Source organism: Lytechinus pictus, chromosome 1 (genome assembly GCF_037042905.1).
Source record: "Lytechinus pictus isolate F3 Inbred chromosome 1, Lp3.0, whole genome shotgun sequence".
Taxonomy (NCBI): Eukaryota; Metazoa; Echinodermata; class Echinoidea; order Temnopleuroida; family Toxopneustidae; genus Lytechinus; species Lytechinus pictus.
The window spans coordinates 701352-773440 of record NC_087245.1 but is presented as its reverse complement, the minus strand read 5'-3'; the positions used below and the strand labels follow the sequence as shown (position 1 = coordinate 773440).

At 37.0% G+C, this 72089-nt stretch overlaps 1 protein-coding gene across 1 annotated transcript; it reads right to left on the bottom strand.

Moving 5' to 3' along the window:
* Positions 1–38201: 38201 nt before the first annotated feature.
* LOC129253987 (pyrroline-5-carboxylate reductase 1, mitochondrial-like) lies at positions 38202–52365 on the bottom strand (the record flags this gene model as incomplete). Its single annotated transcript, XM_054892434.2, has 5 exons — positions 38202–43543; positions 44709–44801; positions 49451–49663; positions 50972–51151; positions 52297–52365. Coding segments are annotated over 5 exons (759 nt in total), but the record flags the coding sequence as incomplete, so codon positions are not given.
* Between the last annotated feature and the right edge of the window lie 19724 nt (positions 52366–72089).

Here is a 72089-nt window from a genome sequence, read left to right as displayed (position 1 = left end):
TAAGGTGGAATGACGAGTAACATAAAAGAGTGGTCGTTTACAGGCAAAAGATTCTAAATAATGTGGGACTAGATAATTGAATATTTTGAATACGAAAAGAGAGTAGTGGTAGTTGGTTCGAGTTTCAATACTTTGCCATTGAAGATTGTTTAAAATGATATCCTTTGTGGTACGATAGTCTGCATTGAGGACTAATCTTGCATATCTGTTTTGCGCCCTCTGTAATTTGAGCAAATCTTTCTTTTTACACTTACCCCAAACAACCGAACAATAATCTACATGTGGTAGAATAAGAGCATGGTAAAGGTGTTTGAGAATGCGTCGATTCAAGTAACATTCAATCCTTCTAATGCATGCAATAGCCCGGTTAATTTTATTAGTTAGATTAAAGATGTGCGGTGTCCAACTTAGACTTTGGTCAAGGGTTACCCCTAAATATTTGATATCAGAAACATTCTCAAGGTATTCTCTTCCGTGAAAGATATTAATACTTAAGATTCTTAGTTTTATGCTCCGTCCCAAAAACCATCACTTTGGTTTTCTTTGCATTGATTTCATATTAATTTTATTTCAAACCATTTTGCACAGTAAATCATAATGTTTTTTAAATCGAGCGAAGACTTGCCTCGGCCTGGGCTCCACCACTTGTTGCCTTCCATCTGCCTGTTTTGGAGCGCCCAGTCGATAGCACGTATCAATATCATTTGGAGAGAGATCAATTCCAGCCTCCTTCGCTATCTTTACTACCTCTCCAACTAGATCGATCCTCCTCGCTCACCTCAGTTTCGGCAATCCCAGTCAGTCGAAGGTTCTCTCTCCTCATGTTTTGATCAAGTTGATCAAGCTTAAACTGGGATTGTAGTAGAAGGGGATTTTACTCCTCCTTTACTGTACCCAGGCACACCTCTTTGACAGCCTCAATTATTGCTGGTACTGCTGCCTCCACTGTCGACTTTACTAAATATAAGGACATGGCGCCGGTAGCATGTATAGTCACACCACTGCAAACCTCTGCACTTTTGCTATTGGCAGCCGTTCACAACATCGTTATTACTATCATGCATTCGTAAGTGGTTATTGGAGCGTTACTACTATGCTTTCCATTCTGGGCAAATTGCTTGAGATTCAACATCCCGCAAATGAGCCCCACGGTATGGCAACCCCACAATGCTGAGATAAAAAACCCGTTTAACAACATTGCTGCATCATGATCTCGGCGCCGGCATTGTTACCCCTAAGTCCGCAGCAGAATCCCTAACAAGTACCCTGATCGATTACTTTAGCGATCAAGATGAATTCGTTGAGAAGAATTTGAGCGAAACGTATATAGAGCATGAACCGAAATCATTAACCCAAGCCCGAAAGTGTAAGAATGTGCTTCGGAAAAGGACATTCGAAAAAAATGGAACAGCCGAGGACAGAAAAGCATTTAGAGAGGCTGTCAAGACGGTATCATATTTAAGAAAACAAGATAAACAGAATAAATATGATAAATCTAGAGCGCACATGGAAAAGAGATACCGAAATAAATTTTACGAATTCTCGAAAGCTGCCTGCACTGGATCGCTCCATGAGGCACCACTTAAGCCAACATTTTCTGAAGAAATCGCCAACCAATATATTGGAGACAAATACAGCACGCCCAGTGTTATTGGCATACGTTCACTGCAATGGTTCCCATTTGTGAATATTAACTCCCAAGATCGCTTGGGAGAGTCCAATTAAACCGAAAGACGTAAAAGCAATATTCAAACGCAAAAAAGCTACACATCGGCCCCCGGGAATGATTGTCTGATGAATGGAATGTTGAAACACTTGGACTCTGTGCACCACTTTTTGGCAACCCTATATAATAAAATTCTCGACTCTGGAGACCCACCCGAAAGCTGGTCAGAATCTAATACCCTTTTTACACAGGATTTTCTTAACCCCGGACTATCGCTAGCCCCGTACTATCCTTAACCCCGTACTATCTTTTTTTCCTTTTCACACATGCCAAATCGTTATTGCTATCCCCGGATAAGGAATGCTTGCTTTTCACACACGAAACTCGCTAACCCCGGACTAGTGGTAGCTCACGAATACTCACGAGCGCACTGAGGGTTCATTCCTTTTTACACACGCTAAAATTTCCTTAAAGTATACATCCAAAGAATCAAAAGTATTTTATAATGACTTTATGTGGTCATCATTGTAAAGGGGAAGTATTACTAATCAGATATATAACTTCACTTTTCAAAATAGTGATCAGAGATTGCAGAAATCAGCTCTCAAAAATGATTTATTTTCATGCCATATTTCTGCCTCCCACCGGTCCTCTTGCGAGCTCCAGCTGAGTGACGTCACACAATGAGCAGTGAGCAGCTGAGCTGACAGCAGCCCATTGGAGACGATCTTTCCAATCAGCGTTTTTTGCTCTTAGAATTGTTTATTCCTCTTAAGATTGGTCTTGTTATATAGATAAAAGTTTGAATTTACTGAACAGTGAAAAAAAGTGCACATTTAACGTATTTTGGTGACCGATATTTAGCTTAGAATTTATTATTTTTTTTCAAGAAATATAGGTGAATAAACAAAGCATATTTTCACGTAGAAATCACACTTGCGTCACATTAATGTTATAGTCAATATAAAGCATAGACATTCTTCTTTATGACTGAACAAAAATTATGAAATTTCATTAAGTAGCAAAGTCAGGAATCACAAAAAAAACACGGCAATATCCATCGCGAAATGACTGAAATTGCAGTTGAATTGCCGAAGCATTATTAGGAAACAGCGGCGAGCGGACTTTCTTTCATATATCTTAAAAATGCCTTCCTGATAGGGCGATGGTCTGTGGCCAAATGCGTTGGCCATTGTTTTGTCATGTGCGAGGACCCTGGTTCGAAACTCGGATTTTTTTTTTCTGGGTATTTTTTTTTTATTCCTTCCCCGTCCCTACCAATCTTTTTTTTCTCTTTTTATTTTCTTGTGAAATTCTATTCAGACCTGTTTTTATCAAATCTTGCTTCTTAATTGCTGCTTTTGATTTTCAAGTTCTTGATTAGATTATTTCTACTCTTATTTGGGATGGGAGGGGTAGAGTTAAAAGTCAAGTCCACATCAACTAAAAATTATTTGAATAGAGTGATTTCCCTTGTTGTTTTTACTCAAAACAGTCATATACACAAAACAATGATATGCAAATTAGAGTTGTCACTCACATCACATTCGTTTCTATTTTTTGTGGCATTTTGTTTTTTATTCTTTGCAGATTTGACGATAGGAAACTCTTCATCTGATCACAATAGGTTATATTTACGGAACTGTTAAAATAGTAATTATATAAATTTGAATCAAAGTTTTTATGAAATTTCCTGCATATATCTTGTTATTTTTCTTTAAATTCAAATGAATTTTTGATTGCGTGGACTTCTCCTTTACTCTTAATGTAGGGAATGCATAGCAAAATTTATCCAGAAACAAAATTGTCTTAGAATATGCAAATCAGTAATTGGACACATGTTCACTTTTCTTTCATCCAGGCCACTTCCTCACATCCACCAGGCTTTCAGTCTGATGATGAACCATCACACAACATTCACAGTGCTTCACAATAAATATTTCACTTCTGTTCATACATGCAATAAATATTGTGGAAAACAAATAAAAGGCGTACCCATATTCAAATACCGTTTAAAAGGACAAATATATTATACCTTTCGAGAAAAATCAGCACGTTAAATATCTGATAACAAAACATAATTATGGGGCACTGCAAGAAACTTATGTTCAATTGCAAATCAAGCGTAAGTCTTAAATTCAAATTCAAGCGTAATAAGGTCGAGTTGCAATCGCAATTCAACTACATGTTTAATCAAAGGACTTTCCCTTGATTTGGGACGTGTGATTGAGTATAACATTTCTCGCAAAATGCCCTAGTAACATTAAAATTGTTCTTTCGTTTTAAATTGTGTGTTATTATTTTTGACAAGCTGTATTCCTGTCCGAGTAAAATTTCTTAGTTCTCTCCAAAACTGTGCTCAAAATTGTTTCCAAGATTGATAAAGAAATTTTTTCTTTTGTATCATTATCATTCCACAACTTGCAAACCGTAGGTCCTGGAAAGAGTGAAGAAAAAAATGGCTATATCCAAATCATAGTAAAAGGACATGATGGAATCTCCCAGATTGAGGTAGCAAGCAGAGACCAGAAGTCACCAGAGTTAGCAATTGTGCAGATCTGTGTGTAGAAGAGAGAAAAAAAGAAATAGTTTAAATAATCAAATCAAAGTATGAATTTAATTATCGTGATGATTGATGACGTGCGGTGGCATGTAATTCCCGGTCAACAACAAATGATAGTAGGTTTAGACACCTGAAATGTTCCACTCAGAACACTGGTGCTCTACCTCAAGTGATGTTTGTGTAGGCCCCACTCCACTTCACTACCGCTACACTACCGTACATGTACGCCACACCTACCCGGGTAAGTGTGTAGCGTAGTGTAGGCTGTAGCAGTACTCCAGTAGTGAAGTGGAGACTACACGAACATCACTTGAGGTACGGTGCTCTCTGAGTCTCTGTGTCATTACAAAGATTGCATTTATCTTCATTGTTGAAGGCATTACGCATACATATATGCAGCAACACTCTAATCAGAAAGAAACACCAGACTCTAATTTTGGCCCACCCAAGGGTTCATTACATGCCGCCGCGCACAGAAAATTCAAGCAATAGAAGTCGTGGACCCAAGAAGTGAGATCCCAGCACGCGCGACCCACTAGTTAGAAATCCACTGCCAAACGCGGTTCGTGGTTAGTATACTAATACTAACCTCGCAATACGTACTAGTAGTATACTAATACTAACCTCGCAATACGTGTGAGTGATTTTGGCCAGGAATCAGGGTAATCACTGCTGAAAATTTGTCTGGCTTCATGACATCGGCATCATGGTGATATAATTCTGTGTATAATAAAAACTTAAACATTCCTCTGAAACAGCAGATTTTCAGCCATGGTCCATACCACTCAGTGCTCCTAAATAATTTAATTGCCTGCCTGAGTCCTGACCAGTTTTAGAAATCTGAAGAAAAAATCTGCTGGAATTGTGCCACTCACACGTATTAAGTATACTAACCCCGCACCACGAACCGCGTTTGGCAGTGGATTTCTAACTAGTGGGTCGCGCGTGCTTAGCCTGGAGGCGTCTGGGATCTCACTTCTTGGGTCCACAACACACGACTTCTATGGCTTGATTTTTCTGTGCGTGGCGGCATGTAATGAACCCTTGCCTTGGGTGGAATTGTACAAAAACATTATTTCTAAAAATTAAATAAAAACTTTTTAATTTTAATAGTAGTTATGCCAAAATGCATGATTCTAAACTTATATCAGATCTGTATCTGTCATCTGACCTGAATGCATCGTCAGAACAAGTACAGTTTCCAAACATGCTTACCTTGACTTTTGACTGGATCAAACAGCGTAGCCTGCAACATGCATCGGGAGCAAGTGAATGGGACCGTGCAGCTTGGAGTTTTTCAATAGTTAGTAGAGCAACACAACGAAGACTGTCGAGTGGACAAAATCGATCTTTCCAGTTCACAATTCAATAAAAAAACGGGCAAAATAACACAGTTCTGGTTCCCTTATAGTCTGAAGTTGTCGAAAACAGAATTCGGATGTCACATTACATGAAGAAAACGGTAAATTCGGAAGATATTGAAGAGGTCAGTAAGGTGATTCAGTGTATTATGCACAGAGGGATGATGAGCTCGATTATTGTGTGACGTCATTATTCTCGACTGTTTTCACTGCGTGAACTGTCGGTCTGGGGGGCGGCTGGGGGGCTTAGAATGGTCTCTAATAATTTCATTTCTTGCATTTCCACGACATCGATAAGACTTTTTAGTGACATATTTGTGTATAAAAAGACAAGACCTTTCCATTCATATATAATTTGTCTATAATCATCACTTTCGTGAATTTTCTTTGTGTGTATACTTTAACCCCGTACTATAGGTGGGGCTAAATTGCCATTTAGCCCCACCTATAGTACGGGGTTAAGCTTAGCCCACTTTCGTTTTACACTAGCGATCTTAACCCCGTACTATCGCTCTTAGCACCGCAATTGCTGGGATAACCCTGCTTTTTTGCAGGGCCAAATAATCCCGTACTATAGGTGGGGTTAGCCCACTTTGCAAAAATGCTGTGTAAAAAGAAAGTGGGCTAAGCTTAACCCCGTACTATAGGTGGGGCTAAATGGCAATTTAGCCCCACCTATAGTACGGGGTTAAGGAAATTTTAGCGTGTAGGTAACACTTATCCACAAGTCTGGGGATACTAGTAAGCCAGAAAATTTTCGTATGATTTCGTTAACCTCGTGTATCAGCAAAATATTCCATCAGATTATTGCCGAAAGAACAACGTCCTATCTCACCGAAAATAATCTAATCGACAAAACAATTCAGAAAGCCCTTATCGACGGGGTAAACGGATGCATCGAACATAATATTGTTCTTCATGAAATACTAAGGGACGCAAAATGTAAGAAAAGATCGCTCCATGTTACATTTTTCGATTTGGCAGACGCTTTTGGCAGCGTAAGCCACCAGCTGATTGCATCTTCAATAGAGCGTTACGTAATGCCCACGCCAGTTGCAAGATACATAGCAACGCTATACTCACGGCTCAACGGCAGCGTACGAGGTCCCGGATGCGCGTTTCCGTTTTACACCCTGGCGAAGGCATTTTCCGCAAAAATAGCCACAAAGCGACTAGTGAAGAGTCTACACACGTCGCTGGTTTCAGCGTGCGACACAGGCGAGTCCCACACCACCGCATGCAATCTACACAGTTACTGATTAGAGCATGGAGCTATTAATAGCTCTATGATTAGAGCATAGAGTTCCTCGGCACTTCATGTAATTTTCTAAAAATAAATTATTAACTAAATGAATAGAATGACAGACAAAATACAAATAAACAGATACATATAATAGAAAGAAAATTGAATTTTGATGGATTGATACACTTAGATGCTGAACGATAGATATAGAAGACTGATAAATAGATAGAGACATAGATAGATAGATATAAATAGAGAGAAAGACAGAGAGATGGATAGATAGATAGATAAATAGATAGATAGATAGATAGATAGATATATAGATAGATAGATAGATAGATAGATAGATAGATAGATAGATAGATAGATAGATAGATAGATAATGGGGGGAGAGAACTTGAGAGATGGAGAGATGTTATTAATAGATAGATATATATATATGGACGGAAAAGGAGAAATAGAGAAAGAGAAAAAAAAGACAGACAGATGGATAGATAGATAGAGGGAAAGAGAGATAGAGAATTCGAAAGATAGATAGATGTTAGATAGATATATAGATACACTGTAAAAACTGTGGTGTTAAAACTGACACCAATTGGTGTTAATAGAGGACAACACCCTGAGGTGTTAAAATAACACCATAGAGATTGAACATAACACCGAAGATGGTTGTAATAACACCTATAGGTGTAAAACTAACACCACCAATTTAACACCGGTGTAAAATAACTTGTGTGGTTCTCTATGTACACCGGTTAACACCACAGTTTTTGCTGTGTAGATAGATAGATAAAGAATGAGAGAGACAGAGAAGAGCGACAAATTAACAGATAGATAGATACTGTAGTTACATAGATAGATAGATAGATAGATAGATAGATAGATAGATAGATATATAGATAGATAGATATAGAGAGAGAAAGACAGACAGACAGATGGATAGATAGATAGATAGATAGATAGATAGATAGATAGATAGAGAGAGATATAGAGAATTTGAGAGATAGATAGATGTTAGATAGATAAAGAATGAGAGAGACAGAGAAGAGCGACAAATTAACAGATAGATAGATACTGCAGTTACATATAGATAGATAGATAGATAGATAGATAGATAGATAGATAGATAGATAGATATATAGATAGATAGATAGATAGATATATAGAAGATAGATAGATAGATTCATAGAGAGAGAGAGAGAACTAGAGAAAGACAGATGGGTAGATAGATAGATAGAGAGAGAGAGATAATTTGAGAGATAGATAGATGTTAGATAGATAAAGAATGAGACAGAGAAGATTAACAGATAGATAGATACTGTAGTTAGATAGAGAGAGATATATATATAGACGGAGTGACAGAAAAAGACAGACAGATGGATAGATAGATATAGAGAGAGAGAGAATTTGAGAGACAGACAGACAGATGGATAGAGAGAATTCGAGAGATAAATAGACGGATAGAGAGAAAAAGACAGACAGATGGATAGAGAGAATTTAAGACATATATATATATATATATATATATATTGGATTTATTGCAATAAAAACTATCAAAATACAATCACAAGCAGTCAAAGACTGAAATAAGTGAATGTTTACATACAAATAAAATCATAACAAAATATAAAGTAAACATTATAAATAAATATCAAATACAATACAAAAGAAATGTATCATAAATAAATACAAAAGGCCAAAGTACTACAGAGTGTCACCAAAGAAGAAAAATGCGGAATGAAAGATTAAGAAGAAAGAGGAGAGAGAGAAGAGGAAAGAGGTGAGAGAAGGGAAAGAAATTGGGATAAGACAAAGAGAAGGGAAAGCAAGAGGTGGACTTTGAAAGAGAATAGGAGGCACCGAGGAGGCAACCTTCAGAAAAAAACTCATTATGCAATACAAGACATTTAACAATGGTAACAAGTAAATAAAGTAGTAATTGAATCGAATCGAGCACAAAAAAGGGAAAAGTAGAGCTGATGAAATAGACTCCCGAAGGAAGTCGAAGCAGTGTTGATATTGCACATGAATAGATTAATAGATGGATAGAGAGAAATAAAAGAGAGACAGATGGATAGATAGAGAATTTGAGAGATAGATGTTAGATGGATAGATAGATAGATAGATAGATAGATAGACAGATATATAGGTAGATAGAGAATGAGAGAGACAGAGTAGATAGACAAATTGACAGATAGATATATCATGTAGTTCCATAGATTGATTTATAACATAGATAGTGGATAGACAGACAGATATGATAGATATAAGGATAGATATAATATGAAGAAAAAAGGGTAATTATGTGTTTTATTTTTCAATATTTTTGCTATTATTCGTTTTCATTCATATAAACGATCATGTGCGATAAAGTAAAAAAAAAATAATAATGGAGCCAACGTAGTTCAGCGGAACAACCAATATCTTCGGTGCGGACTTATGGATGATTATGTAAACAAACGTAGACGTAGACTCTTCACTAGTCGCTTTGTGGCTATTTTTCCGGAAAATGCCTTCGCCAGGGTGTAAAACGGAAACGCGCGTCCCGGATGGCAAACAAATCTTTTTGTTTTCAGGCGCGGGGTTTTCCAGGGGGATCCCCTCTCGCCCACAATCTTCCTTATATGCTTCAACCCTATTTTGGAGTACCTCACGGAACAGCAGAATCAGTTCGGATACGCATGGGGGGACAGAAGAATTATAACAACACCATACGCGGATGACTTTAACTTAATAACCGGAAACAAGCTACAACATCAAAAGCTCATAACGAACGATTGGAAAGTATGGGGTTGACACTGAAGCCCAGAAAGTGTTCGTCTCTTTCCCTAACAAGCGGTAAACCAAACATTGTCAACTTTCATCGGTCCATGGCAAACGAGTTAAATTCCTGGGTTCGCTTATTACATTCTCGATGAAAGCTTCTGAAGTCTACGATTATCTGAAGGAAAATCTAGAAGTTATGCTTGAAAACATTAGCAACAGTAATATCAGAAACGAATACAAAGTTTGTATACTTACCAGATATGCACTCCCTTCACTTCGGTATATGCTTACTGTTCATGACATTAATGCCACGCAGCTAAGGGCTAAAATCGCTCGATGTAATATTACATAGGTATCTTAAATTATGGTTCGGAATACCTCATCGCGGTGCAAATATAGCTGTGTTACACGATCCTGATGGTCTGAACATACCTACCATTTCCGACCTCTACCGAATATGCCATTGCCTGGCTTATAGCTGATCCAGGATGAAAGGTGATGAGATCGTCATCAACCACGTCCTCGACCGCAGACTAGAGAGGGAAAGTGAATGGTCAAGACAAATGTCCTTCACGGTAGATGCACATGAAACTCACCTTAAAGTACCGGACTCTTTGAATTGGAACCAGGCAAAGACTCATATAAAAAAATCAATTAGAGAAGACTGTAGAGAAAAGTGGATAAAGTTGATCGAACCACTTCTGGTACAGGGAGAATTCATGAAGGTTGTTCATATGGAAAATACCGATGTGACATGGAAATCGATTATCTATAATGTATATACCACAGGGTGTTATGAAATTTATGGTTAATGCAGCAATTGCCAGTCTCCCTACAAACAAAAACCTGTACCGTTGGGGGAAAAGAATCTCAGACAAATGTAATCTTTGTAACTCTATACTTTACACCATGTTCTCAATAATTGCGAAAAGATGCTCGACCAATATACCTGGCGCCATAACAACATAATACACATCATACTAAAAAACATAAAACCCACCACAAACAATACCAACAGAGTTTATGCAGACATCGAAGGGGAAAGTATCAACGGGGGCACCATCCCACCACACATAATACCAACCCAACAAAAACCAGATATTTGCTACATTGACAACAATAATAAAACCATCACCATCATCGAACTTACTGTACCATTCGAAACAAATATTGAAAATGCACATCAACGTAAACAAGACAGATACGCAGGACTCGTACACGACATCACGGCAACAGGTTGAAAGAGCAATCTCATATGCATTGAAATTGGTTCACGTGGTCTGATAACCCCCCAAAATAAATATCGAATGAAAGAAATACTCAAGCTCAGTACCCACTCAGACAGATATTCCCGACCTTTCGTTCGAGAACGCAAACGCTTATTTACAACGGTAGTTGATTTTGGAAGAGACTTTTGGGCCCGTCGTCATGGTCGTAAAACTCAGTCTGTCCTGCAATGCAAATTGTGTGACATGAGATTTTTTTTCCGTTTCGCATCTGGAACGGAAACATTCAATCTGCGTTCCGTGTGCAAAATTCTGGTTGCTACTATGGTAACAGCAATATATCCGATTTAGGACGACTTTCCAGAGCCACATTTGATTCCGCCCAGAGCTCGAGAGGCCGCCCGGGGGGCCCACTTCCATTGAAGAGTGGATACCAGGCGCGACCTCGCGTAAAAAGGGAAAGAGTGGGCAGGTACGTTACGTATAGGCCTATGTAACGTTATAAGGGTGTCAAAAACGATGTTTAAAATACTGAAAAGGGGGATATATTTCCAATACTTGTAGGGTTTTACAAGCTAAATACTTGTTAAGAGATGCATTTTCATAATCTGGAAAAGACTTGCTTCCCTTGTTTAGGGTGATTTTCGAAACCCCATGGTCGCGCCTGGTATCCACTTATCAATGGAAGTGGTCCCCCCGGGAATTTGAATCTAATTCCCATTTATGGGGAAAGTAAAACGTAATGCCCATTACATTGTGTGCTAGAGGCATATCGTTTGTGTAGGAGTAAAAAAAAAAAAAAAACGCAAAATCGACTGAAGTTCAGACGAATTTGGCCTACTGCATGCTGTGTACATATCAACGCATGCGAAATGTTTCGGCTGGAGAGGTGATCTGACCCATGGAATCAATTGCCAGTGATCCACCAATAATCCACATTAAATGCAATATCGATTCGATGGACTGTAATGATCTATAATTATCTAAGCCTCAATTCAGTAACTTTTTCCTCACTCAATATGTACTCGATTAGTTTGAAAAACCACTTTCTTATCCATATGTCATAATCTATACGATGATGACTATCAGTCGTAATACATGCATGTATGGTGCGGGTGTCGCGGGAAAGAATTTGCACACGAAAAGCAGATCTGTATGGCCTGTAAACCCCCTGTAACACAAATCTTAGCATTGATTGTAGAGCAGTTTTCTACGTTTGATCCAATTGACTATAATGTACAATCAATCCTAAAAATCAAGTGTATGATTAAGCGTCAACTTTTGTGTTAGAGGACCCTAATATTAGCGTCCGTGAGGTTTGCGAAAGGTCCCAATTCAGATTTTAGGGACCAAATAGTTCAGACTGTTCTCTTTAATTCTTACGTAATATTTCAAGACAGGCGTGAGCCAACATGGCAGATTGACCAATACATAAAAGTATAATAGTTTTTTTATATAAGTTAAAGTTAAATAAATTTACTGTTCCTTAGCAGATAATTTACCAATCTGATTATAGTAACGCATATTTAAATCTGTCATTCAACCCAACGTACCATCATGTTCGTATACAAGTTACGGTAGTATTGTTCCATTTTCTACCTCCCCGTCACTTCTACCCAAACTCAGTCTCTCTCTCTCTCTCCCTCCCGCTTTCTCCTTATGCTACCTCCCTAGTGCCACGTGTTTGAATCTTTATTCCCGACCTTTCGTTTGAGGACGCGCACGCTTATTTACAACGGTAGTTGATTTTGGAAGAGACTTTTTGGGCCCGTTATCATGGTCGTAAAACTCTGTCCTGCAATGCAAATTGTGTGACATTAGTTGTTTTTTTTTCGTTTCGCATCTGCGACGGAAACATTAAATATGCGTTTCGTGTGCAAAATTCTGGTTGCTACTATGGTAACAGCGATATATCCGATTGAGGACGACATTCCAAAGCCACATTTGACTCCTCCTAGAGCTCGATAGGCCGCCCGGGGGCCCACTTCCATTGATTAGTGGATACCAGGAGCGACCACGCGTAAAAGGGGACAGAGTGGGCAAGTACGTTACGTATAGGCCTATGTAACGTTTAAGGGTGTCAAAACGATGTTTAAAATGCTGAAAAAGGGATATATATCCAATACTTGTAGGGTTTCACAAGCCAAATATTTGTTAAGAGATGCATTTTCATAATCTGGAAAAGACTTGCTTCCCTTGTTTAGGGTACTTTTCGAAACCCCATGGTCGTGCCTGGTATCCACTCATCAATGGAAGTGGTCCCCCCGGAATTTGAATCTAATCCCCCATTTCTGGGGAAAGTAAACATAATGCCCATTACATCGTGTGCTAGAGGCATATCTATTGTTTGTAAAAGGAGTAAACAATAGAACAAAAGAAACGTATTGCATATGCTGTGTACAGAAATGGTTTCGGCGAGAGAGGTTGATCTGACCATGGACCTATGAAGAGATGGACTATCAACGCGAGCATTTCTTTGGTCCAATGATAGTCACCGTCGCTTGGTTATGCACATCTTAATGAGAACATACAGGTGTTGTAACAATAGCAATTACCATGACTACCAAGGCGTATCTGATTACCAAAAGACGGAACAGTTACCCGGTCTTGATTTTTGTTGGCTGATACCCTGTTTTAGCATGAGCCTTTCAGTCAACATGCTTCATATTTGGAGCGGCAAACTTGAGAAGCAGACGATCTTTATGATATAAAATATGATATCATAGATCCGCTAACTACCGCTCACACATAAGGACCTCAATAACATTGAGAGATACACGATCTATATATGTTATGTACCACGTATATCTGGAATATTATGGAGAAACTTGGGAAAATTAAATTTCAAATGGTGAACAATCAATCACAATATTGCCTCTATATTAAAATATGCAGACATTTCTCCCAAATAAAACATATGGAACTAAGATTACCAAAGGTAAAAAAGAACTGCACATCGATTTTCCATGATTTAAGTGATTTGTTGTCTATTGCGCATATAATTTGTGAAATATAAATGTCCAGTCACGAACTGCTTCCGTCCCTTCTCACGGTGACGATCATTGAACCAAAGAAGACTAGTATGAAGAGAATGTTATTCAGAGGACAATTACAGTCACCTGTTAGTGAATTCATTAGGTAAGCGATGAATGTCCATCTCTTCATAGGTCCATGATCTGACCCATGAAATCAATTGCCAGTGATCCACCAATAATCCACATTGAATGCAATATCGATTCGATGGACTGCAATGATCTATATCTAAGCCTTCATTCAGTAAGTTTTTCCTCACTCAATATGTACTCGATTTGTTTGAAAAACCACTTTCTTATCCATGTCATAATCTATTTAGGTCCTGCATTTCGAATATCTCCAGCCTTTAGTCGTAATATACATGTATGTATGGTGCGGGTGTCGCGGGAAAGGATTTTGAACACGAAAATCAGATCTGTAGGGCCTGTATCCCCCTGTAACACAAAGCTTAGCATTGATTGCAGAGCAGTATTCTACGTTTGATTCTATTGACTATAATGTACAATCAATCTTAAAAATCAAGTGTATGATTAAGCGTTAACTTTTGTGTTAGGGGACCCTAATATTAGCGTCCGTGAGGATTGCGAAAGGTCCCAATTGTTACGACCGTTTGGATCTGCATCCACATATTTTTGCAATTTCATGACAATGTTGTATATTGTATTGATCAGTAAGTGATATGTTATTTCGATCTCTCCTCTCTTTACCTTTACCGCTTTTTCTTATATTTCTCCCCCTCCCTCCCCTCTCTATATTATCTTATATCTCTCTTTCCACCCTACTGCTCGTTTTGACTATTCCATAGCATTGTTGTATATTATTGTATTGAACTGTATCATAATGTATTAATCCATTCTCTCTTCCTCGATCCTATCTATCTAATATGCTTTTTCGTTTCTTTCACTCTTCCCCTCTCTCACTTCTTCTTTCCCTCTATTTCTGGGTGTCTATAAAATCTCTCTATCTTACTGTGTACCATGTGAATGCATCCATCGTTGTTTGAATTTATTTGTAATGTATTTCAAATATTTAATGTTATAATCGTTATATTACTGTATCGAACAGTAATATGATAATGTAGTTTGATTATAATGTATAATGTACTCTGATTTATGCATCATGTAATAATGTAAATTTAACCTGCCGGCCAACCTAATAGGTTGCCGGGCCTGGTTCTTGTTATTCTTGATCTTTAATAAAGACATGATGTACTACTACTACTTTCCACCAAAGTCCTTATTTTTTCCTTATCACCTCCTGCCAAGTCACGAATATGTTTATTAATGTCAAAGTCAATAAACATGCCCCCTTCTCGAATTGGAGCTGCAGATGCCATTTCCTGTGGTCAACGTCCTTGTCAACCACAAATGGGCGTCGAGGTGATGGTGCTTCTTTCTGCTGGGTTGCTCCTCCAGACAAGGGGAGGAATTTCCCTGCTTGTGTTGGTTTCACTTTTTATGCTTTGCTGCCAGTCATGTTCAAATCCAAATTACTTGATCATCAAACAGAAAAAGAATCTATATCTCCTGAATGATTTATCCAAGATGATTCAAACAAGTTCCAAAATGATCAATGGCAAAAATCACATCAGCTCATTACAATTATATTGCAGGATCATCTCTTCTTTATAGTGAAATCTTTCCAACCTTAATTAGGAGCGCATTTGGAGAGCTGCTGCTTGTAACTGTATGATTTGTTTAACACTTTTTATGCCTACAACAGGGGGGGGGGGTGTTACGCCTTACTCTCTCCAGTGATGATTATGCCTATACAACAGGGGGGGGGGGGGTTATGCTTTCCTCTCTCCAGTGATGATTATGCCTACAAGGGGGGGTGGGTGTTATGCCTTACTCTCTCCAGTGATAGTAACGATCGATTATGCCTACAACAGGGGGGGGGGGTGTTACGCCTTACTCTCTCCAGTGATAGTAACGAGTATGCCTACAACAGGGGGGGGGGTGTTACGCCTTACTCTCTCCAGTGATAGTAACGATTATGCCTACAACAGGGGGGGGGGGTGTTACGCCTTACTCTCTCCAGTGATAGTAACGATTATGCCTACAACAGGGGGGGGGGGGTGTTACGCCTTACTCTCTCCAGTGATAGTAACGATTATGCTGTCAGAGTGCCCCTGAATTAGTTAACTACTTTTCCCTCTGCCTTGAATTTTTGTTATCCATTTGAAAGGAGCTACACTTGGTCTTACTAATTGATATGCAAATCGACTCCACCACTTTACTGTAGGTTAAGTGCACAGTTTGTATAGTCAGTGGGATGTGGAGCTATGTTGGGTGAGTTGCAGAGGTCTATACAGAAAGCTGGGACCATTTTGATTTTTACAGAGGGAACACTCAGACCCTCACTGAGAAAGATTTCTTCTAGTTTTATTTTGCCAGCTTCAAGATATTTACTGGCAGTTGGTTATTATTTCTACATTCCAGAAATCAAGTGTGGCTCACGTAAAGACAGATCCACGTCCGATTCCATGTTATTCTTTCTGAAGGGGGCGCTATTCACGCTATTTATTCTGGGTGAACTACTCTACGTGATCGTGATCTGATATGCTGTGTGACCCCAATCTGAGTGAGGGGGAGGTGACACGAGCGTTCCATTCTGCGAAACATGGGTTCATAGACAGTCCATCGATGACGATTAATAGTCCAGTCAATATAGGGTTTGACCCACCACTAATTGCAACACGAGATATTCCACTGCAATGCTTTCAAGGAAGGTCCCCTAAACAACATACTAAAAGTCCCAAGAAATCCAAGTAGTGGAAATTTATGAAATTTGCATATTATGCAAATTAGCCATAAAAAGTTAGAAAAATAGGGAAAATAGCCCAAAGATTACAAATTGAGTGTCCAAAACAATTCAATTTGATCGAAAATTCATGATAAATAACTGTATTCAATGTTTTTTGTCAAAAGTGCAAAAAATCTACCTCATTTGCATAATATGCAAATAAGCATCCTTATATGGAAAAATGTCAAGGTATTGTGATTTTTCTCTCATTATCTGCTTGAAAATGTCATTAATGTTGGAATTTACATGCTGCTATCACTAAGGACGTTGAATACATTTGTATTCAGCTTAGTGTCTGTAGTGTAATTTGCATATTATGCAAATAAAAGTATCTAACATGTTATAAATATTCAAGAAACACACTGGTGATACATCCATCAAAAATTGCAAGTAGATTATCTATTGAAATTAGAATATGGCAATACCTTACAGGAAGGTTTCCTAAACACCATATTAAAAGTCCTTAAATATACAAGCATATAGGAAAATCACAAAATTTGGATTTTATGCAAATTAGCCATAATAAATTACAAATAAGGAAAATAATCAAGTGCAGAAATCAATACGAATTGAACTGAAGCCCATGATAGGTTTTACAAATTTATTTATTTTTTAAATAAAAAATCGTAAATAAATCTACCTCATTTGCATATATATGAGCATCTTTATATGGAAAAAAATCCAGAAACTTTGATTTTTCTCACAAAAACAGTTATGAAAACATTTCAGTCTAGATCAATATGATGTGATCACTAAGAATGGCAAATACATTAATAATCAGCTTATATATCTGAAGTGTAATTTACATATTATGCAAATAAGCACCCGACATGTTATAAATATTCAAGGAACACACATAAGTGATACTTTCCTCTAAAATTCCATGTAGATTATGTGTATTAACCATGATGACCTTCCCTACACTTCTTGCTTGGTTGATATTGACTTTTGTCACGAGCAGTTACCCCACTCATATTGTACAATGATGAGTCCATTCTACATGGATCCCACTGCTTGAATGCCTCATTATTTCCATCCAATTCTTGCTCTCTTCTTGACTTTGTAGAGACTTTGCGTTTCTTGCGAGCCATAGTCCACGCTAGCAACTCCTGGATTGCCAAGTGATCAGCACAAGATGTCACAACCGTACAAATAAAAGCCCATTAGCTTCGAATATTTGGTCCTTGTAGCACACCAATTAGCTTATAAACTTGGGGTCCTTGTATTTAAAGCGCTTAACGATAAATCTCCACCCTACATCTCAGAGCTCTTATCTCAGCATATAGACCAACACGCAGTCTCAGATCAGCAGCTCAAGCATTGCTGAGGGAATCTCTCGGCCACACAACCTGGGGTGACAGAGCCTTCTATATCTTTGGACCAAAGCTGTGGAATAGCCTTCCCCAATTTATCAGGAGAGCAGAGACCCAATCAACTTTTGAGTCTTACCTGAAGACCTTTCTGTTCCCCACTCCAACATTATCCCAAGACAAGAATAACTCAATTGTAGCATTACTAGTACAGTACTTGAACTGAATGATGATCCTAAGCGCTGTTTGAATACATTGAAATTTGTGAGATATTTCCTATCTTTAAGCAAGCCATGAGCGCCCAGCTGAGGCGGATACCGGCGCTTTACAAGAACCCATCATCATCATCATCATCACTTGTCTTGGTGGTGAATATGAGTACTTGCTTGGATCACAACATCTCTGGGCATGCTTAATAAGAGTAACAACGGGCATTTGCCTATACGAGCGACATGAAAGCCATTCATAAATTCATGATGAAGGCTTAAAGTTCATTATAGGCATCTTCCTCAGATACAAGAATCGAAATTAGACGTTCTTGTTGAATCCAGTTGCTGCTTCATGATGAAGCATCCATTTTCTGTTCTTTCCTCTTTGATATATCTCCGATGGCAACCATCTCCAAATATTAAAGCTATAGTTTCTAAGTAAGTCGTATGAAAATAATATTAATTTCCTGATATTTATGGTAAACAGAAATTCCTCAGTGAGACAATGAACAAACCAGATGGAGGACTAAGCCAGATTATTGCCTTTCCAACAAGAGGACACAACATAATGGAACACCCTTAACATCACCGTCAAATACCATCCAACATTGATTAGACAGTGTGTACCACTTCCAGGATTTATTTGCCACAATTAATGTGCTACTCATGGGTATACTGTGAGGTTATCTAGAGGAATAAACATTTTATGGTACGACTAAGGATGTTCTTCTGGAGGAATGCTGACTTTAATAGTGTCATGCAGATGTACTTTGGACAATCATACAACTCTCTGTACTGAAATCCGACAAGTCGAGCATAGGAGACTGAATGCCAATCAAGAGGACTTTAACAAGAACACACCGTTAACCATGTCTTCTTCCGACACAAGTTGCCTCAATGAGACAATGGACATAAGTTGTGTCGGGAGATGTCAAGAGTTTTAGAGAAAGGCTAGGAAGGCTTGCACATTTTAGAGCTCCAAAAGCATCAGTAAGGTAAAGCTCAGAATTGCTACAATGCATTAAAGAGGACCATAAGAGGGTTTGCAGACAAGCCTATAATGCATAATTTATTGACCGGATTGACAATGATCCAGGCTGTAACAATTAGCATGTTGGGAGCCCTTCATATCAATAGCTATGACTACAATCTATAACACTTCCCTGATTGGAATATCATTATTAAAGGAAGGCAAAGATTTTTAGTCTTAGTATTCACCACTGATCATGATGATGATGACACTGAAGTCCTGGGACCCAGTCCTGACCCAGTTTAGTCAAGCAGGTGTAGCCAGACTACTGAAGAAATTGTTAAAGGTCAAGTCCACCCCAAAAAATTGTTGCTTTGAATCGATAGAGAAAAATCAAACAAACATAACGCTGCAAATTTCATCGAAATCGGATGTAAAATAAGATGGTTATGACATTTTTAAGTTTCGCTTATTTTTCACAAAACAGTTAAATGCACAACTCAGTGATATGCAAATGAGAGAGTCGATGATGTCCATCACTCACTATTTCTTTTGCTTTTTATTGTTTGAATAATAAAATATTTCAATTTTTACAGATTTGACAAGAAGGACCAACTTAATTTGAAAAACGGAAATGTTTACACTGCAGTCAATGTGATAAAAATAAAAATTTCTTGACATTTTCCATTTAAGGATACTTATTTGCATAATATGCAAATGAGGCAGATTTGCTAGCTTTTTTAAATAAAGACATTGAACTTATTTATTCATCATGAACTTTTGTTCAAAATTACTCGCTGTGGACATTTAATATGTAATCTTTGGATTAATTTCCTCATTTTCTATTTTTTTAATGGCTAATTTGCATAATATGCAAATTAATTTTCAGGCATTGGGATGAATTCTCATGCTTAGTGATATAGTAGCATATTAATGTCAACATTAATGAAATGTTTTCAAGCAGTATATATGAGAAAAATCACAATATCTTGACATTTTTTCCATATAAGGATGCTTATTTGCATAATATGCAAATTAGTTAGAAAGTTTTGCACTTTTGATTAAAAACATTGAATTCAGTTATTTATCATGAATTTCCATTCAAATTAAATTGTTTTTGACATTTAATTTGTAATCTTTGGATTATGTCCCTTCTTTTTATAATTTTTCATGGCTAATTTGCATAATATGCAAATTTCATAAATTTCCACTGCTTGGATTTCTTGGGACTTTTAGTATGTTGTTTAGGGGACCTTCCTTGAAAGCATTTCAGTGGAATATCTCGTGTTGCAATTAGTGGTGGGTTACCCCCCTATTCTGGCTAGATTGACTGGACTATAAGTGATCAACCATAACAATGCTCAACGTTTGTTCGATGTCAGTAAGTCTTTTCGACTGGTAAGCGGATTCGTCGTTTTCAAGGAACATCTATATGCGCTACATTTTTGTTTACTCACTACTGAACTTTACTCGATGAGCATTGCTCTGATTCCGAAATCGCCTATGTCAAAGACAATGATTGAACTGGACTAAAAAAACAAGTTATTTCCACCTGAAATAATTATATGAGCTCAAAGGACATGCCGGTCCGGTTTTGATAGTAATAATCCTTTTCCAAATTTAATAACATATCAAAGTGTAATCTGTCACGTATACTCTAGGAGTTTTAGTCTTTGTATTTCATATTCATTTCACCTGTGGTTATGAATGATGTACTTTGACTAGAGTTAAAGGAATTTACAAAGAAGAGGAGTGATTGAATGTAAACCTTGAAAAGGTGATCGTTTGAATATTCTGTTATTAAAGATAAACTTAAATTTAAAGTAGTCGTTCTGTTTTTAATTATTCTGTGTACAAGCTTTTTCCTGACATATGCCTACAACAGGGGGGGGGGGGTGTTACGCCTTACTCTCTCCAGTGATTGTAACGATTATGCCTACAACAGGGGGGGGGGTGTTACGCCTTACTCTCTCCAGTGATAATAACGATTATGCCTACAACAGGGGGGGGGGGGGGTGTTACGCCTTACTCTCTCCAGTGATTGTAACGATTATGCCTACAACAGGGGGGGGGGGTGTGACGCCTTACTCTCTCCAGTGATAGTAACGATTATGCCTACAACAGGGGGGGGGGGGTGTTACGCCTTACTCTCTCCAGTGATAGTAACGATTATGCCTACAACAGGGGGGGGGGTGTTACGCCTTACTCTCTCCAGTGATTGTAACGAATGCCTACAACAGGGGGGGGGGGTGTTACGCCTTACTCTCTCCAGTGATTGTAACGATTATGCCTACAACAGGGGGGGGGGGTGTTACGCCTTACTCTCTCCAGTGATAGTAACGATTATGCCTACAACAGGGGGGGGGTGTTACGCCTTACTCTCTCCAGTGATTGTAACGATTATGCCTACAACAGGGGGGGGGGTGTTACGCCTTACTCTCTCCAGTGATAGTAACGATTATGCCTACAACAGGGGGGGGGGTGTTACGCCTTTCTCTCTCCAGTGATTGTAACGATTATGCCTACAACAGGGGGGGGGGTGTTACGCCTTACTCTCTCCAGTGATAGTAACAATTATGCCTACAACAGGGGGGGGGGTGTTACGCCTTACTCTCTCCAGTGATAGTGACGATTATCCCTACAACAGGGGGGGGTGTTACGCCTTACTCTCTCTAGTGATAGTGACAATTATGCCTACAACAGGGGGGGGGGGTGTTACGCCTTACTCTCTCCAGTGACAGTAACGATTATGCCTACAATAGGGGGGGTGTTAAGCTTTGCTCTCTCCAGTGATAGTAACGATTATGCGCGCCTACAATTACAGGGGGGGTGTTATGCCTTACTCTCACCAGTGATTGTAACGATTATGCCTACAAGAGGGGGGGGGTGTTGCGCTTCACTCTCTCCAGTGATAGTAACGATTATGCCTACAAGGGGGGGTGTTACACCTTACTCTCTCCAGTAATAGTGACGATTATCCCTACAACAGGGGGGGGGGGTGTTACGTCTTACTCTCTCCAGTGATATCCCTGCATATACAATATATCATGTCTTGAAAAATGAAAAAAAAAATCAAATGAAACGCGTAATCCCATTGCGTGATGTCTCATGTTGATTTGACTAAGGATGTTTAGTTGTAAATAAATTAGTGTTATATCAAATAAGAGTGGGTTTTAAGCAAAAGAGGTAGTACTTTCATCATCAAAATAGTAGACATGCAGGCTGAATCCTAAAGCATGTACAGTTTCACTCCGAGAACACTTATTTACCCACCCAAAAAAAAAAATCGTTAAGTTTCACTTTTAGCTAGAACACTTATTACCCCCCCCCCCCCAAAAAAAAGATAATGAAATAAAAATAAATAAATGAAAATAAAATGATAACAAATTAATTAATAGATAAAAATAAATGAACCATTAAATTAAATTCAAATTTCATAAATAAGAAATATGCCTCTCAGGAACTGTTTAGCTGCATAAAAGGTAGCAATTGCTTTTGCTAGGCTTTTGCTTGATTGTGTATGCATAAAAATGAGCGAACAAATACTTTATTTGCTTGTAAGTTCGATCGCTTACTGACTGACTGCTAGCATTTCCTTGACGATTAAGCTATTGCTAAAAAAGGCACATGCATATAAAGAGAACATTTCGCTTGGGCGTTTAAGCACTTGTTTTGTGTTTTTTCAAGCTCCGTCAGAGCAGCTTGAGCGTTTGCTTGATCAGGGCGTTTGCGTTTTTTAATCATGTTTATACACCTGACAGAGAATCCCAACGTATGTGCGTATTCGGGGGGGGGGGGGGGGCTTTCGTGGCCCGGCCTCCCCCCGTAGGCGAAAAAGGGGGCGCCAAAAAGAGATGAAAAGGGGGAGAAAAAAAGAGATAAGAAAAGAAAAAGGTGAAACAAAGAGAGAACGGAAAGAAATTGTTCTTTTCTCTTCCCTGACAGGTATTTATTTTACATAATATGATTGAAGTTTTTTGATCGATATGTACTTTCATCATTCATGATGAAAGTACTACCTCTTTTTTCCTAAATCTCACTCTTATTTGATATAACACCAATTTATTTACAACCTAACATGCTTAGTCAAATTCGGGGGGGGGGGCTTTCGTGGCCCGGCCTCCCCCCCCCCCCCGGGTAGGCGAAAAAGGGGGCGCCAAAAAGAGAAGAAAAGGGGGAGAAAAAAAGAGATAAGAAGAGAAAAAGAAAAAAGGGGTAACAAAGAGAGAACGAAAAAATGATATTGTTATATCGATTCTGTAAAAGAAAATCAATCTACTTTAGGGGTGTGCGTTTTGACAAGCCTTCTCCTGGCTTTTAAAAGTGCATTCCCATTTTCCATTAAGTTATATTTCAATTTTTTTATATATATTGTTACATATATTGTTTAATGTTTTATTGTTGTCTCTTTGTTCGTACATGATTTTGTTACCACTTTTTTTATCTAATGAAATAGATGCTGAATTTAAATCAAAATATCTTATTGATGGTTTAGTTAAGTATGTGCCATCTCGTAATCTTCGATCAGCTCAGAAGGATCTTTTAAATTGTCCTAGTGTTCAGACCAAGTTTTATGGAGAACGATCCTTTGCCCATGCTGCCCCTTCACTTTGGAATTCCACCCCATCATATGTAAAGAACTCTTCTCCACCCAAGTTTAAATCCACTTTGAAAACATATTTATTCAATAAGACTTTTAAATGAGTTAGTGCCACAATTTCCAGCAAATTTCTCATTTTTCTTTGCCTTTTCCTTCAAAGGCGCATAGGGACGCAATTGGCAGTGATATGCGCTATATAAGCATGTTGGTATTATTATTATCATGACGTTACGAATTATCCTAAAAAGTATTTAGTTAAGATGGGGAAGGATAGAGGATAGGTTAAGCTCCATTCAAATAAAATATATATTTTTTTTTTTTTTTTTTTTTTGGGGGGCCAACACACAGATGTTTTGCCTAATTCTCAAGCGGGAGCTTATTTTTTAAAATGTATATAGACCCTATTGACTTGAAAAGGGACCTGTTAACATGGTTAAGGACTAGCTGTTTGCATTGGGTCATGAAGATGATATCTCACCAATTAAATAATGGAAGCGCGAGCTGAAAATTTTTCATATCCTGAGATGATAACTGGACGCTCTAAGCACCTTTTGTAATCATGAACTGGATGGCTATCTATAATTAAACAATTGATGCGAGCGCGTAGCGCGATCTGAAAATGTATATCGCTAAAACGAATAATGAAAACTCTCATCGCGAGAAGCATAGTGAGTTGAACATTGGATTTTTAAGCCGCATGTTAAAAGATTATCTCAGTCAACAGTTACTGCGATCGCATAGTGCGAGCGACAATTTGAATATTATCATGACCAGAAAGATTTATTTTAGTGACAAAAATTGTTGGGAGCTAACATTGAATTGATGAGAAAATTTTTAACATTTAAAGAACGAAAAAGCTGTTTTGGAGCACTTTGAAGGTTTAGTAGGATGCTTATGACAACATTTACTTTACATTCTTTTATTTTTCAAAATTTCGGGAGTGGGACCAACTCACTGGGAAAATGCCCCCCGTGCCTCCCACCCCTGGTGCAGCCACTGGTCTGGGGCGGAGCCCCCGGAACCTCGTGATATTTTAAACATTGTAGATGGCCACTGTTTTATATATACATACACAACACATATTGAATTCAACGCAGTTGAGGATAACTATTTTGAGGCAGCACATCATAGCAAATGTGGAAAAAAATTGTAAAAGACGCCAGCGAGCCAGAAAATTTGGCCTTTTAAAATGATTTTGAAATTCTACTTATGTGATAGTAGCTTTGGAAATTGAGCCAAAGTAAACATTAAGAGTCTTTTTACGGTAAATCTATAGCCAGCGTAAAACTTTCCTTAGGTTAGGAGATAATATATAGGGGGGTATTACTAGCCCTTGTCTAAGGATTTTTGTCCTGATTGCGACCATTATTGCATACAATTTAGCAAGCTTATAATAGACTTCAGCCACCTTTCTTCCCGTTCTTTATATTTTTTTCAATCGTCGGCAGCCCGGTCGTTTTATTATGTTGGCTTGTCCCTTTTCTTCATACTCTGATTTTCCAATTTAGCTTTCGGCTCTACCTTCATTTCCCGTTTCTTTTTGCCTCTTTCTACCATTTTCTCGCCATTCTTACCCGTGCCATTGAGTCATATATTTTGATTTTATATCCCTCTCTTGCTATCATGCTAATGTATTAGTATTTCAGGATATTTTGTACTTCCTCACATGTTCTTCTTTCCTTCCTTTTCCCACTTTCCTTCCTTTTCCATTTCTTTTTATTTTCCCTTTTCCCCTTTCCCTTTCTCTCTTCCTTCCTTTTCTCTTTTTTCCCGTTTTTTATTTTCCCGGTGAAATCCGCCAGGAGGAAGGGCAGCTTGCCCTCAGCCCCCCCCCCCCCGCCTGTTACGCCACTGTTCCCAGCAAAGTAACAACAGAACAATGACGACAGGAGCGTGACTATCAAATCGTTGCCGGAGTGGCGAGGTTTCATTATCAGTTCAGGCGGAAATTCAAGGACAAATTCCGGAGAATAAGGTTTTTTGTTTTCTTTCTTTTGCTGGTTTCGCTCATCTAAAACTCTGTGGTTTGAGACAGGGAACGATCAAACAAGTCTTCTGTAAACAACTCTCTGAACATTCCTCATAAAGCTTATTGTCATGGTGCACTGGGTTTTAATTTGAAAAATATTCACACACATGCAGATTTGTCCCTTTGAATTTTTCAATGCTATAAATTCGATTGAAATTGTGGTCTAAAAAAAGAGAGCTAAATGAACGGGAACCAACAAGTTTTACCAATGTTGAAGAAGATCATGACCAGGGGCGGATCAAGGATTTTTAAAGGGGGGGGGGGGCACATTTTTCCGAGGAAAAATTAGGCAAGCAAAAAAAAAAGGTTTTAAACAAAAAACTTAATATTTCGTCCACGGAAAACCTTGACAAGAAAAAAAAAAAACGATTTTACATATCACATTTTTATTTTACTTCTCAAGAGGGGGGGGGGGGAGCGGCACGGGCCGGCTGTGCCCCCCCCCCCCCCCATGATCCGCCATCCGGGTTCCTAACTTTCTGTTCAAATTAGGAGATGAAGTAGTCGTCTTTCGAGTTCAGGTTTCATCATACATCATCCCCATCACATGATCACCACCACCATTTTATCCCTTATCCCAAACATCTTCCAGACAGTGCATGCATGCCATCCTTACCCACCATGCAACCGCACCATTATGGTGATCGAGATAAAGTATTACTTCATGAGCAAGATGAGTTCTCTAATGTGCTGTGGATGAGCTTGGAGGTGCAATAGGTCGATGCAGATCTCGTCAGTCCACTTATGACCCTCCGCGCACCTGGAAAGATATTTCAATTTTCATTCTCACTGTCCGGCGGTAGTGCGGCAATGCCCGGATACGCTCTATCATGTCTATGTTCTGCAGAAGGACTGAAGCTTTCACAGAAACCTTTTCCATTGTTGGGCTTTTGTTCTAGAGTCCTGAGGGGCCTGAGGGGACACCTGAATCTGCTGGAAAGTATCCCGTAGCGAGGACATTCTCAACTACTCTCCTCCCATAGGAGATTCGATAATTCAAGATTCTCTCCTCTCTGGACAACCCTCTTTTGCAGTGGGTTCCTGGGATATAGTGCGAAGGCTGTATCCCAACATGCTCAGAGACCACTGGCAATTTGAGACTAGGGCTCCTTTGAATAAAAGTTACTATTACGGTAACTTTTATGCAACAGGGCCCAGGTAAGAGGGCTTGTCTAAAATGTTCCCTCTCATGGGGCCATCCTCTGCAAGACTTCACCAAAGACCTGTGGTGTTAAACTTCTGTAATTCTGTAATGCTATACCCGACCTTCAAGAGCCTGAGCGGGACCTGGCAAAAATGTTCTTTTTGTGCCATATGGACAACCCCAAAACTGCCTGACTACAGATCTCATGCATGACTTTCTGTGGTTGGTGTTTGTCTTGCTGTTCCTACTCCACCGGAGACAATGTTTAATAACATTATCCTAGGGGATCCACGCTCGACGAGCAGTGCTTTTTAGTGGATCCCGGCCGGCCCACGCTTATTTCCAAACCAGCTATTCTATAAATGTTTTGTAATTATATTTCGATTTGTATTTGCACTTGAAGGATTGCGTTTTGTCTAGTAAAAATCCTCTCGGAACAATACCTTTGTCTTTATACTGTATGTTGAAAGGTATTTAAAGTGTTCTCGAAGACGTCGTCAGTACAACACCAACATGGGAACAAAACAGATACATAAAGCCTCCATCATACCTCGATAACGACTTCTCATCAAAAACAAGATCACACTTTTACGAATATATCCAGAGCCCCCGTGACATCCTTTCGCCGAAACAGATCACTACGCGACTTACTTGTAATCGCTAAATCACCACAAATGGAGACAAAAAAATGACAACGGAATGTATTCATCGTTGTTAATAGTATATTTTCTATATTGGTTTAGATCCTGATGAAGGGCATGTGCCCGAAAGCTTGATGAAGACTGGTCCTGATCTTGCTACGGCCCCCTCCATACTCGTGACATTGGGAACTATTTATTAATCAATCGCAATGTTTCTTTGGAACTTGCGAGAATGATTATTTGCACTTGTATCGACTAATTGGTCTATACTGTGGTTTTATACACTGTATTGGGTTAAAAACCCAAATTGTAATAATATTTATACATGCTTTTAATTTTGTAAATATGATGAGTCCTTGGACTTTTGTCATGTATTCATTTCTCACAGTGAAACCATCATTGCATTAAATTGAATTGTACATCTTTTTGTGACAACGGGAATTCGTTATTTTTGGCTCATTAGATTTGCTTACAATGTTTACTTACACTTAATCTTATGAAAGGAAGAACTGTTATTTCATTCGTTCCCCAAATCATGTAAAAAGATAGTAATAACTATACATTTGATTTGAGTTGAATTTATTTTCATATTTCACAAAATAAATAACAAAATATACCAACATGATAAGCAACACATTTGATGATAAAGAATAGTGTGGCAAGGTAATTCAGTATAGCAAATAAAGACAGTAGATTATAAGATTAAGAATGACCATAAATGAGTAAAATATGAAGGAACCTGCATAAAAAAAGCAGAGCTTGCATGTAAAGTATGCAGGTTCCTTTAAAATATGAAATCAACATTCAATGAAATGAGACACACACACCCACACCCCCTCAAACACCCACACAAATGGACTATGTTTGCAAGAGCCAAAGATAGGTGAAAAGAATTCATGGAAATTGTGGGGTATAGAATGAGAGGAAAAGCGGATATAATCATCAAAAGAATGAGAGAGGGGGAGTGGGAGGGGTCCCTATGCTAATGAGCAAAATGAGCAAGATTTATCCAAGTCCTCTCGTGGCTGAATTTATGTCCCTGCAAAATCTCGTGAATTGTGGGACTTTCTTTCTCAAAGAATTTAAACACTTTCTCCTCAAGTAAAATTATATTTTTTTTACCATATGAAAGATTAATGTCACTTTTTTATATTGGTTATTTCTTTTGAATAAAATATTTTGATAAATAAGTGAATTTCAGGCCTGAAAAGATTCCTCTGTTTTCTCTTGCAAATTGTTCCAGACTTTCTTTTTGGGGGGGCACAAATACTATTTATATCGTCAAAAAGCTCAAACCCTATACTTTCTTACAATTTAGATGTTTCAGCAGCAAGCTTTTCCCATCAAAATACGAGACGAGATTTCTGAATTTTGAGTAGCATGAAATCCAGAGTTCTGATTGGCTGGATAAGGTGTCAGAACAACTGTACAGCCGCGGGTAATTTGAAGAGATTGCTACATGGTAGCAATCCGGGGTAATAATAATCGCAGGGCCCGCTGGGAGAACAGTTTTCGGAACTGAAGTGGCTACCCTGGGTATATATACCGTTATTATTATTATTATTATTACGGTGGATGTGACCTTGGGCAGGCCCCAGCAATGGAATGTTGGAATTTGAGTGGGAGTGTGATCTCTATGACCAAACAGAGCGCAGTATTCTTGTTTTTTAAGCTGCTAAATGTACTTGGCCTATGAAAAGCTGGATGCTGACCCATCTAAAATATATCTTCTTATTAAACCTATATCATCTTAAGCTTTATCATAATCTTTTAATTACATGGACTCACACAGAAATTAAGTGTAAAACCAACCACTTTTGTTGCATGAAAATAATTATTTTGTACCATGTTTTAGATCGAAAGTTTCACCTAAATATATTACAAAATCTTTTTATATATCCAGACACATGCCCTGAAAGGATGATTTTTCTTTATAAAGTTACCAAAAACATGAAATTTGGTCGAAGAGCGGCATGGCCGAATAAAAAGAGGTGTTTTCGTCCGCACCAACAATTAACAATGCAAAAAACCCTCTAGTCATCTAGTCATGAATATCACTTGGATAAAAGAAGCTACTTTTTGTAGACCTGCCGACTGAATGGGGTAAGATAAGAAAAGAGAGAGAGAAAAAACATAACTAACGCAGCAACGTAACTTTAAAAGCGGTATAGAAGGGTAGAAAACAAGGCAAATTACCAATTTATATCTTTGTTCAGCCAGTGCGTCTTAATTGATTCCATAGCTGGACACAATAAAGGATTTTAGTTTACATTTAAACGTATTTAAGGACAAATAGCTAATAATATTATTTGGCAGAGATCCCAAAACATGGGTCCTTCAAAATTTGTTTGTTGAGCATTGCGATAGTGTTGAAAATTAAGTATTGTTGGTCTATGGTCTTACCGTGAAGGAGTGTATTTGAAGGAAGAGGGGGGGGGGGGGGGGTGTCAAAGATTAAGTATACAATGATAACCTGATAACCATAGGCATGATAGGCACAAACGAACGATTATCAAAATCGAGACTAAATGTATGGAAATATTCAGAATGTCCTTTCTAACTTTGAATATAAATCTCTGATTTATGTTAGAAAGGACTATTTCATACGTTTAGTCTCGATTTTGATAACAAATAGAGAGAGAGGGGGGAGGGGGGGGGGGGCCGAGAGGACAATCATCATTGAGATCAACATATGACAGGTTAATCCTATATCAACTTAGTTTGATTGATTGGAATCTAAAACCACAAATGTCGCGAATATCCTCTGCTTTCAGCTGTATTCACAGTTCTTGACAATTGCCTCAACCAGCAAATCAATCATTTTTTTGTGTTTTTCTGATCGCGGATGTGCAGAGTTATAATTATAGTTTGGTGAGCCTAATTTCCGAGAGAAGAATTAACAAACCGAAGTCTTACATATTTCACTTGTCAAAAAACTGAAATTTTCATTATTTTTCTTTATTTATATTCCTGCTTTCACACAGATCACTAAATGTACAGCGCATCCCTCCTAAAAAAAACCTCATTTTATCATGGAATAATTACTAAAAACAAGTTTCATGTACATTTAAATTCAGAAAGCTCACATATTCATGACTCCTATGGAAATTTCACGTGCCTCGATTTATCGTTTTGTATATACATGTACACAGGGTCTTGAACAGAAGTCAATTTTGGCCCATTTCAGGTTTGATCAAAAGAATACACACAACACAATGTAACACAAAATACTTTATACCTAGTTCCCACTTTCACAAATTCGTGCCACGATTAAAACGGGGATCTTAATTGTGTAATAATCGTAGTGATCATATCAGACCATGTCTTTGAGTCCAGTCCAGTTTGCGCCTCATGCAGTGATATTATTGATAATTGTCCGAAAACGAGCATTACTATTATTACGATTGAGCAAAGCAAGCGATGAATAAACGAAATCCTTTCTTGACAAAGCTTTTCTTTCATCACCAAAATATGGCAAGGAAATATCAATTTGTCTCCATATTCTTAAGATGAATTCATATCAGTTTTATCTAAACAAAGTTAAAGGACATGTCCATCTAACATAGTTGATTCGAATAAAAAAGTCCAACAAGAATAACACTGAAAATTTCATCAAAATCGGATGTAAAATAAGAATGTTATGACATTTTAAAGTTTCACTTAATTTCACATAACAGTTATATTCACATCCTTGTCGGTATGCAAATGAGGAGACTAATGACATCACTCACTATTTCTTTTGTATTTTATTATATGAAATATTCCAATTTGCTCCCTGTTGTCGTGTGAAACAACGATTAATTCCTCCCCGAACATGTGGAATTAGCATTAATTAATACTATATGGTTCAATCAAGTTGGTCCTTATTGTCAAATCTGTAAAAAATGAAATATTATATAATTAAAACAATTAAAAAAAAGAAATAGTGGGGGACATCATCGACTGTCTCATTTGCATGTCACTGAGTTGTGCATATCACTGTTTTTTGAAAAATTAGCCAAACTTTAAAATGTCATAACTTTCTTATTTTACAACAGATTTTGATGAAATTTTCAGCATAATGCTTGTTTGATTTTCTCTATTTATTCAAATCAACATTTTTCTGGGGTGGACTTGACCTTAAAGTGATTTGGTGAATAATGTACACACAAAATGAACATTCCAACTAGGATTATGAGATATTTTCAAACAAATATTGATAATAATAAAAGACACAAACTGGTTATCTAAGACTACATACATAAAATGTTGGCCAACGTACTGGTAAAAAAAAATGTTATATTCTGCATGTTCTGGGCAATAACTATCCAATTGAGCAAATTTATCACGTTTGTTACCCAATTCTTAGTTTTTATTACCCAATTTGGACAGATTTTAACCAATAGTTGTGTGGACAGTATAATTATGTTGCCCAGTGAATTGGGCCTTTTTTGCCCAACCTTTTTAAGAGTGTAAGAGGTTTTTAAAAGAACAAGACACCAAGTAAACTGAGGAACAAGTCACATGACAAAATATGATGTCTACAATCAATCAATGCCCAGTACTGTACAGTAATATTACGAGAAATGAGGGCACTGCATGGAGCTCTTTAAAGGAGTATTTCATAAAACATAAAATAACCAGAGCCTATAATGATTAGTATAACTTGCTGACATTTTTACGAAAACCAAGCTGAAAATAGAATTATTAACATCCAGAATTGTATTTTCTCATATCAAGAAAAGGGAATAAAATTGTTACAAGGTCACTCTTAACACTATCAAAGATTCCCCAAGCCTACATTGTTTTAAATTTAAGTTAAAAAAGTTTCTCCAAGATACTCGTTATTTTATTTAACTCTTCATCACTCATTCGTTATATTTTTTGAAATTGTTTTACTCAGCATTACGAACCGTGAATTATGATATTTTTCGTTTACCTTTTGATCCGTAATATTCGCTGTGAGTGCCGTGGCAAGAATCCGGAGACTAGTGATCTCGCTTTTTTTCATTTTCATTTTCTATTTCTTTTTTTCTTGTTTTTTAAACTATACATTCAAATTGATTCATGCTCAAATTTCTACCAAGTTGTATTTGCATTTTGTTTACATTGTTCATACGAATATGTAATAGGAGGCTGCATTCTACAAGCTTCGCTTTTTAGCAGCTTCTCAGTTTCCGACCCGATACATGGTTATCTTGATTATTATACATATAAAGTTTCCTTGTTTTATTGATTATAATTATATCAAGATGTATGTAACAAAATTTATTGTAAATGATTGTTGGAAATTGAAAATAAATGAAAATGAAATATAGGCACGCTTCGCTGAAAGCCCCGTATGTCCATGACATCGCTGAGCGAAAAATCGCTTAAAGGCTTTGGCTAACATTACAGTTTCCCATAGAAAATTCTTAAGAAAAGTCTTACATGTGAACAAATTTAATCCTGATTGTATGGTATATGGTAAAACTGGACGTGGGGTAATAATAAATCATATTAAGTGTCGCATGATCTGATTGAGATTAGTTAAGGGAGAACAATCCAAGCACTCATTTACAATTATGAAATTTCTTTTGCATTTACAAGGAGACATATTACAATCTCCATCAAATTCACAATAGTTATCATTTATTACAAATATTTTTGAGTATGCAGGACTAGGGAATGTGTGGTTAGCACAGGGGAATGGATTTAGTGCTACATGGATTTCACACACTGCTAAAGTTAGACTTTTTGATATATTTACTCAAGAGTAGCGGGCAGTCACATGGTCAAATAGAATTTGTACAAATTATAGAATGTTTAAGGATACTATGAAGTTTGAAAAGTATTTACAGATCCTGTGTAAGAAAGATTATGTTACTTTGAGTAAATTCAGATGTCGAACAAATGGATTGCCTGTTGTTAATAAGGGAAGGTTTGTTCCACTGGCGTAAATCCGTGTTGATGGGTGGGGGGGATGACTGAAATATTTTGGCATTTTTTGCAATCATGTTTTTAGATATGCAAGGAATTGTCATTGATATGTCCACAGTGGCGTACCGTGGGTCACGGCATTGGGGAGGGGGGGGGGGGCACCAGCAAAATTTTTGAATCACTAAGTGAGTGCGCTAAGTTGCCAGTTATACTGACCTAATAGAGACATTTTAAAGACAATGTCATTAAACGGATATGTAGCTCACTGATCAAATAATGCGAGCGCGAAGCGCGAGCTGAAATTTTTTTATATTCACACCTAAAAAGGGACAATATAATCAAATTTGTGTAATCATGATAGGTACCTGTCTCGCTAAACAATGCGAGCGCGAAGCGCGAGCTGAACACTTAGATAATTCAGACCTGAAGTGGGGCATTCTAAGGTTTCTTTGTAGGAATTAACTAGGACCATACGTATTTCATTAACCAAATGATGCGAGCGCGAAGCGCGAGCTGAAAATTTTTGATATTCAGATCAGAAGAAGGGACATTTCAAGGACTGATTTTAGGAATTCATGAAGAGCAGACATATCTCACCAATCCACTAATGCAAACGTAATCACGGACAGGAAATGTTTCATATATACGAAGACCTTAACATGGGGCAATCACTTTTGAGTCATGAAAAAGAAGCATATGTCACTACATAAAACAATGATAACTCAAGTGCTAGGAAATATATTTGGTTTATATTGACTTGAAAACGGTATGTTATAGGATTATATATCTCGTTTAACAGACAATGCGAGCACCAGGAACAATAAAAATAGACGTAGGCCCTGGGCAAATTATGTGTCATAAAGTTGTAATGTAACATAACATAATTATAATATAATATAACATTATAATGAATAATATAACATTATAATGAATAATATTTTCTTCTTTCCCACTACGTTTCTCTTCCTTTCTCCCTCTTTTCTCCTTTTCCCCCTTTCCTCGTTTTTGTTTTTGGTCAGCCGATGGGGGGGGGGGGGGGGGATGTGCCCCCCATAGTTACGCCACTGTATGTCCATATGGCAAATACCCCTCCAATATTATTATCTTTTTTTACCCCATGATGGTAATAATGGTTTTATTAGAGATTACATTAAAAAAAATTGACATTCCATCTTAATCCCTTCCCAAAGACCCCAACATTGATGAATTGGAAGAAACAGGGGTTTCTCTTCAATGTTATATTAAGGACATAAGTATTTCGTTTGGAAATGGTGAAATGGCTCTTTATTTTCATTTTATGATTTAATAATATAGTTTTATTTGTTAAGCGGTATTTTAGGAAGAATTTTCACCAATAAAACAATTATCTCTTGTGATTTTTTTTTCATTTCTTTCGTAAAAAGTGGGGGGGGGGGATGTTTGTACAGGCCACCCCCCCCTCCTCGAAAAGTGGGGGGGGGATATATCCCCCCATCCCCCCCGGGATTTACGCCAGTGGTTTGTTCCTCGGGGGGGGGGGGAGACTCAAATTATTTTTTGATGGGGGGTGTGCCTCACGAAACCCTGAAATGGGGTTATGAACTGACCACAATGGTAAAATACGGGGTCTTGGGAACTGAATTGCATTGTACTCTATGTTCACATGCAGACATAGGAGATTAATTTCATTACATTTTCGTTTATCCCTTTTTTCACAAAGAGAGACTTTTGTATTACCCAATAATCTACCGGCCAGTAGACCAAATGCATTGCACACGGCCAAGCTATTTAATTCAGCTAATGCTTGCCACCTGAAAAAAACTAACAAAATTTGTCAAAATAATTGTATTGTATTTTTCAAAACCAAAGAAGACATACAGTAGTTTTATAGAAAGTATAGTTTATCTAGATGAGAATGTGTGTACAGGTAGTGGTAGAGTAGTCAAACGACCTAAACGCTTTGACTTGTAAATATGTTATCTTTTATTTTCACACGTTCATGTTATTATCACTTGTTTTTGTATTATGACTTACGTTTTTGTATTATCACTTATGTTTTTGTATTCATGTATTGTATATATGTTCGTACTCTCATACCCCGAGAGGGGGTCGATAGAGTCAATAAAATCTTACAATCTTGATTTGACTCTAAAAAAATCTGAGCTGCGCGGTCCCACTTGTCACCTGTGTTTGTGATATTTTGCAAAAATGAAGCCCAGAAAAAAAAAATCGCTTCCGAAAATCATTAAGTTTTTACTTTTTAGGTTGATAGAAAGGCATCCATGCATGTACATATTTCATCTCTCCTTTGTTTTTTTTTAAATCACATGTCTATAACGTTAACTTATGCCTTTAATTGCCGGTTTGTCTACAGTATAGTTTCGTAAAATTGTACGTAACTACGAATAATAATTTGTCGAAAAGCTGATCCATGGAGAGAAAAGGAAGGGGAAAGCTGATCATGTGTGAGCCAGTGTCGCCCGCGATCGTACGTCAAACTAGGTCTGGTTGGTGAGAATGTGGTATCACACTTGATCTCTATTACAATCTCATATTGACCTAGAATTCTACCCATACCCTCTCTCCTACAACACTAATTATTTCCAACGAACGTAAAGGGCAGCAACACTTGCCTGCCCTGTGTTGGTGCCCTCTACGTTCCTTGTTTCAAACCAATAAATCAATGTTAGCCCACCAGTGACTGATCTGAATACTATCTGACAGTATACAGATCGGTGCAGCCCACCCGTCACACTCCTCTTAGATGAAGAGAGGGAGATATATTGGATGGTAAGGTTTGCGGGGAAACAATTACTGTTGGCTTATCTGTCTGAAATGTTGTCTTATGCATTATTGCAGTGCATTATTGCTTTTATCTCTGAGAATTAAGAAAAACACGATTTTAAGGAATATGATAAAATAAGACATATATTTTATTATCTTTTGAACAACATTGATCCGTTTGTCGGACGATCGAGGCTTGGGAAAACACCTATCACACATGTGATTCATAAATTAATTTGATCAATCATGAGGCTTGACCGACTTCTCTTCAAAGAAAGAGAACAAATGAATATAAACTGGGTTTCAACACAAACGCACTACACAAATTCTACTCAGTCAAAATGAACAATTTTTTTACACAAGCTAGCTTCAATAATCTTTACTAAGCCCGTGTCAATAATTAAATGATTGGTTTAATAACAAAGAGGCTGTAGTCCCTCAAATCAATTGGTTCTGGAACCCAAAGTCACAAAATGGCAAAGAGACCAATGAAAATGAGATAGGATTAAACCAAATGGACATTCTTTGCTTGACTGCTATTCATGCATTAGGCTTCTTCGACCTCAATAGGTGTAATAGGTGTGTTTTAAATGTTAATTTAACCTCCAGTAACTTCTTAGTTATTAATCAATTAAATATGCTGATGGTCATACTGTGAACTTTAATGAACTGGTAAGTTTATTTAATCCCATCTCATTTTCATTGGTCTTTCTTTTGTCATTTTGTGACTTTGGATTCTGAAACCAATTTATTTGAAGGGCTACAGCCTGTTTGTGATTAAGCCAATCTCTTATTTGTTTTACATGTGTTTAGTAAAGATGATTGAAGCTAGCCTGTGTCAAAATTTTGTTCATTTTGACTAAGGGTAATTTCTGTAGTTCGCTTGTGAAGTTTGATAAGTTTCTTTTGGAAACCTGTTTAGCAACATTTGAATATTACAATCTACTCTATAAGCTTTACGGTGGGATCCTTAATAATATAAGCTATTCATTTCTAAACACTATTACAGTAAATAACATGTAATTCTTAGCAGTACATTTCAGCTCTATCTACTATGAGTACAGTGGTAATAATAATGTTAATAGAATACAAAGCAATAAAAACTTGGTCAATAAATTCTGGTTAAGATGATGGGCCACCTGAGGTATGCTTTATGATTTTTGTCTTGCTTGCATAGCAGAGCGAGACTATATACGCTGCTTGTCGGCGGCGTCAACTTAGAAATCTTAACCAGTCAACTTTTTTAAATTTCATCATATATTAGAAGGTATACGAACTTAATGTATTACATAAAACTTATACAACAGGGTTATCGAATATCACTGAACATCCTGCCTGAGATTCAGGTCACATGACCAAGGTCAAATCATCCAGGGTCTTTGAACTTGACATGTTAGAGGAAGCAACATTGAAATCTTAACCAAGATAAAGATTTTAAATGTCAGAACTTTTAAAGTAAAGGGACCAAGTTCATTAAATTCAAAAATAAGAGTAATCAAGTATCACTGATCTGCTTGCAAATGGTTCAGGTCACATGATTATGTTCAAAGGTCATTAGGGGTCAATGAACGGTCAATGAACTTGATCATGTTGATGGTACTTGCTGAAATGGAATAACTTTGCAAGTTAATAGATCTTGTTCATGAAACATGAAAATAAGGGTAATCAAGTATAACTGATTGTCTTGCACAAGTCTGCGATCTCATGATCAAAGTTAAAGGTCATTTAGGGTCAATGAATTTAAGATCTTATTATCATATGATATGAATGGTGTTTTTCATGAATTTTTTTCATCTTTTCAAAGTCAGCACTGCTGCTATACTTAATCGCGTAATGCAAGCGAGACTACCAGAGGCATTCCACTTGTTTCTTATCAATATCCCATGAGATAAGCAATGCTTGCCCGATCAATATAAACTATAACCCCCCTTCTAAAAAAAGTTATAATCACAATGAACACAATCTCCACAGGCATTGGGTGAGCACTGTACTTATCCTATTGGAAAAACATACATTGGTAATCAAAGGGTTAGAAGCTTAACAAGAAACAAGGTCTGCTACAAATGACAATGTCATCAAAAGAACATTTCTTCTACATTTGTCACCTGACAACCTTCCTTGATTTTGATTGGATTACAAGAACAGTTGCCTATGACTATATGTTGCTATGGTAACTGTTAAATAAAACAGACTGACCTGTCCTGATCGGCTTGATTATGAGATAACCATCAATAAAGCAAAGCAATATAAGCCTGTTCACAGTTGTAAACTGCGCACGAGCAGAAAAAGGTCATTTGAGATAAGCCATGAAGGTGGCTTTCAAATTCACTGACATAGGCATTTGTAATTTGATGATTATTCATGTATTCCTTTCAAAATATTCATTTTATCACATCCAAGCTGAAGAGTAATAAATAGAGCCTTCATAATCACTGGTATTTGACAGTAGCCTAAACAATAGTCAAATGTGCCAAAAGCAGACAATAAAACAGATTTCCAAACTTTATCCCTGATGTACTATTCTAGTCACCTGGTCTATACAATGCCTTTTGTTCTTAGAATTTGTATACTCTACCGTAAAGCTTACGCAACATCTACATTTGAAAATGATAGTGCTTATCCTAATGAAAAATCACAAAGGTCATTTGAGAAAAGTTGATCATGAGCTAACCGTGAACTGGCTTATTGAAAACCAATGGCTGCAAGACTGCTACTAACCGACTAGAGTTTCCACAAAATATAATCTTAGGCAAGTTACCAAGACCTTCTGTAAGAAGATCACTGATATAATGTCCTTTAGCTCACAAGGGTGCTGTTTCAGAAAACTATTTATAAAACTTATTCCATGACCAATTTTATGCTAAATGAAATATCTAATTTTTCCCATAAAGCAAAGAAAGGGGAGAGAGAGAGAGGGGGGGGGGGGTCATATAACACTAATTACATTTTGGAAAAATAATAAACTTGGATCCTGATGACTATTAGTAACAAGATTTTTTTTCTACAAAAATCAGACTTTTAACATTATGACAATTAATAATAGTCCTTGTGTCATTATTTTTGACAAGAATTAACAATCCCCAATTAGCAATACAACAGGATTGAAAACAGTTAAGTTAAAACATTCAAGACATGGCCATAGATATTCCATCTTATGAATGATATCAGAGCGATCCTCTACATACAAATGAATTTACTACAGAAAGAACATATTGTCATCCAAGTTGGATTTCTTTAAGAAAACAATGAAGATAAAGTTAAGATATAGAGTTAAAATAAATTTAAAATAGAGTTCGATATGCACAGGAAATAAATTGTGCAGGAGAACCTATTCACAGATAAACTAATGTTTAGGGTCAAAGGCAAGACAAACATATAAATAAATATATATTCTTGAGGAAAAAAAACAAAAATGAAATTTGTCAATAATTGATACGTCTATATTTTACATTTACAGATAAGATTGCTCAATCCAGTGGCCAACCTGTATGATAATGGAGCTATAACTGATGGAAGCCTCAATGTCACAATGAGGCCTTAGTTGAAGCAATATGGAAATCTAGTTACTGGAAATCTAGTTACTGAAAATCTACCCCTGATAATAACATATCTAGATCTCACCATTATATCCCTTTCTAATTATACTGAACTTGAAATTCATCAGATAACAAGAGAGAAATCATATAGATCAAATCGAGTTCAGGGGTGTGCATGATATTCACTACAACTTGATCTATATCCACTTCATCTATCCTTCTGTTTGATCTAATCCCACATGGTCTAATCCTAATCCATCTAAAACTGGTGCTATGATAACCATTTGGTTCAATAGCCATTTAGCCCATTTACCACTTTCTCCAATTATCAGGCAGGCTATTCCTATTTCTTCTAATATTCACCTTCTTTAAAATTGGTCACTATAAAGTATATATGATTAGAAGAACTGTTTATAAAATAACAATCTGACAAATTACAAAATACTAAGTAGACAAATTGGAAATTACACCTTGGTGTTATGAGTAATTGATTCAAGGTGAAGGGCCAAACATTTATGACACCAACTGACAGTAGATTAGTTGGATTTAGCCTTGACAGTGTAAGACTACATGTATCTACTAGTAGATCATTTGGGTTTAGCTTTGATTAGACCATTTACTAGTACATCAGTTGGGTTTAGTCATGATGATGGTGTTAGATGATCTGAGAATTAGACCATCTACTAGTAGACCAAGTGAGTTTAGCCATAATGGTGTTAGACTATTGGAGAATTAGACTATCTGCTAGTAGACCAAGTCGGTTTATCTATGATGGTGTTAGACAATCTGAGAATTAGACCATTTGCTAGTAGACCAAGTGGGTTTATCTATGATGGTGTTAGACAATCTGAGAATTAGACCATCTGCTAGTAGACCAAGTGGGTTTAGCCATGATGGTGTTGAATGATCTGAGAATTAGACCATCTGTTAATAGACCAAGTGGGTTTAGCCATGATAGTGTTGAATGATCTGAGAATTAGACCATCTGCTAGTAGACCAAGTGGGTTTAGCCATGATATTGTTGAATGATCTGAGAATTAGACCATCTGCTAGTAGACCAAGTGGGTTTAGCCATGATGGTGTTGAATGATCTGAGAATTAGACCATCTGCTAATAGACCAAGTGGGTTTATCTATGATGGTGTTGAATGATCTGAGAACTAGACCATCTGCTAGTAGACCAAGTGGGTTTAGCCATGATAGTGTTGAATGATCTGAGAATTAGACCAGGGGGGTGTTTCACAAAGATTTAAGTATGACTTAAGTCGCACTTAAATGCCTACGCGTACATGATATGGAACGCGTGATCTTATTGATAGACACGCAGTAGTGCGCGTCCTCATGACACGATCTGACCAATGCTGTCAAGCCTTTCATACCGTACGCAACTTGGTATTTAAGTGCGACTCTAAGTCATACTTAAATCTTTGTGAAACACCCCCCAGGTGGATAAAATCCTGCAAGACATACATGTACATACATGTAGATAGATATATCTTGTTTAAAGGAACTACAGTGAATTCATAAAATTACTAGAATACTGCTTCAGATTCAAGGTATACTGTCCCATTGCTGGGGGGAAAAACAGAAAGTGGTAATAGGTTATAAATGTAACACAGTAAGTTGTCCACAATACTTGGCTGGTGTTTTTTTTTTTAAAGATATGCATTCACAGAGTAGGTGTCACAAACCCACTCTGCATTCTACAAATGAGTGATTGTGAGTATTATGCTATATCAGGGACCTATCACAAAGGTTAGTGATTAACAGACATTATGAACCTCTCTTTAAGAATGTTGAATAATCCGTTACTCTGATTGGTCAAAATTGAGGTCATGTTAATGACCATGCCTGCAAAGCAACAAACGAAGGTGGTAACCAAGGGCAACGGGCATAGTTAACAAGATTTTTGCCCATTGCCCCCTGACCCACCCCTTAACGACGGGCATAGCTAAGTTTGGCTGAGATCCCCATTTGATTGCATGCAAAATGTTGCTTTCTGAGGTGATTGCGGATACCATTAATATCCGCGCGATTTGATCGAAAGTTTTAGACAATTCGCGCATTCACGCGCTTATTGCGCAAGTGCGCGCAACGGATATTACTTATCGATTGAACGATGCCGATCTTTGACTTTTGCTTGTTAATTCCTGTTAAAATATATGGCATTATTGAAAAGAAAACTAACTTATTAAAGGACATAACAGATGTATCAATCATCAAGTCTTGTTGCAGTTGTTCATTCAAATGCATGCTCGCAAAAGGTGAGTCGGGTGAAAAGATCATAAGACGGTCACTGCACTTTCTAGATCTATAATGTTCATGACGTTACTCGTTAGGTATGACAAACGACAACGTTAGGTACCGGGGTTAGGTAGTGTTGATTGTTGTTAGATCTAACGTCAGCTTAGAAGTTACGAGTAGACTTTGAGTCTAGATCTAGATCTAAAAGTAAGACCTAACGTTAGGCCTAATGTTCCATTTAATCTTAGATCTGACGTATTCTAGAGATCTAACGTTAGGCCTAATGTGAGATTAGACTCTTAACTTGTTAATGGAAATTTAAGACTGTTAATATTTTTAATGTTAGATCTAGATCTATCCAGAAAATGGTTTCTAAAATATCTAGGCCTAGTACCTCTATGGACTGCTTTGATATTTGACTTTGAGACCTAACATCAGGGGCAGGACTAAGTTAGGTCCTAGACCTAGGCCTAACGTTAGCCTGGGGCCTAGATCTAGGGCTTTGTTTTAGGCCTAACTTGTTTAAGATCTAGACCTAGACCCTCTAGATCTAGACTAGGCCCTAGGCCTTGATCAGTAACATTTAATTCGGTTCATAAAATATATATGGACTGCTTTTATATTCGAGACACGGTTGTTTCTTTCGGCTTGCGGGTACTGCATCGGCCAGACCAAGCCCTCGGGCATAGTTGCGTTGCGGTCCCCTTGAGCCTCTAGAAACAACCATGCCTTTCAAAGCAGTCCATATATCTATATTATGAAAGAACATTTCTGATTGGTTCCTGGTCAGTGATTTGAACAAAACATTCATGTAATATTGATCTTGATTGATCACTAACCTTTGTTTTATGGATCCTTCAATACATTATGCATTGAGGTACCATATGTCTATCGGCCTGTAATATAAGACACACAGTGAAACAGAGTCCTGGATCAAGTCTCATTAAGAGATACGATTGATTGATCAACCTCAACTACATGGAAATCCATCAATGTCATTACTTTTTCTACAAGAAATTTGCACAAAGTCCTTTGTAAACAAAGAGAAGCACAATGAATTTCCAAGAAAACACCGGATGTATGAATATAAATCGTTTCGAGAAAATATTTTGAACAAGCATGCATGATAGATGTTGACATTGCTGGCTTTCAATAGTAGTGGTTGATCAGATCAATTGCAACTCTTTGTTAGACGGAGCCCAGGAATACAGTCATGTCAATGAGACTACACCAACTTTCATTTTCACCCTTAAATGGAATCAAGAATTAAATTGATTGTCTTTCAAAAATCTGTTCTGAAGTTTTTTGTAATGAATCTCATAAAGATGTGTCATCATTTTTTAGTGGAATAAAGCTGACTATCATTTAGTCTCCTAGCTTTGTTACATGCTGCTTCTACTGCTTCTATAAGACATCTCCTGAACCCTCCTCTTTCAAGTTCATGGATAGCATCAATGGTTGTACCTCCTGGAGAACATACATCATCTTTCAGCTCTGATGGATGTTTACCACTCCCTAGCACCATCTTAGCTGAACCCTGAGAACAAAGATCAAACCAAAATATCAGAATTGAACTATGAAAATCAGGTTCTTGAAATTCTAAATCTAAATGGCCTCCTTGATTCCGTTGTACATAAATGGATGTGCAAGTCACTGCTTAACCCTAAAAGGACTGGGCTATTTGAGTTGTATTGACGGGGGGGGGGGGGGGGGGGGCATCATGGCCTTCCCCTCTTCTGATCTCGGCCGCAGTTCGCGCGATTGCGTTGAAATTTGGCACTATTATGAATAAAATATGCAAATTTATTCATGAAAAACATTATTTGCATATTTTTAACACCCAATTTCACTTCAAATTTTCATTCTTTTTCTCAGATTTCATCTTTGTTATCTTATTGAAAATGGCGAAAGCCAAATTTTTCCTCATGTATATCTTTGTTTTTGGAATTTTGTATGTATTTCTTTGCTTTTTCAGTGTTTTATTCAATGTTTTTTTTCAATGGAAATTATCACAGACCATTTAACAACTAAATCAATCCTAATAAGACTGGGGGGCGGGGGAGGGGCTGATTCAGCTCAACGTCGACATTTTTTGCGATAAATCCGCTGCACAAAATTTTTGAACGCGTCACTTGCTGACTTTTTACTTTCAAGTCTCGCGCAACTTTTGAGACCAAAATTGTGAATCCCAGGTTCGTGTTTCTGAATTGCACAACATGTTGTTCGACCATGCAGACCAAAAATTGCTAAAAACATCAATTTGTGTACAAATCCAATGCAAATAGTGTTTTTAGCCAAAATTCATTAAAGTTCATTAGATCAGATTCCTATAAAGAATCTGTGAACCAAAATTTACCATTTCAGGGGCATTGTTTAGATAATTAAAGCAAATTTTGATTTAAACGATAGCATAATTAATTAGCAATGAGATTTTTTGCAGAATTTCATCCGATAGTTTATACCATGGGTTATGCGGGTGTCAATTTTTGTCGCGATCACGCGATCGATGGCCGAGATCATGGGGGGGGGGGGGGCTGAATTTCTCTGATTCTATTTAATCGCCTGCTTCATCATCATAAACTATTATTACTCATGAATTATATGTGAAATAATCATCTTTTAAATATTTTGCTGAATCAATTCAAATTTAGAATAAACTTGTATTCATAGTTATTTTCTTTTTAAACTGACACATTACTCACTAATAAAGTTTGTGCAGCTAACTTGATGGCAATATCCCTAGGAAGACCCATCTTGACTCCTCCATCAGCAAGTGCATCAATTGCAACATATGCCTGTGAGATATATGAACACAAAACACAATAGAACATCAATATGAATGATTGATAAGTGAATATCTATAGGGATTTTGTAGATGAGAACTCTATCTATCCCAGTCAAATGGTTACACACATGTCATCATAGTCATTGACTACCCATAAAGCATGTTAGATCACACTTGACAAATATCGTTACTGATACAGGTACTTGTGATGACGTAATGCAAGCAAAAATACAAATAACAAGTAGATAGGACATACATGTATGTACAGTGCCTTGCAATGATGTCATTATGTCACAGTGTAAATCTAAATCTCAATGTGTGTTATTTAGGAAGGTTATATGGAGTAAGAATCACTTTTTCTTTATACTCCATCTGACTATAGCTGAGATCAATTCAACAATTATTCTTCAGGGCAATAAAGGACAATTTAAGTCGGTGATGACAACTTTCATGAAACATCCCATACTTGCCAACTTTAGAAGAAAAAAAAAGAGGAATCCATTTTTCAGAGTAACGACGTGTGACATTTTGCAGGGGGTGTGGGGGTACCCCCCTGCCACGCCCACGGTTAGAAATTTTGGAATTTTAAAACGTGAAATGGGGGTTTTCCTTCACTTTTGAAGTGCCTTTTACCTGTCCACAAAGAAAAAATCTTAATATTGTCCCAGTGTAATGAAGCATGAAACAGGAAAATCAACAGGATTCCTTTCATGAAATTGTACCAAATTTGTAGACATGTAGATCTATATTTCCATTACATTATTGTACTAACTGGATATATCCTGAATGAAAATTTGGATGAGATTGATAGAAGTGAAATAACTGGATATTTCTCAGAATACTCCTTCTTGTATTTCTGATTAATTTTGGGTTTGCTAATGTTTTACTTTATTTCATGAAAACAGACTACTAGTAACACTTTCCAGTAATTGCTTCTTTTCCATTAAGTATAAAAAACTCAAGGAATATGAATGAAAATATTTTTTCTCGTAATTTTGGCTTTGAAAATATGCAAAGATTCAAGTGTGATTTATATGCAACCGATTGGAGTGTTGTCTTAAATAAGTCTGACGTTGAAATAGCTTACAGTAAATTTCTTGAATTGTTGACAACTCTATATGAAAAGAATTTCCCTCTCCTAAGCAAGAAACAAAAAGATAGAAGAAAATATCCTCAGATGCCTTGGGTATCCAAATCTTTATTGAAATGTATCAACAAGAAAAATAAACTATTTTGTAAGTTTAAACTAAGGAGAACATTAGGAGCGAAGCAGAAATACTCTTGCTATAGGAATATTTTAACATCTTTACTACGAGATGCTAAAAAATCATATTATGATGAAAAGTTTAAGTCAGTCTTCAAAGATATGAAGGGAACCTGGAAAATTATAAGACAAACGCTAAATTCAAAACAAAAGAGTCAGGGTCCCTCTAAACTTTTAGTAGATGGGGTTTTGACTGAAGATCATGTACAAATGAGTAACGCTTGTAATCAATTCTTCTCATCAATAGGAAATAAATTGTCATCTAGTCTTCCCGCAAGTCAAAAACTCTTCCATGATTACCTTGGTAATCGACTTCCCTGTTCATGTTTCTTTACTCCTGTCGTTGAAAAGGAAGTGATTGACATTGTTCATAATTTGAAAACAAATAAGGCTGCTGGGTATGATGGCCTATCTAATAAGCTTATTAAAGAAGTTATTGATGTTATTGTTTCTCCTATTACTCATATATTCAATTTATCTATTGTATATGGAACCGTTCCTTTGAGTATGAAGATAGCCAAAGTTGTGCCGATTTACAAAAAGGTAAACCCTCAGGAAGTTGGAAATTACCGGCCCATCTCTCTTCTTACATGTTTTTCTAAAATTCTTGAAAAGATAATTTCTGTTCGTGTTATGAAATTTTTGAAAATTAATAATATTCTCGCTCCTGAACAATTTGGTTTTCGTGAAAAACTTACTACCTCTCATGCTCTGTTACATTTTATTGACAAAATTTCTTCCGCAAAAGATAATGGGCTACATACTGTCGGTATATTCCTGGACTACTCCAAAGCCTTCGACACGATTGACCATGACATCCTTTTGTATAAACTATCTTTCTATGGATTCCGGGGTAAGGCTTTGGAGTGGTTCAAGAGCTACCTCTCTGATAGAAAACAGTTTGTATTTTTAAATGGTGTTAAGTCTTCTATGCAGTCAATTACATGTGGAGTGCCACAAGGTTCACTCCTTGGACCTATCTTATTTCTCATATATATTAATGCTTTCCCTCAGTCATAAAAAATCCTTTCATTTATCCTGTTTGCAGATGACTCAAGCATATTTTTTTCTGGAAAGAACCCCTGCAATTTATTGCAAACTATCAATTCAGAATTGATTTCTGTTAACGAATGGATCATTGCTAACAGGCTTTCCTTAAATCTTGTTAAAACAAACTACATGTTATTCAGCAACACCCTAGCAACATTGCCAGATAATATTACAATCAGTGATGTTCAGATTACTGAAGTCTTGAGTACAAAATTCCTTGGGGTACACATTGATAGTAAGCTGAATTGGAAAGTTCACATATCTTATTTATGTAAACTTCTTTCCAGAAATTCAGGAGTCATTAATTCATTGAAGAGTATATTCCCAAAAAATATTTTATGCATGTTGTACTCAACTCTCATTTTGCCTTACTTGAATTATTGCATCCTTGCCTGGGGTAACGCTGCTAAAGTTCATTTAGATGGGTTATTTAAAGTCCAGAAAAGGGTAATTAGACTAGTATGTGGAGTAAGTTCACGATCTCACACAAATATTTTGTTTTATGAAAACAAGTTCCCTAATTTACATGACATATTTGATCTCAACCTTGGTTGCATTATGTATCAATTAAATAAAAGAGAACTTCCACTTGCCCTTGATAAATTATGTGTTAGAAATGACCAAATCCATTCTTACTATACAAGACAAGTTTCTTTTCTCCACTTGCCATTGGTCAAAACTAGTTTTCGGCTAAATACATTCGTTTATACAGGGCCAAAATTATGGAACTCCCTTCCTTCTTCATTGAAGAAATCAGTTAGCCTTAGTGTTTTTAGAAACAAGTTAAAGACCGATTTACTGAAGAAATACTTAAATCAGTAAACGAATGCCTGCTTGTTATATCTCGTCTAACTTTATAAATTGTATTCTTCCCACAGTTATCTATGCAAAAATTGAGCTCTGCCTATTTTCTTTATAGTTTCCTCTTTTCTTCTTTTCGAATTTCAGATTCTTATACATGTACTTTAAGTCTAATAGAATGTTTGCATTCTGCATTTCACCTTTTTGTTACTTTTTAGTGTATCTTTTGTAAATATGTATATCTGTACTTTGGTTATTTACTCCAACTTTTTGTTTGCTTGTTCTATGATGTTTTAAAATGATTGCTAATATAAGGTTTTAACATTCTGGTGGCCTATGGCCCACAAGCTAAGCTTCTTAGTAGGTCACCACGATTCATTTCCATCTGTTCTCATGGGTGTTACTAATGTTCCATAAAAAGTAGTGCATGTATTATGTATATTATCCTGTAATTATTTACTTTTGTTCTTTGCTATTTACTTGTATCCCAATAATTTACCGTTGTTATCGTTGTTGTTTGATATCGGAATTGAAACGAAATAAAGATTCATTCATTCATTCATTCAACAGTCTAAATGCACATGTAACTTACACATGAACTTAGTATCTATGCAATTGCAAATGCACCGGTACGGTACTCACTGTCATAACCCAGGGAGCTCCGGCCCGCAAAGCGTGCCGCGGCCGCGAAGCGTGCCGGATCTCCCAGGGTCTTCACTGTCACTGTGTTGTACTGCCCACTGCACTGTCTGTATAAACTATAACGATCGGAATCACATTCACAATCCAAACGATGCATTGGCGACGGTATCCACTTTCCACACACTAAATTTGTAATTTTTGGCTTTAAAATTCCACGGAAAAACTATATCCTTTGGCCATTAGCATTAGACCGACGATCGTTGAGCTGGATCTTACGTTTGCACACGTATTATGCACTTGCTTAATGCATGCAGCGCGGTATCGCGACGTCGCAGCATGCATTGTCTTTACACGTGTTGTCGCCCTAGCAGTGTTTGCACGCGCTTCTGCAATGTGCGCGCCATGTGAGATAGGCAAAGTAAAAAACTACGTACAAGAGTGTGTTCAGTTGGTGGAAAAATAATGCTATTTGGGATATCGCGATATCCAGGTGCCCGCAAGCTTCAGCTTTGTCTAACCTTCGCTCCAGCCGTTTTTTCAATATTATCAATGTAAAAATTAATGAAAATCAGAATTATGGGATTGAAATTCGTAATACGGAATTGGCAATAAAAAATCGGGATTCCGCCAAAATCGGGATGGTTGGCAAGTATGAACATCCATCAGAATTCAGAAGTGACTGTATGCATTAGAGAGCACATATGAAATTTCTGATTTTCATTCTATTAAAAGACAAACGTAATCAAAATATTTTACAAGTAGCATAAATTATGCGATGAATACAGATGAATTATGTTAGCTCTCATTATATGCTAATATTATTATGTTGCAATGTTGGGGCTCACTATACATCAGTATTTAGGTTGAGCTTGTAAATGTCCCTAAATAAACAAATAACTCACATAGGCAGGTCCACATCCACTGACAGCCATAGCTGCATCAATAATACTCTCATCACCCTCGATACAGATTCCTAATTTGGAGAATAGAGAATGAATCAAGCGATTGTCGCCCTCTTTGATGTGAGATCCGCAAGCAAAGACAGTAGCACCCTGTTGTATGATAGTTGGTGTATTGGGCATGGCTCGTACAACCCTTGACTTCTCTGGTAGGTTCTGAAGATACAGAATTAAACAAAGATATCAATATTTCCTGAAAGAAAAATCATGCTGCTATTTTTTTTTCAAATAAAATAGCACTCCTTTTACTGATGACAATTGATTTGGTATATATTGTAAATACATGTACTACCTTGATTGTGCTATAATTACACAGCCTGTATTTTGGTCATCAATATGTTCTTTCAAAATATTTTCCAATTAAGTACTATTTTTATATTTCAATGTTCATTTTATTTTTCTTTCCAGAATTCCCTATATATGACATTATATTACAGATTGTTTTATCCGATGATTTTAATGAATTGGAGAAACCTGGCCCAAGTTTCTTGAGATGACCTTGCATTCATTTTAATGATCATCATATGCTTGTATGGCTGTATCTTATAAATTGATGTAGTAACATTATCAAACATCAAAATTTAGTGTCATTTTTTCTTTGTATTATGTAGATAATGAATTATTTTTTCTTTACAGATTAATGATGATTATACTAAAAAAAAAAAATTCTTACAATCTCCGGATTTGTAATAAAGAAAAAAAAATGGAAATTGAAACATCCATACCAACATGAGAATATAATTTTGAATTTATAATATTCAAATTTCATGCAAACCATTCTTGTGCAAATTTAGTCTTTTCATATTATCATATTAAACAAGTATACAAAGCTTTAACTTACATGTTCTAGAAACTCAGTTATTTAAGTTGATATTTTCAAAAAGGTGCCCTATACTATGTAAAGCTTATTATAATGAAGTGCAGTTAGAAATAAATAACTTCTGGATCCTGCATTAGTTGGATTTCTCTTACAATTTATTAGTCCTCATTACACAGATCAAATGAATTCAAGAATAATTTCATCTGGGGGAAGTTTCATAAAGAGTTACAACTGTACGTGTCACTTACATATATAGTCAGCTCAAATTCTCATGTGCACATTATATATAACGTGCAATCTAATTGATTATTACGCATTATTGCGTATCTAACGCGATTTGACCAATGCGGTGAAGAAGGCCTCCTTCCCCGGACACAAGTAAGAAGTTAAGTGCGACTCACACATAAAGCTTCATGAAACATCCCCAGGTTAATCATCAGAATATTTTTTTATGTCTCCGGGGCAGATCCAGGATTTATCAGAGAAGGGGACGGGGTTAAAAAAATCTGTCAAGCCAAATGAAGGCCTAAGGAGACCATCATTTTACAATGTATACCCACTCTTGTATGAATCTAGCCTACATGTACACTGCAATCAATCAACTACATTCCATTCTTATTTCAATTCTATTAAACTGATCTTACACTTTCTAGATAATCTAATGAGATACCAGCAGGCAAGGATATGAAGATATGATCTCTTGTTAAAAACGGAGCTATTTCTTTGATGACAGTGCCAACTAAGTTTGGTTTGGTGGCCAAGAAGATGGTGTCAGCGGTCTCAAAGATCTGCTTGTTACTGCTCGTTGTCTTTGCTCCAAGATCCTACAGCAGTAATAAAACAGAGAGCTTGGTTAAAACTTTGTATGTAGAAGCCTGGGACCACTTTATGAAAATCATTATTTGACATTCCCTTATGATTCTGAACCAATAAAGAACATGAAAAGTTGTCAGATCAAACCATTAGTAAAAAAAATCATTATTGGAAGTTTGGAACCCCTAAATTGGTCAATTGTTGAAATTTGATGTTTGGTAGCAAACTTCAGATGAACAGATATTAACAAGTATCTGGTTTTGGAAAAGAAAGTAATGATTTAGTCAAGATATTCATGTTTTCTTGCATTCTACATTAGACTCAAATAATATCACTAGCATAATAATATTCCTGTTATTAGCTACTGAAAATTGTGGTATTTTGAATAGCTAATATCAAATATGTCACAGAAATTATGTAAAACAAGTCTTCCTGAATAAGAAACCTGGTTAACGTTTGATGAAGCATTCAATAATATTTCTAAAGAAGGAATAAAACTTGCTATCAATCTTCAGTATTATTTGGGGTGGAGGTATATTACAGCCATTAACAACAATCATAACTGGAAACATCACTATGTGAGCATATATGCTAAATTTAGGGATTTACAGGTCAAACCATGATGATGCCAATCTCAATTTAGCAAATTTTCCCCCTGAATATTCACTATATAATATTACAACAATATTCAATGTTGACTCTCTATTTGTGGTGAGGTGTACATTAAGTAGATAAACCTAAATTTATCCAAGTAAAGAGATTTGTATGGCTTACATGATTTCAACGCATGATTAAGAGACTTGTAAGCATGAAATTATCTGCATTTTCTACTAGTTACTACATAATCATAATAGTTCTTAGAGACGCACAATACCATATAAATAGTCTTTATATGTGTGGAAGATTTGTTTAAATTTTTTTGTAGGGCTAATACAGCTGCTTTTTAAAAAGGTATCTTTCTAATACAGATTTGAATCTGTCTGTATTGATCTGATATCATGGAGAAGGTTGTTCAACAATTTTGTGCCATTTTCCCAAAAATTACATCACTACAGGTCTTGGATTTTACATGTGTTTCTCTGAATGATATCACCAAGGTAAGCAGGGGTGTTCCCATTCCCAAAACAAGAGTGAGGAAGACAACAAAATAAATTACCCCAATAACTCTTCTGTTCCTATCTGATGGTGCACTGGCAATAATCCTCTCTGCTCCTACAGCACCTAAATGAATACAAAGATATATTTAAAACATTACTAACTGAAATACTTGTTTTTGTATTATGCCTAAACTGGACTAAGCAAGGGCAAAAAACTCAATTTTATGCTGCATTACAATCAATTTTATTTAAGAAAAGGAAAGAGACTAGCAAACTCCACAATAAAACAATGCACATGCATGTCAAATACTAAGTAATGCATGAATTAATATATTCTGAGTATGTCTTTTTTATTCACCAGAGTGCTCAAAACTTTAATTTTGAGCATATTTCTGTGAGGCCCTCTGTTGGTGGAGGTCAGGATTGGAAAACCACAAACTCTCTCTTTATTTAGAAACATTCCCTTGAGATCAAATGCTAATTGAGGATTGTGCAATGAGTAGTTGATACAAGATGTAAACAGAACTATCAATCAACCATGCTGACTAATATACGATCTATGAACAGGAAGTTGGATGAAATGTGTGCAACTACTGGTTATTACAATGTTGATATAATCAGTGTAACCGAAACTTGGTTAAGTGATTTGAATCCAACTTTAGCCAATACTATTCAAGGATTCAATCTTTTTCATCGGGACAGAACTGCAGAGCGGGGTGGGGGCATTGATCTCTATTTAAGAGATGATCTAGAACCTGTAGCCTATGAACCTGACCTTGTCCATCTTGTCTCATCTTGAAAAAATCTGGAATAAAATTAATCTGAATGCTTTAGAGGAAATGTCATTCTCTTTGTGTGGTGTACCTGTACTCACCTCTTCATACTCAATACCATGATGACATTATTAACCATCTCATCATTATGGGGGATATTAGAACCACTCATCCAGATTCATCTATTATGATCATGGGGATTAACGATCTACACGTTGATGAGTTTGCGACACACCCGAGTTTATCACGGATGGTCAAGCAACCCACTAGGAATGATCGCATCTTAGATATGATATTTACAGATCATCCAGGGCATTATGGAGAACCTGTTATCAAGGTTCCTATAGCAAACTCAGATCATCAAACTGTATTGATGATAGGGTCATCTCAACTCTCTTAATCTAACGTCATTAAAAGTTCTGGATGCCCTCTCTCACCAAAAGTCAGCTAACAAACCTTGGATCACAAACCGTATCAAAGATCTTATCAGTAAACGACAGCGGGCCTATGATTCTGATAATGGTGAGGTGTTTTGAAAGGTACAGAATCTAGTTCAAACTTCAAAGAGAAACATCAAAGTGCAAGGAATCGTTCTACGTTCAGAGGGTTGAAGAGCTAAAGAAAAGTGAATCTTCCCTATGGCATCAACAGATCTGGAGCATGGCTGGAGTCATCAAAGCCTCGCTTAAGTTACCAACCTGCTTTGGCCACAATGACTCACAGAAAGCTACAAGGGTCAATCAGCACTTCGCTGGGGTTAGTAGCCAGCTTCTATCATCAAATCTGGCATCCTTACCATCCATCCTACCTACCTTCCTCTTCAAGACCACTTACGATTCATGCACATGAAGTGCTCATTATCTTGTGAAATTTTAATGCTTCCAAGGCAATCATGCCGGGGGATAGCCCTATCAAACTTATCAGGGAATTCGCGTTGGAGCTGGCAGAGCCACTTTCGATCATATTTCAATGTTATTCTTCATACTGGGAGCTATCCTTCCTGTTGGAAAAAGAGCACTGATTACTCCCATTCCAAAGAAACAACAAGTTTCACAACTGGCAGACCTGCCGCCTATCTCTATTACTGCAGTATTTTCAAGAGTGATGGAAACTTTCATCTCAAGAAGGCACAGTCATGACCTCTCTCCTGTGATTGACCAAAAGCAATTTAGTAATGTGTCTGGCAGTTCCACCACACATTTACCAGATCAGTCTTTTTCCAGTGATCTGTGGTTTCCTTGATGGATGCAAAGAAGCTATCTAAGTTGGTTCTTCCATATTGGGAGTTACATGTGTTGTCCCCCAGGGCACAATATTAGGGCCATTGCTATTTCTTGCCATGATTTACGACGCCATGACGGATTGCAACAACAGGTGGAAATATGTTGATGATTTCAGCTTGACCAAAATCTGTTGTGTTAGTGAACCATCCACTCTCCAAGGGCAGCATGATCAATTCGTCCATTGGAGTGAAGCAAATGACATTAAACCCATCCCATCCAAATGTTCAGTTATGAACATCTCATTCTCCAAACAGGCACAGTTTACGACGCTCCAGATTGCCAATGCTAAATTAGCTGCAGTTAGTAGCTTGACATTATTAGGAGTAATTCTTCAATCTAACCTCAAATGGGATATGATTGTTGCGACCGTGATATAAAAATCTGTGATATTCAACGACATTGACAGGATGCAGAAGCAAGTTTATAGGATCAATCATTTCTCAATCTCAAATCACTCAGATTCCACCGAGACAGTATTCTTCTTTCTTTTTTGCATGATCTCCTCAGGTCATCCTGCCAATTGATGTGACTTTCTCCCCCAATCTTGTCAATCTGTGTCTGGAAGACAGTTACGGTCTTACGGAACTCTCACCTACTACAGGAACCTAAATGTAGGACTGCTACAGGTAGGTATTATCAATCTAGCATTCCATCTATTGTCCGCTTGATAAGGACATAAAAACACAATATCTAATTGTTATCATCCCAAGTGACTCTAAATGATTTTTGTGAAATTTCTATGCATTTCAATGCATAGAAATTAAATCATGTATACTGATTGGTTTAAATAGCATCATGTGACCAAACATATTCTCACTCTTTTGTGATGTTGAAAATGTAACGCCCACTGAAGAAAAATTGCTATTCCATGACGTCAATGATGGAATAGTGCACTACTTCATCATCGACGTCACAGATCATGATGGCACAAGCACTAATACGCATTCCGCGCGCTGAGCGCATGGCTTCAGGTAAAGTAGGTCAGTCAGAGCAGGGTTATCTTGATTCAGATTTAAAAAGGATGAACTACGATTACAAGAACTAGATTGTCAAGATCTATTGCTCTCACTTATTAAAGTAGGATATAAAACAAACATACCAGGCCTTTATTTCGAAATTATAGAGGGAATTATTCATCCTAGGTTGTTCTGTGCAAAATTACTATTTTCCCCTTGGGGCTTTGCCGCTTGGGAAAAATAGTAATGCCAGTCCAACCTCAGATGAATAATTCCTGCGATACTTACTCAAAGCCTGGTACGGTATATTTGTATATTATATCTCAATATAAACTACCAGCAAATTCCTTTGGGTGTAATCTGTTCAGGTATAAATATAGATTTGATTTTTAATGTAATATTTCCTCATTTTACTTACTAATTGACTGTTGAATTTTGTATAAATTTTTGTAGTACTGGATTTTAATTAATCAACATTTTTCTATTGCATAATTTGTGGCAAATATGGATTTATCTATTCAAAGTTTCATTAATAGTCTGTTTTCCAGCTTGACAATTCATAATATAATATTCTGGCTTTGTATTAATTGATTATTGAATTTCGTATTTCTAGGACTGGCTTTTTAAGTATTTTGTATTGAACAATTTGTGGAAAATACCAATTAATCTATTCACAATTTTCAACTTAAAAAATCTATAATTAATTAAATAGTTTTTTTTTTATTTATTAAATTTTAGTTGCTTTTTTCCATTTTATATGATACTATTGTGAATCTGTATTTTTTTGTATATGAACCTTTTGTAAACATATGTTCTTTCTGAAAAAAAAAAATAAATAAATAAATGAACTTAGAGCAATTCCATAAAATGATCATCCTTTTTGTACGTTCGACCCCCATTTTTCTTCAAGGTGATTTTGCAGAAGCTTTTGGAAGCTGTCAAGCGAAACTGCATTAACTATTTGAAGAGGGAGTTTATTCCATTCAGGTACAGATCATTGGGCAAAGGCAAATTTGTCAATATGTTGCGACCGTGATATAAAAATCTGTGATATTCAACGACATTGACAGGATGCAGAAGCAAGTTTATAGGATCAATCATTTCTCAATCTCAAATCACTCAGATTCCACCGAGACAGTATTCTTCTTTCTTTTTTGCATGATCTCCTCAGGTCATCCTGCCAATTGATGTGACTTTCTCCCCCAATCTTGTCAATCTGTGTCTGGAAGACAGTTACGGTCTTACGGAACTCTCACCTACTACAGGAACCTAAATGTAGGACTGCTACAGGTAGGTATTATCAATCTAGCATTCCATCTATTGTCCGCTTGATAAGGACATAAAAACACAATATCTAATTGTTATCATCCCAAGTGACTCTAAATGATTTTTGTGAAATTTCTATGCATTTCAATGCATAGAAATTAAATCATGTATACTGATTGGTTTAAATAGCATCATGTGACCAAACATATTCTCACTCTTTTGTGATGTTGAAAATGTAACGCCCACTGAAGAAAAATTGCTATTCCATGACGTCAATGATGGAATAGTGCACTACTTCATCATCGACGTCACAGATCATGATGGCACAAGCACTAATACGCATTCCGCGCGCTGAGCGCATGGCTTCAGGTAAAGTAGGTCAGTCAGAGCAGGGTTATCTTGATTCAGATTTAAAAAGGATGAACTACGATTACAAGAACTAGATTGTCAAGATCTATTGCTCTCACTTATTAAAGTAGGATATAAAACAAACATACCAGGCCTTTATTTCGAAATTATAGAGGGAATTATTCATCCTAGGTTGTTCTGTGCAAAATTACTATTTTCCCCTTGGGGCTTTGCCGCTTGGGAAAAATAGTAATGCCAGTCCAACCTCAGATGAATAATTCCTGCGATACTTACTCAAAGCCTGGTACGGTATATTTGTATATTATATCTCAATATAAACTACCAGCAAATTCCTTTGGGTGTAATCTGTTCAGGTATAAATATAGATTTGATTTTTAATGTAATATTTCCTCATTTTACTTACTAATTGACTGTTGAATTTTGTATAAATTTTTGTAGTACTGGATTTTAATTAATCAACATTTTTCTATTGCATAATTTGTGGCAAATATGGATTTATCTATTCAAAGTTTCATTAATAGTCTGTTTTCCAGCTTGACAATTCATAATATAATATTCTGGCTTTGTATTAATTGATTATTGAATTTCGTATTTCTAGGACTGGCTTTTTAAGTATTTTGTATTGAACAATTTGTGGAAAATACCAATTAATCTATTCACAATTTTCAACTTAAAAAATCTATAATTAATTAAATAGTTTTTTTTTTATTTATTAAATTTTAGTTGCTTTTTTCCATTTATATGATACTATTGTGAATCTGTATTTTTTTGTATATGAACCTTTTGTAAACATATGTTCTTTCTGAAAAAAAAAAATAAATAAATAAATGAACTTAGAGCAATTCCATAAAATGATCATCCTTTTTGTACGTTCGACCCCCATTTTTCTTCAAGGTGATTTTGCAGAAGCTTTTGGAAGCTGTCAAGCGAAACTGCATTAACTATTTGAAGAGGGAGTTTATTCCATTCAGGTACAGATCATTGGGCAAAGGCAAATTTGTCAATATTGCTTCTTGGACGATATGTCTGAAAACACTTGTTGTGATTTTTCCTAGTGACAGTGGTGCTTAAGGAAAATAATTTGTCTTGAATCTATCTATGTGTAGTCTTAGACCGAACTGCGACCGTAGATTTTTTGTTAATGTTGTTGTTGCTTTAATTTATATGGTGCGTATCATTCAGCAGTGAATATTTGCACCAAAATCATATTCCAACTTAGACCTGTCCTAGTCTCATACTAGACTGATCAATAGGTCTATTTTTGTCAGTGATATGCTCTGCTGAGACTTTGTCTGGCCCTGCGGCATCCCTTCCGTTATATAGACCGACGCGCGCATCCGTAACATTGGGGAAGAACAATAGGAAACAAGATGGCGGCGTAAACATCATGCGAGTCTCTCCCGTCTTTTCTCATTTTTTTAATGAATTCTTGTTTAAAAATGAAATCGATAGCGTAGAAATGTCGGAAATGAAGTTGTATCCCATGTTTCGTTTAACAAGTATTTTTTCATATGTATTTCTTTTGGTTTAGTTCAGAAGGTATAATTTGAAGATACCATGAAATTTACGTTGACCGCAAAATTGGCCTGTTAAAATTAGGCAGTTATCTACATGTGCAGCGAGCATGTTTGGAGCTGTTTCGCTGTAGTTTTTCAGGAAAATGAGACCGTGAGGTTTCATTTCTGACTTCTTGAGTTATTGGTACTTTCCGCCAAGAAAGTGAGTAAAGTATGAGTTAAGCAAGATCCATTTATGTAATGTACAAATGTGAAAATTTGGAACGGAAAGTGTACGAGTCAAGTGAAAGTTTTACGCATGTATAAAGCGCCCATTGCAAGAGGCTAGGTTCAATGCTTGTATTTTCTTTTTAGTGCGGTAATGGCAAAAGACAAAAAATATTAAAAGATCGAAATTCCAAAAGTTATAAGATTCACTTTCTATTCTGAATCTGCACATTTAGTTTATGAAACTAAAGGTTATGATACATGTAAAATGATAAACAGAAGCGAGATAATGTATTTGTTTTAAACTAGTCTGTAAATTATAAACAGACATAAGCCCAAGAAGTAATTTGTTTTTAAACAGAAAATGAGAAGAACATTTTCAGGCATTGTGTTAGATGAAGAGTATGCATGAGAATAACAAACAAAATTCCCATGCTTAGTAAAAATAGTGAGATTACAGTTTAAAAGCAAGAGTCGATATTAATATTGAAGATAACACGTGTGTGTTCTTGCTCAATATCTAGGTTTAGAATTTGTGAGAAATACACTTTTTGAATTAGTTGATTTTTTGATAACAGATATTGTTAAAACCAAAAGTAAGGTTTTGTGAAAGTAAAGGATTTCCAAATTTAGGAAAAACAGAATTATGTCAGAAAAAGGATAAATCATGCACCAAGCATTAGAATGTTTTGTTTTTATAAGTGCAAACTGCACAGATAGGAAAATGCAAATATTAGTCTTCTTTCAGACGTTTAGATTTGTCTTTGGCAGATTTTGAAGGCAACAAATATGCATCATTTTGTAATTGCTTCAGTCATTTTTTACTATGAATAATTGATGCCAGTTGGCTCATGTTTACGGTAGGCATTTGAGATTCAATGTTAACCATTGTTACATTTGAGGTGTTTGTTTACTCATGATGTCACAAGTAGGATATTTGGAGTTCTCAGATTGAGAAATATAACCATGATAACTAAAACTTTAACTGAAACAAGTTAAACAAGGAAGACACCTGTTCAGACATAGAGGATTATTTTTACCAGCAATATTCAATTTATTTGTCAAGTAATTAATGCAAACATGACATCATGAAAGTAAAAGCAAAGACTTCAGATCTTTTATAAACAATTTAATTCAGACTGTAAAGTTAAATATGCATTTGGTTCATGATAATTTAGGAAGTTATGTAAACCACATAACATTCAGTAAAACATTTATGGTCTTGAAACTGAGGATGTTTTTTCCCTCTTTTTCTTTTAACTCCATAGATTAAATAAACACAGTTACATCGGTTCTTCGGAGGCCAGCTCAGTTGACCGTTGTATACATGTACTTATACAATCCCAAGCGGAATTTGCCACCTGTAATAGTTCCTTTTCGTCAACGATCCCATGTACATGATTTAGGGCTAGATCTTTTAGAAGGAAAGTAGAAATCTCGGGGGCGAAAGTTTGAGGTTTTTTGGCGGTACGTGTAGATGAATGCAATCAAATCCCTGGCTCTGTGGAGAGTAAGCATAAGTTAGTAAAAAATATTTACTCTCTAAGAGCCTCCTGGCTAGTTAAAGTCATCACTCCATTCACTGCCATTTATTTCGTCAGCGGCGGTGACTTCTTTCATCTCCCATTGACTTTATACACAACCCCGGGGGGGCCACTTCCATTGACGAGTGGATACCATGCACGACCGTGAGATCTCAAAAAGCACCCTAAACACGTATTTTCCATATTATGAAAATGCACCCCTTAACAAGTATTGGCGTGTGAAACCCTACCCTTAACAAGTATTGGAAACAAATCTTGGCAAGTATTCCCTTAAATGAACCCCTAAACATGTACCTTTACACATAATTTGGTTTAGTACGGCCCCACCTTCCACACCTCTTGCAAATCGGACTCTAAACACGTAGTGTTGGGGCAAAAAGGACATCCTTTAAAAAACATTTAATTTTTTTTTATCATCCCCGCAAATTTGACCCTAAACACGTAGCTTTCATAGCGAAATAGACACCCTTTTTTCATTATTTTTGTGTTTTTGACACCCTTATCACGTTACGTACGTAACGTGCCCTATCTTGAAAAAGACATCCTTTTAAAGTGTTTTTTGGGTTGCGCATGGTATCCACTCGTCAATGTAAGTTGCCCCCTTCCCCCCCGGGTACACAACAAGCGCACACACAGTCACACTGACAGTACACACGAGAACACTCACACTAATACGAGGTTAGTATACTAACCTCGTACAAGGGACCGTGTTTGACCCTGGATTTCGAAGTAGTCGGCAAACATCGCTTCATTGCTGAAGTAATACTTGCCGAAACTCCTTCTCGCTACGCACTGGGGCTCTTTCCGGTAAGTAGCAATACATAAAAAAATTATACATATGATTTGTAAATAATATCATTACAAAAAGAGCAAATTTTGCTTACCTCGGCCTAGCAAGTGACTTTGTTTGTCTTTTCTACGGAAATACAAGGAAGCCCGTTGGTGGCGCTAATAAATTTCACAACCTTGATTCAGCTCCTCGGTAATTTTATAACTGTGTCTAAATTCTTTGAATGCGCAATTCTTATGATTAATTTACTAATTATGGGCACCAATAAATGAAATACCTTCAAAAACATAATTCAAGATTACTATTGGCGATGATAACACTTTTTTGCAATTAATTTAAAACAATGACTAATTAACTCTTAACATGCTATACACACTACTAACCCAACGCCACAGTGCTAATCCGATGCTAATCCCCTGTGCCAGCCACAAAACCCCCCTGTGCCACATTGATTTTGGGATCGCAAGTCGTATTCACTCCTTTCAATAGTCATGATTACAATTGCTTGTAACTCTCTAACGATTAGTTTATCCACAAAATATTGCGTTGTAAAGTTGTAGGAAATTTCATACCCCTTATAATGATGTCCTCATTATATGGATTGGTTATTATCTTTACCGCTAAAATATGAGTTGTATCGAGTATAATAACCGTCTCACGAACCTCATCAGGATAAAAAAACCTAGGTCTCTTGCCTCTCGGAGGCGGAGCCATATCTTGTAAAAAATGTAGAAATACTCGAAAAAGTCGAATGTAAACCGCGTGAAGTTGATCTGTCAGAAAGCAGAGTTCGCACTGCACACAATAGTGCTAATTACGGCGTGCATTTGATGCGCAATACAATGCAAAACGGCGTAACAATGATTGTAATTCCGAATGTGCGCAGTCATGCACGAAGCAGGCGAGGGTAGGAAACAATGCAAGCACAAAGCAATCAATAGTAGGCGTGTGAGCACAAGTGTGGCATGTTATAGTAGGAAACGTAGCGTGCACGAAGCACTCAATGAGTTTTTAAAAAATGAAAAAAATACACGTGCCTAGAACGAAACCAGCAGTACAAGCTTTAACGAACGTCAATAATACGGTATACCAAAGTCTATACAATGAAAAGATTGGACACTTCACGGACTTCGCGTAATGCCTTGCGTCGATTTGCGTGTAAAATAGTGTAGGTGCCTAGTCTTTCCCTTGTCATGTCTTTGATATGAATATAAATCGTGCGCCCTCTTTAGGCGAAAATTGATATCCACGCTGACCAATTTTTATCTCCGTGAAATCTTCACTAAAGATCAAGAAAATATACATATTTTTTAAAAGAAACTTCAAGGAGAAGTCATGGAAGGATCTAAATGATTCGGTAAGTGTCATAGCAGAATGTGAAATACCAGATTATGCATGATATTTTATGTGGGCAAAAGTAGCCAGGCGGCATCTAGAGAGTAAAAATCATTTACTAACGTAAGGTTACTCTCATACGAAGCCAGGCAGTCCTCCCCATTCATCTGCGTGTACCGCAAAAAACCCTGAAACTTTTGTTTGTTATTGTACTTCCCCAACGTTACGCGACACTCGCGTACGTAACGTTGGGGAAGTACAATAAGAAACAAGATGGCGGCGTAAACATCGGGCAAGTCTCTTCCGTCTTTTCACAATATTTTTTCATTTTTTTGATGAATTCTTGTTTTAAAAATAACAACGAGAGCGTAGAAATGTCAGAAATGAAGTTTTATCCCATTTACATGATTTAGAGCTAGATCTTTTAGAAGGAAAGTAGAAATCTCGGGGGCGAAAGTTTCAGGGTTTTTTGCGGTACACGCAGATGAATGGGGAGGACTGCCTGGCTTCGTATGAGAGTAACCTTACGTTAGTAAATGATTTTTACTCTCTAGAAGCCGCCTGGCTAGGCAAAAGCCCAGTATATTTTGGATGTGTCGTGTGTGTCGCGTGCATATGACTGATATTCCTTCGCACGCGAGACGATATGAACCCATGGGCATGATCACTCACACAACATGCGAGGTTAGTATACTAACCTCGCACAACGCATGTCATTTCATAATGAATTTTGACGTTTTCATTCATCACACGAATGTGAGAATATGAAACACGCCTAAATCTTCACAATATACTAAATTTAGTCATCTTAATCTTATAATGTAATCTAATTTTAAAAATCAGCACGAACGTATCTATAATAATGGATTTTAAACGCTTACCTCCAAATCTCAGCCAGTTACTCCGTCCGATCCTTAATACTGCGGTGGAAATTACGCAAACAACAATCGAAATGCGAATTTTTCCTATCGAACAGTCTAGATTCAAGTCGCCGGCGCATAATAGGAAATCGTACCAAAAAATCAACAGGCTGCATGTCACGTATAATCGCTGATGGCGCTACATCATAAAATAACGGTGAACAGCGAAAAAAAATGCGGAGCGCCTAGAACGCAACCAGCAGTACAGCTGATCTGACATCAACGACGCAAACAAGCAAGTTTATTAAATAATATCGCGCACCCTCTCTGTGCGTATAGAGAGAACCAGCGAATCGGCCCCATGCCTGCTTCGACATCAAGAAAAATCATCGACATAAAGTACCCGAAAGACAGAGAGGAATTGAAATTGGCTTCATATCGTTTGGTAAGTTTCATATCCAAAGCTTATCTCACATTAAATAGGTATCTATTTCTAATTTTTACAATAGACGAATAAACGTATTGCAAGTGCCGTGCCAGTGGTTATCCTGTGCACGGCGGTGGTAATGTACCCGTGGGTGGGGCATGATTAGCCTGGAGGCGTCTAAGGAGTGAATGTAATATACTGTACGTATGGTCACTCCCTTAACGCCTGGCATTGTGAGGTATAGGCTCCTACGTACCGAGGGAAAAGGCAACTATAAAAATGCGCCAAACTGCTAGTTATGTTTAGAATCTGAGGTCACGACTGCTGTACATGGGTAAAAATATTGGTTGGCAACGTTTGGCAAAAAATGGATAGTTATGGTTACAAAATGACGCCAAAATGATATGAATTAATAAAAGTAGAAGAGAGTTTACTTACACTTGTTGACATCGCCATCTTTGATCCTTTGTTAATGCAACCTAGTTACATGACGCGTATAGAGGGCGACAAAATCATGAGCGGTGCTAGATTAAAAAGTGATAAAATGTCCCGCTTCAACCACTGAACTAGAAATACATAGAGAAAACATATTGCATCTTGCCTTCTACGGCGCGTTCTCGAACAATTGACCTAGCAAAATGGCGGCGGTCACGTGACTTATCGAGTTCGCCGGCGATGTTTTGCTTGGGTGTACACGACTTCCACGTATCTATAGTTCAGTGGTTGAAGCGGGACATTTTAGCACTTTTTAATCTAGCACCGCTCATGATTTTGCCGCCCTCTATACGCGTCAAGTAACTAGGTTGCATTACAAAGGATCAAAGATGGCGATGTCAACAAGTGTAAGTAAACTCTCTTCTACTTTTATTACTTCATATAATTTATTCGTCATTTTGTAACCATAACTATCCATTTTTTGCCAAACGTTGCCAACCAATATTTTTACCCATGTACAGCAGTCGTGACCTCAGATTCTAAACATAACTAGCAGTTTGGCGCATTTTTATAGTTGCCTTTTCCCTCGGTACGTAGGAGCCTATACCTCACAATGCCAGGCGTTAGGGGAGTGACCATACGTACAGTATATTAGTTTCACTCCCCCAGACGCCTCCAGGCTAATCATGCCCCACCCATGGGGGACAAAAAGACCTTCGATCACTATTAGTTAAACACCATTTTCCGTTTTTTTTTTGGGGGGGGGCTTGCCATATTTTACGTGGGAAAAAATTACCTTCATTTTTTTAGTGACAATCTTTTTTTTCATTTGTCAAATTTTACGCGAGACAAAATTACCTTTGATCATTGCTATAGTTAAAACCTTTTTTTTTTTTTGGGGGGGGGGTTGCCAAATATCACGTGGACAAAATGACTTTCCCTTTTCTTATTTTTGTGGGGGGGGGGGGCTTGCCGAATATTACGCGGACAAAATGACTTTCATTTTGAGTGACCATTTTTTTTGTACTAGTCAAACTTTACGCGAGACAATATAATGACCGGTTTTTTTTTTTTAGTAAGAACCTTTTTTGGGAGTTGTCAAATTTTACTTGAGAAAATTCACCCGGCCCCCCCCCCCTACTTAATTTGGAAAATCTTGGATGCGCCTCTATATAGTTTGAATCATAATGAAGATTAAGATCATGCGTATATATATAGCTTACATCCACGGCAGAGGCGTAAACCGCAGGGGGCATGCAGGCTGGCCCTTGATCCCCGGTCCAGTGGATTTCACCCAAAAAAAACGGGATAAGAGAAAAGGAATGAAAGAAGGAAAAGAAAGAAAGAAAGAAAGAAAGAAAGAAAGAAAGAAAGAAAGAAAGAAAGAAAGAAAGAAAGAAAGAAAGAAAGAAAGAAAGAAAGAAAGAAAGAAAGAAAGAAAGAAAGAAAGAAAGAAAGAAAGAAAGAAAGAAAGAAAGAAAGAAAGAAAGAAAGAAAGAAAGAAAGAAAGGGAAAGGGAAGAGAAATAAAAGGCCATAAAAAAGCAAAAGGAAAGAAAAATCCATGCGAGAATAATTCCAAATGTTATGTAAAAATCTATCGCAAAATTGATATTTGTAATAAAAGTGACAAAGGTTTTGCTCGCTCGCCTCTTCATCTGGTAGGCGCGTAGCTAGGGGCGGTGCCCCCCGAAAAGGTCCCTCCCCCCAAAAAAAAATAAGGAGGGAAAAGAGAAAATAAAAAGCGAAATGAGAAAAGGGGGGTGTATATAATTTAGTTTATAATTGTTTTTCCTTTTTTGGGGGGGAAGGGGTCAAAACATTAACGTATGTTTTTCTATAAATAGGTCTAATTGCTAAATATCCAGAGTTATCGAGACCCACCTGCTGATATTGCACTGGGGGTACAAGATGGAAGGGTTAGGCCAAGGGGCCCCCGAAAGTTCTACAACCAAGATAAAAAAGAAATGAAGGGAATTAATGAAAAGAAAATGAAAAGTGTACGTTAAGATATCTATCTCAAATTTAGATTTGCACGAAAAGGTTTTTTCTCGCTTGCTTCACTCGCTTGGAACATATAAAGCAACTTTATTCCCACGCGCCATGTAGGCCTACATTGGCCCTCTTTCTTTCTTTTATTTTATTTTTTTTTACTCATCACGCTACTGCCACACACAGGTTTGCCCTAATGATCGTGGACAATCATAAAAAATATCATTTTCATACCATGTGACTGGGAAATTTTTGGCTCCACCCCCCCCCCCTCTCGATCCCTGTATCGATTTTGACTTGATAGGGGCCTATACCTGATGTAATTTGCTTCATTCAATATAAAATCATAACGGATAGAACGCCTTGAATACAGGCCAAACAGCCTAACGACATTGCCATGTCACGTGACAACCAGTATTAAACGAGAATGTACACAACCCTATGGCGACAAAATTTGCCGCAAAAGTTGAGCAAGTTCTGGACAAAAAGGCTTCAATACCCCAAGAAAAGACCAGGCGAGTACTATTTATACATTTTTTTCCATTTAGTAATATCTACTAGAGTCTAATTTAAAAATAGATTTCGTCATGGAGCTCCATGGTAAGATCTAGTAATTTTTAAGTCCAACTTTTAATTCGCGTGCACTCACTTTTTTAACACAGGAATTAATAGCCATGGTGCCTAGAGTGGCCTAACCAACGTTTCACGTTACACTACCTCGAGCGAAGTTCGTGCAGGCTCCACTCCACTTCACTACCGCTACACTACGCTCCACCTACCCGGGTAGTAGACCAAAAGCTTCAGTCTCTGTATTTTGGTTGTTCCGCTGAACTACGTTGGCTCCACTCACCATACATAGACTGAAGGGGATGGGGCCCCGTACCTACAGCCAACGTATAGTGAACTAGCGTTTTATAGATCGCGATTTAAAACTGTTTTTTAAGCAAAATTGAAAGTTTCATGGTTTCCATTATCAGGGAAATATTATACAAATAATGCATGCAGCCGAGTGCGTTAGTGGAAATGCAGAGCACGCGAGGTTTCTTTAGATAGGAGTCGCACTGTGCACGAGCCGCTTGCGGCGAGTGCCCAGTGTGCTCCATCTGAAGAAACCGAGCTTTCTCTGCAATTACTTTTACGCACGACAGAGCAAGTGCATTATTTGTTTTATAAAATAGCAACACAGAAACAATTTTTTAAAAAGTTACAGTACAGTTTTGTTGGACTTTACCGCACTGGTTTGCACGAGCGTGCAATGTCAATTTTCGTTGCACACCTTTTGCACTACCGTGCAGTGCACAAAAAAAGTTGGATGTCATGTGACGCGTATTGACCAATCGCGATGCTTGAAATAATACAGCTATTTTATAAAAATAACTTAAGTAATTGCATACCTTGGGCCGGAGTTATTGAAAAAAATCCTCTGGATGATTGAGAAATCTGTCATCTAAGACATTTTCACCTGACCTGACGGTTTTTCTTGCAAGTTGCCATCTTGAATGACGTCATTATCGTTATTAACTTAATGTCTCGAATCGATATATCGCGATTATAACTAGTACTAGTACTAGTATAACTAGTATCGTTTATCTTCGGTTTCGTTCGCATATGGAGCAGATCGTATAATATCGAAAGCAATATCGATATCACATTCGTGATTGTTGACGTTCGTTTGTAAATATTTTATAGTTGGGCTGCCATTTTGACCATTTTTATCGTGTTCAAACCAATTAAACATCGGTAAAGTATATTTTTCATGCCTTTTTCATCTATATCGTTTAAAGTATTTAAACATTGAAATATCACGTTTTAAAAGTTTGTTGTTTATACATCCTTAGATTGTAAATTCGATGTTTTAAAATTACATTTGGACTGTGAATTGACAAAAGGGAGGGAATGAGAACACATGCGAGCCCACACGTACACCCTACCGTCGGTAAATGGGGATTACAGTAAAATGTCAGAAATTGTTGAATAAATCCCCAGAAACGACGGTTATTCCTGTCTACCCGGGTAGGTGAAGCGTAGTGTACCGGTAGTGAAGTGGAGTGGAGCCTGCACGAACTTCGCTCGAGGTAACGTTACACATACCGCCTTACCGGTATGCCGAGGTGTGGGACTACGGCTTGATACACTTTTGAAAAATATGATAAAGATATACGGTACGCCCTAGCTATTCTACTTACCTGCAGAAAGAAGACCTTTTGTGAGCGTCAGCGCGACATTTCCAGCCCCAACAAAACCTATCGTACCGATCGACATACTCAAAGGATGATTTAGAAAGCTTCAGAAGCACAATAATCATAAAATATGCTGTCGGTGCATTAAGTTCTCAGCTGCTCGCCGCCTCTCGATCTTTTTTCACTCGCCAGCTAGCTGTCCCTGGCGCGGCCGTCCGGTCCGGGACTGGCGCCCGGCGCGACCCGCGCGCTGGTTTATTGGCCTTGGAATTGGAATTTGGCGATGATGCAACTTGCAACGTGGGCAAAACAATAACACGTGCAACGTAGTCTACAAAAACAAACCCGAAGGAGGTTACGCATTGTTACTATAATTTGGTCCAATTGAAAGAAAGAAAGAAAGAATGAAAGAAAGAAAGAAAGAAAGAATAAAAGAAGGAAAGAAGGAAAGAAAGAAAGAAAGACAGGAGGAAAGAAAGACAGACAGAAGGAAAGAAAGAAACGGAAAAAGACGAATGAGGGGAAAGGAAGGAAAAGGGAGAAGTAAAGGGAACTGGGAAGGAGGAGAAAGATAAAACAAAACAAAAAGGGGGGAGGGATCGAAGGAAGGAGAACGATGAAAAAACATCCATTGTGACTGGAGGAGTAAGGAAAAATAAATAAATGGCAATATGGAACGGGAATTTATGGCGGGAAAGGGCGAACTTGAGAGGCAAAAAGAAACGGGAAATGAAGGTAGAATGGAATGAGCTTTTCATTAAGGCAAGGGTAATTTGAAAATGAAGAAAAAGGTTGATTGATTGATTGATTTTATTTGGCAAGTCACCTTAACATATATACAGTAGCATTAAAACAACAGGCTTGCACAGGATGACCCACGAAAGCTCGAGAGCTTATTTCCAGTGGGGTCCTCGACATACAGAATTAAGATAATAAAATGGTAAAATTATATATATTCACATATTAAAAAATGACGAAAAAAGATCAGAATTTACTATTACCAATAAATAAGATATATAGATAATATATACAAGAATATAACGAAGAAGAAGAAGAAAAGAAGGAGAAGGAGGAGGAGGAATAGAAGAAGATAGGGGAGGAAGAAAAGGATGAGGAAGAAAAATAATAAATAAGGAGAAGAACAACAACAAAAACGGCGACAACAATAACAACACGAAGAGGAAAATAGAAGGAAGAGATACTTGGTAGAGAATAGAAAAGAACGTGGTCAGTATTCAGGCTAAATCAACCGTACAACATATCATTTGCATCTTCTCTTTATGACTCCCAAGTGAAAGATATTCTTTCAATTTCCTCTTAAAATGCAAAAAGTTTCCTATTTCCTTTGTATCATTGGGAAGGGAATTCCAATGTTTAATAGCACTTTAATAAAAGGAGTTGCCAATACTGCACCCTTTCTGGTAAGCAAAAATTGAAATGGCTGTTTCTTGTATTATAGTTATGTAATTCGGTAACTCGATTTGATCCAATGTAATGATTCGATCTATTGTGATAGATTTTATGCACGTGGTGCAAAATAAGCTGTTTTGATCTTTTGTTGACTTCAAGAAAACCTGCTCCAGAGAGTTCGGTGTACATGGGTTCTGGGACCAGAACAGTTAATGAATCTAACCATTTTATTCTGTATAATTTTCAACTTCTTTTTATCGAGTTAGCTTATGCCACTAAATCAAGCAGGGTTAGCATAGTCAAATAAACTCTGAATAAGAGCAAAACAGAGAATACGCCTTGCTTTTTGATCCATACAACTTTGATACCTGTACAGAAATTTTAAACGGGCATTCGCCTTTTTTACGATTGATTCTACTAAAGATGAAAATGAAAGGGAGCTAGTCAACTCAATGCCTAAATACTTTACAGATTCTTTCCTCTGAATTATCTTATTATTGTATGATACTTCAAATTCAAATGAAGTTTTATAATTACTTTTAGAACAAAACAGAATGCTCTCGGTTTTGCCTAAGTGTAACGATAATCTATTATCAGTCATCCAATCGACAAATTTTGGGTTGGAATTTGAACAAAGTATAGTACGCTATCATCTGCATACAATAATAATTTACAGTCAGCTTTTTTACAAATAGACATGTCATTGATATAAGTTGAAAATAGAATTGGGCCTAAAATACTTCTCTGTGGAACTCCACGCGTTATAGGCATAATTTTGGAACGAATATCGCGAATAGCCACTACTTGATGTCGATTCGACAAGTAGGATTTGAACCTACAGTAGCCTGGTTAAAACCCATTATTTGTAATTTTTTCAATAAGATGCCATGATTAACTGTATCAAATGCTTTTTGAAGATCTAGGAGTACCATCCCAACGAATTGTCCCTTAGAAATATTAGTTCTCAGATAATCAGTCAAGTGAATAAGGCATGTCTCAGTCGAATAGTCATGTCGAAAACCAGACTGATATTCGTAAATCATATCATTTTCTTTAAAATATTTTTCGATCTGAACACATACCGCCTTTTCTAGAATTTTGGATACTATGCTTAAAACACTGATAGGTCTATAGTTTTCAACAGCAGTTTAATACTTTCTTCTTATGAATAGGAGTTACTTTTGCAATTTTCATATCCTCTGGGAAAGTGCTAGTAAAGATAGATAGATTTATCAAGAAATTTAATGGTTTGTACAAACTTTTAGAAATTCAGCAGGTATCAAATCTATCCCAGTGCTTTTTTGATACATTTAATTTACGCAACTCATTAAAAATGAATTGATCACTAGCAGGTAATAATTCAAATTTATCTTGGCTTATACCTTTTTTTCATAAAATTCACGAATGTTCTCACTGTCTGCACTGAAAATGTCTTTGCAAGATGGAAGTTTATCTACCAACGTAGCTGCGACATTTGTAAAATAGGAATTGAATTCATTGGAAATAGTTATCTTATCATGACACAATTCTCCGTCAATTGAAACGAATTCTTGGTCCTTTCCATTTTTCTTTTTTAATCCCAAACTTTTTAGATTCTGCCAAAGTCTTTTAGAATCATTTTTATTTTCTTCTATTTTATTTTGTAGGTATTCTAATTTTGCCTTTTTCACCTCTCTTTGAACCATATTTCTTGTATCTTTTCGTTTAGATTTTTCTTCATTTTTTATACGCCACATTTCTTTCTCGAATAAGAGAAATAATATCTTTAGTCATTCAGTTTTCTTATCTCTGTTTAATTCTAATCCGTTTTTGAGACGCTATTATATTCAACGTTGAAATAAAAGTATTTTGAAAAACTGACCAAGCCTTATTTACGTCAGTGCATTGGGTTAAATCTGACCAATCAACGGCAGACAGTTTCAGATTGAAAGATTCTTCGCTATATTTTTCAACGATCTAAAATCAGTGGTTCTGTGAACACCTATAGCCAGCCTAATTTTCTTTCGTGTACAGAAAGTAAAAGAATGGTCACTTATAGTCTTATACCAAGATCAATAACACCACTTTGACTTATTTTTTGTTCGTTATTACAAATAACATGGTCCAATAAAGAAGAACATGTGTGTGTGACACGGATTGCATCTTTGAGGTAAAGGAGAAAGAAAAAAGGTTTAAGAACACGTATACGGCTGGGCTTCAGAGGATTAAAAATAACGAACGGGAAAATATGTTTGCTCCCCTTTCCTTGAGGTTTCCCCTAAGCTTCTTCCTTTCACCTTTTTCCCTTCTCCTTTACTCTTTCCTGTTTTGTTTCCTCTCTCCCTTTCCCTTCATTTTTTCTTCATTCGATCCTTTCCTCTTCCATTCCTCATTTGGTCTTTTCATTCTTTTTTCTTTTGTCCCCTCATCTTTCCTTTCTCCCTCCCTCTTTTTCCCTTTTTTCCTTCTCGCCCTTTCCCTTCCCTCCCTCTCTCCCTTTCACTCTCTTCTCCTTTTCCCTTTTGTTCTC